General features: G+C 33.9%; 3 protein-coding genes and 1 non-coding gene across 4 annotated transcripts; 3 read left to right on the top strand and 1 right to left on the bottom strand.

Moving 5' to 3' along the window:
* Positions 1–4,198: 4,198 nt before the first annotated feature.
* On the top strand, positions 4,199–5,464 carry LOC113706105 (uncharacterized). The gene has a single exon (XM_027227994.2). It carries the CDS (start codon positions 4,248–4,250, stop codon positions 5,379–5,381), a length of 1,134 nt encoding a protein of 377 aa, XP_027083795.1. The 5' UTR covers positions 4,199–4,247; the 3' UTR covers positions 5,382–5,464.
* A 1,914-nt stretch (positions 5,465–7,378) lies between these two features.
* On the top strand, positions 7,379–7,451 carry TRNAF-GAA (transfer RNA phenylalanine (anticodon GAA)). Its single transcript has one exon. It is a non-coding gene; the product is annotated as a tRNA-Phe (tRNA).
* A 25,953-nt stretch (positions 7,452–33,404) lies between these two features.
* On the bottom strand, positions 33,405–37,208 carry LOC113706411 (indole-3-pyruvate monooxygenase YUCCA6). Its single transcript, XM_027228315.2, has 4 exons — positions 35,852–37,208; positions 34,677–34,925; positions 33,912–34,034; positions 33,405–33,765 (listed from the first exon to the last, which is right to left on the bottom strand). The coding sequence occupies exons 1-4, from the start codon at positions 36,542–36,544 to the stop codon at positions 33,547–33,549; spliced, it is 1,284 nt and encodes a 427-aa protein (XP_027084116.2). The 5' UTR covers positions 36,545–37,208; the 3' UTR covers positions 33,405–33,546.
* Positions 37,209–57,001: 19,793 nt separating this feature from the next.
* On the top strand, positions 57,002–62,024 carry LOC113707204 (BURP domain-containing protein 6-like). Its single transcript, XM_027229407.2, has 3 exons — positions 57,002–57,160; positions 57,273–57,372; positions 60,978–62,024. The coding sequence occupies exons 1-3, from the start codon at positions 57,017–57,019 to the stop codon at positions 61,763–61,765; spliced, it is 1,032 nt and encodes a 343-aa protein (XP_027085208.1). The 5' UTR covers positions 57,002–57,016; the 3' UTR covers positions 61,766–62,024.
* The last annotated feature ends 10,065 nt before the right edge of the window (positions 62,025–72,089 follow it).

Raw genomic sequence — 72,089 nt, 5'->3', positions numbered from 1 at the left:
CTCCACCGAATTTCATCATTTGCTATAAATTTTTTTTTATCATAATATGTCTGATACTTCGCCCGTCTGCTAAACTAAAATTCTAGTTTCGTCTATGGTTTTATTACGAATATAAGAGACTCGGTCCTTGTGGACTTATATGTCATTATTTTTGTGTTGGTATTTAGTTTCTACTCGAAAACTTTACCATTTTTGTTTAATTGTAATCAATCCTTCTCTCTATTTGACATTCAGAAGGCTATTTTTTTGTATAATTTTTGGAGTTTGGCATGGATTTTGTGTTAGAATAACGGCAATATATAGGTGTCTGATTTAAAGCTTTTATTTTCTGGTTAGATTTTGTGATATGGATTATGAAACATCATCATCCTGCAATTAGTGTACAAATATTCAATGATTGATGTTTTTTAGGGTGGTGGCACTGGCCAGTCTTCGTGGCCGGCCTCGACCATCATCAAGGTTTCAAGTTTTGGGTATTTTGATGTAAAGGTGGAGAAGAACAGAAGGGTTTTGCGGGGTATTTTAGAACCTCCAGTAGTCTTTTTTATAGCGTCATCAAACCTAAGATGGTCAAAGGGATCTAGATGTTCTGCAGTCATGATTTCTCAAGGTCTTTTGGTAATATGGTCAGACTTGTAACATGGCTTAACATCAAGGGATATAAACGTAATTAAACCAAAGAGATAGTATATATAAAGCATAAATATATATGAGGAATTTATTGTGAGGTAGTTAGACAGGATTGAATTGGTGATTAGTTGTAATTAAAGCAAATTGTCATTTCATGTGGAGAATTGACAAAGTTTAAAATTTTGGTATTAATTAAAGTACGCATCCTTCAACTATATCTAGAGTCTTACTTTCGTTCCTAAACTTCAAAGTGGGATACTTCAACCCTTTTCCACTTAAGTAAAATGTTTCTCACTTTAGTATCCAAAAAATGAAATCTGTCCCACTTTAAGGACTAAATTATAAACGATTTTATATTTTATTGACCAAAGTAGGACTTGTTTTACTTAAGTGGTTTAACAAGGAGTTGCACGGACCTCAGATATTGAAATTTACCTTTTGATATAAAAAGTATTTATAAACAATTTTACCATCAAAATTAATTAACACTCACAAATTGTTGGTGCCAATACTTAACTCAATTTTTGCAAAAAAAAAAAAAAAAAACTACAAAATAATTAACATTTTGCGGTAAAGACAAACGTCAGAGATATAGCAAGTATATGTTTTTGAGAAAGCAAAGAGATGCCGATCCCCAATTAGAACAAAAAATGTTCTGGTATCACAGGGAGCATATTCCATGTTTGATTTTTCTACCGGTAGAATCATGAAAAGGGTTGATTCAGTGAATAATGTGCTTCAAACTTCACTTGGGATTTGCATATTTCCTTCCCTGTTTTTGAAGTTCTGGTGCAGCATTTGGAGAATTTTGAATTTCTGTTCAAACAAAATTAAGTACCAAGTCATTATTCTTTTGTCCAAGAGAATGATCAGTGACCTAAACACAGCAACCTGCTAAATTCCTCATAACTGGTCACCCTACCTAACAGGTGTGACACTTTCTTTCCTCAGTTTGAAAAACTTGTTTGAATTCAAAGTAGCCACCCTACCAAAACTGTAAAACGTTGGCATTTAGCATAAATCATTAGCAAAACGACACATATTGAGCCAATTAATGTTTCAATTTATCACCAAAATTCAATTGTGACTTCACCTTTGATGTCGCACACGTGATTGGGCCATGTATGATTAAGCAGAAAGCAGCCAAATACATCAGACTAAGTTCAGGATTTTATCCTAGTAGATAACTCCATCTTGAAAAAGACAAGTGCACCCTAAAATCTATAAACAGCGTCACCCTAAGTCAAATATCCTCTGGAATAAGCTTCACGTTCTGGGAAAACAGCAGTAGAAACATAGCACAGGAAGTGTTCAAATTCAAAGCCCAAATCCTACAAACGTTTAAGCGTGCAAAAGAATACAACAATTAATATTCATGGCTAAATACACCAATCATTATGTAAACATGTAGCACTATGTATCAGTGCTTTTGATCTAAACAACATATTGCAGAACTAAAACAAGATCTACTCAGTTTATAGAGTGGTTAAAAAATTCAAAATATGTTGAACAGGAGTAAACCATTTTGCGGTGTGTACCATTACCATTTGTGGGATTTTTAAACTTCTCAGGAAACAAAAATTTCCAGATTAGATGATAGAAGGCACACCTCATAGAAGGTACATGCATTATGATTTACGCATACATAGATAAACACAATATTTTGTGCTATATATATGCATGGTTTCTTTATTGATAATTGGCAGTGAGCTGACTAACATGGAAAAATGAAGCCAACCAACAGTTTTGTGTCCTATAGCTTTTGGTGGGATTATGGTGAAGTTTGAAATTCATAATACTACAGCAAGATTGTTGTTTGTGTATTGTTGGAAGTTCTTTCAATCTTTGAGATGCTGTTGTTGGAGCGTTGGATGTTTGGTATAGAGGTCAGCTCATGATCTCAAAGTTATACGCATATCAATTTTGTGGCTCTTAGGGCAGCAGAGCCCTCTAAAATTTGTGTGTTGGGGGTAGAGTCCTACAAAAAAGTCAAATGAAATAGTTCATCTGCTTGTCTTGTATCCATGAGGAATTAAGAATAAGACATTAGCATATTGACAATGGGCCATGAAGGAAATGTGCCGCAAGATGTGGAGCATTCTCCTCCGAACTTATTTGCTCTGCACTAGGCATTATGTATAGATGTAATATCTTATTGACGTGTAGACTTTGAAATGAGATATTTTATAGACTTTTCTTTGATCAAGAGGACGAGTTACATGCATATTGGTAATAAAGATTTGGGTAAATAAAATTTACAATAAAGTGTGTCACAACATTTTCTATTTTTATTTTTCTCTGTAATCTATCTCTTTTGTGTTCAACACTAAGGATAATATCTTGAATTACTGATTTTCCTGTTTATCTTTTAGCTTAAGCCAAAACTTGAATTTGTTTGATTACAGCCATATATTACCTATTAAGGTTTGAAAGCTACAAGATAAGGAAACAAAAGTCCATCCAATAATGCTATCATTAGTCCGTGAATCCAAAATAATACATCATCCATTTCTTGTAGAATTGTGCTTGATGATGCGTGTAATAGACGTTGAATCACGTGAACTTATTGTTTTCTTTGTGTTTTGACATAAGATCTTTCTCTTTTCTGAAGGATAATGAGCTTAACAATCACCCACTGGGCAACTTGTGAGTTTCAACTTGGTTCAAAAAAAAAAAAAAATTGCATTTCAACTTGAAGGAGAACTTTTTATCCAAAAAAAAAATATATATATTTTTTGGCTTCTTTTGATAGTACACTAGGGAGATATTATACGGCAGTTCCATGTTGTGAGAGTTGTATATCATGTGTGTTAACTGGTACTAATATTCTTCCTGTTACCAAATCAGACAAAAGTTAAGATATATCACAAACCTCTGCAGAAGTAAGATTATCCAGCTAAACACATATAATGCGAGAAACATTATAATCACCAGATCAATTTCCTTTCTTTCAAATGCGACCACCAGCTCCACTAATACAAAATTTGAATTTTGAATTAACCAATTTTATCTTGTTCTTCGACCCCTTTTGTTCCCTTAACTATTTATAGTTTGTAGACTGCCTAAAAAGGAAGTTAGGTGAAAGCAAGCTGCAACTTCATACAATAAAAGACAAATTTTAATTGGGCCGTTCAAATTATAGGTAGTACATTCACTTTTTGTAATTTAGTCATTGAAATTGGAATGATGTGTTCAGATTCTTGAGTTAGGCCCTCAAAGGCTATGACAGCAATTTCCTTCAATTGACAGAATCCAACATTTTGGCGAGCCGTATTGCAAATGTTCCCAATTGTAGGGCTCATCTCCTGCAAACCTGTAATTTCAAGATCAAACGAAATTGATTTTTGAATTTTGGATGTGGAGACCATTTTCCTGATTAAAGAAAATGATGTAACATTCAATTCCCTACTTTTGTTGTTTTATTTTATAATGAACTCTAGTACAGTACCGGAGGGGGAAACCTGGTCCTGGTTGTCTAACTTCACACTGTGTTATACTGCACCTAGTGCTAAACTACTATATATATGATTCATACGTTGTGTGATAGTTACACCTTCAACATTCTTGCCACCTCCCAAAAGTCTATACAAACCTCATGTGATCAACTCAAATCTGTAATGGATCATCATCCTGTAAAGAGGGTTTCCCGTTTCTTCCCTTCTTCATTAACTTCTTGCCAATTCCGAAGTGTACCTGATGTGGTGCAAAGCTCCGTTCCCGTCAAAAAAGGCACCAAATTTCTCCATCATGAAATTGAACCTCCAATACCCTCGTCAGATATTCACAAACGCCCTTCAGTGATCAAGTCCCAAGAGCCTAAAACCACTCTCAAAAAAGGGAAAGAAGCGTCTAAGCACTACCAAAAAAAGCCCCTGCTTATGGGCTCTGATCCTGAAGGAAGAAGACGTCCTGCTGTTAAACCTGTTTCAGTTATGGATTCAAAGAAGAAAGAAAGAGCAAAAGAGACAACGATGAATTACAGTATTTCTTCATCTAACAGTACTGGCAGGTGGTTTAGTAGTGATGATGAAGCAGCTGATGATCAATGTGATGGAAAATCTGATACTTTTTTAAGCTTATCATCATGCACTTCTTCTGAATCTTTTCGCCTTAAATCAGCAAAAATTCACTCCAAAAGATTTGATAGTAAGATGAGCACTGAATTAGGTCGTTGCTCATCAGCACTCACAGCATATTTGCTAAATGCAGCTCTCAGCCCATGCAGCCAGAAAACGACCAAAAGCGGTTCCAATACAGCCCAAAAACATGGAAAGTCTACAAGAAGGGACTCCAAGACTGACAAGACATGGCACAGATGGGAGACTGATGATGATGATTTCGTCATAGATAATGAAATTCTCAAGGGTTGCCAAGTTTCTGAGGCTTCAGCTGAACTCTACTATGATGGTTCTGGAAGTCATCATTGCCGGAAATCCACCAAGTCTCGCCGGAAAACCAGCAAGAAACATAGGAGAAAGAAAGGGCAAATAAAGTCTGATAAGGATGGCCAGCTTTTAAATGCTGTTGTTGAGGATGGAGTTGAAGATGCCTATGCAGTCGAGAAGAGTACAAGTGATCCATATAATGACTTCAGGACATCAATGTTGGAGATGATTATTGAGAAGCAAATTTTTGGAGTTAAAGATCTTGAGACGTTGTTGGAGTGTTTTTTGTCTTTGAATTCACCTTATTACCATATGGTTATTCTTGAGGCATTCACAGAGATTTGTGACACCCTATTTGCATATTAACTGTATTCCAGAAATGGATTTATGTAAGATGTGTGTTTGTTCCCTTGGGTTGACCCATGAATGATTTTTTTAAGCCTTGTGTATTTCTTAATCTTTGTATGTGTCTTGTTGTTTGGTTCTTTATTATTTCTCTTTTCCCTTCAAAGGGTAGAAAATGAAAATTATTTCAAGATAACACTTTGATAATCTCCTCCCACGTTTGAATATAATGAGCACAAAACACTGAATTTGCCGTGATTTTTTTTTTTTTTTTTGGAATTCCAACAACATTTGGTAAATTATGAAGGATTTTTCTAATAAAGATCAAATGTTGTTGATATCATAATAAAAATATAATTGCAATAGACATTTTTCTTTTAATTAGCGGATGCTTGTTCATCTCCAAATGTATAATAAACCTTTGAGTGAAAATAAAATTTTCCTAATCATGAAACTAATAAATGGATGGTTTAACCAAAATGCAATTAATTAGACCACAGCTGACTATCAAATGGCTTCAACTTGAGAAATTTTAACCTCAATGGATTGCTCACATGGCAATTCATCAAGTAATAATATTATTATTAAGTGCTTCAACAGGATGAGATCAAAAATTCTATTTTCACAATTAGCAAATTTTTGAGACCAGCCACACAACATTTATACAGGAATAATTTTGCATAATTGCAACCACTGATGCACTAAACTTGAAATTAGGGTTTGATTAGTTGTAGGATCAATGTAGACCTGAGCATTGAGAAATTGGTGTGGAGCTTGAATGTTGAAACAACCTTCACAATTTCATTGGGCAAATGGCATTTTTGAAACTAAGAGCAAAAGACAAGATGTGGTTCAATGTCAAAGCAAATGGGTTAAACGTTGAAAGATTTGTCCATCATCCCGATATTCTTCATTGTCCATGGGTAATAGAACCCAACACAAAACACAACTTTTCTTAGTGGGGCTGATCTCAGATTGAATCCAGAATTTGAAGACGGGCTAAGCTGAGTGGATGATGGGCTATCAGATGACCATGGGCCACACCAAATCCTCCTTCCACTTTTACCCCTCTCCAGTAATTACCTTTTTGTTGCTTATTAGATAATGGGTCAGAAGATGGTTTTTTGAGTCTCCTCCACTATAAGGCTCAGGGTTCAAATCTTATACTTGATAGTTGGGGGTAGAGTTGCAAACAAATCGAATCGAGTCGAGTTTTATCCTAATTGAGCTGAGTTTTGATTTAGTTTTATCAAACTCGAATTCGAGCTCGAGCTCGAGTTCGAAAAAGTAAAAAATAATTATTTTATTTTTTAAAATAAATAAAATAAAATAATTTCTTAATAAATATTAAAATATTAGAGATATATATGTAATTTTACTATTAAAATAAAAAATACAAAATACATATATATACTCGATCTCGCGAGTCGACTCGAGAGCTAATGAGTTTAATATTTTTAAACTTGAGTTCGAATTCGAATTCGAGTTCGATTTGGCCAACTCGAACTCAAGTCGAGCTTTGACTCGAGCTGCTCGTGAGCGGGTTGATTCGTTTGTAGCTCTAGTTGGGGATAAGAAGGGTGTAACAAGAGGTGAAATGGTTAGGAAAAGAAAAAAGATAATGGGCTAATTGTGCTACAGTTGAGATGGGTGACCGTGGCTATTAGCTATTCGGCTTATTTGACAAAAATTTTAGGGAAATACTATTTGCACTCATTTTTGGTTAATTATTCTTCCACTATCATTTTGAACATATAGTTTTCATATATTAGATTATATGATAAAATAAATGGTGGGAGTATAAATAACAAAAAATAAAGTGCAAATAACATTTTCCAAATTTTATCACAACATTTGATTTTTATGTAGTATCAGCTAGAATTCGCCTAGTCACATAATACTAGCTAACATCCCCAGAACGTGATCCAGCCCATGGTAGGAAAGCCCAGAAGGATAGGACGTTCAGTATTTGATTAGATACCGATTTGAGCAAATATTGAAATGGCTATTGCAACCTAGCGGGGATAGCTCAGTTGGGAGAGCGTCAGACTGAAGATCTGAAGGTCGCGTGTTCGATCCACGCTCACCGCATATTTACCTTGGTTAAATGTTTTTCTCTTCTCGGGTAAGGTTTTTTTTTCCCTCTACAAAAATCCACTTTTTGTTAAGTTTGTGAAATCGGACCATTTGCTCCTATCTAGCTTCTCTACATCTCTTTAGATAATGTCTGATTTATCAACGTAAATAAATGCTTTTAAAGCCAAAAAAAAAAAAAAAATCTTGTTTTCGAAAAAAAAAGAAAAAAATATGGATTAATCTTTCCTACACCGACAGTGTATATACTATCAGTATTGAATGAATGATAACTATGCAAAATTTAAATTTGAAATTCAATTGTTGCATACATATAATAAATCTAACGATGATAGTATATACACTGTTAGTGTAGTAGGAAAGATTCACTCAAAATATATTCATGGACTTTTTAAAGGTGTGTGCTTGGCATAGATAAAATACAGCATCTAAGGATAAGAAGAACAAGTAGATGCCCACCTATAAAGCGGGCACTTTGCAACTAGAATATAAGAAGGAAATCCGATCATCCAATTTGAATTAAAGCCAGAAATGGAAAGATCGGTGACAACTGATGGTCAAACTTTTAAAAAGAAACTTTCCACCAGTTCATACTTAATTACTACAAGCGAAGCTTTCATTGGACTGATAATTAGGTCTAACCATGTTCAATATCTTTGTTGTGGTTAGGATTTTTTGCTGCATTTGCCTCTTCACCCTTTAAGATGACTGGTTAATACAAGGAAAAGTCTTCGTTTCTTCATCTCTCTGAAAATGATGTTTCAAATAGTTTTATCCCATTCAACAACAATAATGCTTTGTTCAAAGAAGCTAGTCAAAGCTAATTAATGCACCCATTGATTCTCAGCTTCAAGCTAAAAGTTCAAAGCTTGTGAGTTTGCTTAGTGTTTAAGCCATGTGCACAGCTAAAAAGGGTGCTTAATAGCTGTAATCATGCTTTATAGGTAGAGATCACTGATCAGGATCGGGATTTTGCAAATTTAATACCTTGCATGACTAGAAAATTACTTTAGCGTCATTCCAATGGTTTAAGTAACCATTTTTTAGTTGACCAATTGAAAATAATAGAATACTATGCTTTAAATTTGATAAGAGATGTAAAAACTTGTATTCAATAACCAAGCTTACTATGTCCAACTACTGCATATAAAAAGGCGTACACACACCAACGGTTGCAGATTAATGATATTTATGTCCATTTAGTTTCCTGCACGTAGCAAGAAATTAGAGAATATTTCACCATCTCCTTTAGAAAAACCCTGATAAATTTTTATTTGAAGTTTTTATAATTTGTTAGTATTAAATAGCAAGACCTTTTATATATAGGGTTGACAGGGAAGATCTCGATCTGCACAAGGCTCTCATATTATTAAGCAGAAATAGGAAGATAATGAAAAGGGTTCCATCATAAGAATAACGGTGAAGTTCCCTTGATCTCTATGGAATATTGATATATATAGTTTTGATGCTTTTCAGAAGCTCTAAGGTAAGGTTTTGATATTTCAGTAGACCACGAGGCACTGAGTCACTGATTTCGTGTCTTTGCTATGCGCCTCTAGTCACTAAACTAAAATGGATGCCAGAAATTGACCCAACAATACCTTATCGATAAGGTTTTGTAGCTTTGTACGATACCATTTCATCTCACAATGGTTGCATGATATAAAGCTCAAGAAAGTGCATTTTATCTCTCGACCGCTAAGTATCCTCAAACTTTGTAGCATTGTTCAAATTCACAGTATCCATCACCAAGTGTTCCAGTGAAAATGGGGTATATATTTTTATCGAGATTCGTTGCTGACAACTTGGATGCACTGAAGACTCTGAGAATTGAGGCATTATCCAATTTTGGGAATTGTCCAAACTCAAAAGACTTAGGAACTATATCTTCCAAATGGCACCTAGATTTCGTCCTTTTCTCTTTTTGAAAAGGGGTAAGGCACTTCGCAGTCTCAGTTGCTTTTGGTTGGCTTGATATGCTTGAGGTGTTGATGGCTGCTCCAAGTGTTCATTTGTTTGAGGAAGAGCCTACTTTTCCATCTTCAAGCCACTAGGATGCTAACACCAGTTTCGATTAAGAAAAAGAAAACCTAGTGTAGCAATCATGGATAGTCAGTCGTATTTGACATGATTATACAGAAGTAAAGTTTTGAAAAAAAAACCTACTAATTACTAAATATTGCAACAATAGATAGACAAAATTAAAAGAAAAAAGAAAAAATGGAAGATGGAATTAAAATGCAAGTAAACTACCTGCTTGCCAAGATGACTTTCTGTCACATTCTCTGCCTTAATGGTTGCTATCAGGTGCTAATAAACTTTGATTTTTCACTAGTCCAGCACTAACTCTTCGATATAACTCTTGTTGGAAGAACCCTCGATCCCATTGACAAGCAGATGAAGCAACGCCCCAATTGAAAAGGCCATTCATAGCTGCAGGTTGAGCTCGATGTTGCTCTCGAGCCGAAGTCCAAGGATGCTTAGCAAGTTTTGGATTAATGGTCAAGAAGATCTTATGAAAATTATATATATATATATATATATATATATATATATATATATATATATATATATATATATATATATATATATATATATATATATATATATATGTTATATTAGCGGTTGTGCTAGGATTCTTTCGTCGAGCAAAAGTTGTACAATGCAATTTCATCAAGTAATCAATAGTTGCCTTAGTGAAAATTAATCAACCTACAGAATATTCTCCATGGAGTCCTTCAGAATTTTGGTTGCTCCCTACCAATTCATCCACATAGCAAAGTCAAGAGCTTATGTACGTACTGCAAGGTGCATAAGGGTGTTACTCAAATAAAAAAAAAAAAAAAAACAAAAGAAGGAACTTAGGGTTTAAATTGTTCCGGCTAACGTGGAGATGGAGAAAGCCACAGAATCCACCAAAATGGAGAAAGCCATAGAATCTACCAATTATCTTTGTACTAATTGGGAGAAAATCTAATAAATTCAGTAAAGTTTGCGTCTCCCAGGCTGCGCTTTGGTTGTCTCCCAGGAAGGAAAAAGAATAAAGATCAAAGCAAAATTGTGGATATCTTCAAGATGGCGACCCTTGCAGAAGCCAAAGAATAGCCCACAGCTGTAGAACCTTTCTACATTTCCGGGTTAAGTAATTCTTTTTATTTGATCATCACAAAGCAAAATAGGGTTCGAATTCTCACTCACCTACAAGAAGCACTTAATTCTCACAAATCCCAGTTCTACAAGCTAATACTTTACAAATAATTTATGATGTGACACAAAACCGGATAACCCTTCTTGTATTATTTGTAAATATAGTCAATAGTCAATACGCACAGTGGCGGAGCTAGAAATTGTAATTAGGGGGGCAAGTCTCTGTTATTTGGACCAAGTCCAAATAACTTTCAAACATTAGTGTTTGGGTCTTTGAGAGGGGGGCAAAGTGAAAATTTTTATCAATATTTTGGGGGGGGCAAAACAATATAATAAAAAAATTTTTACTTAGAAATTTTTTTTTATAACAATTGGAGGGGTGGCAAAGTGAAATTTTTTTATCAATATTTGGGGGGACAAAACAATATAATAAAAATTTGTTTACTTAGAAAATTTTTTTTTTAGCCATTGGAGGGGGGCGGTTGCCCACCCTGGCCCCCCCCTTCCCTCCGCCCCTGAATACGCATGATTTCTCCTATGTTCGTTTTCCCTATTCAGCGTGCGAAAATGTGAGAGCCCACTAAGAGAGGTGAAAGTGAAAATAGGTTAGCTTGGCTAAGTACTAGTAGCTAGCTATTAGGTTATCTAAAAAGAGAATCTAGCCAGGCTCGTAAGTTTTGCTGCTTGCACTTTAGAATCTAGGGAGCATGTGGGAATGATTGAGGAAAGTGAAGGAACATGTTGAAAGTGGCGGTCCCTGAAAAACTGGAAAAGGGTAGAGAGAAGGGAAGAATAGAAAAAACTGCTAGATTTTGCTGGCTTGAAACCTCTCAGTCATGACTCTGGTGACTCCAGTGATCTTCCAATTCGAATATCCCACAGCTGCTGCTGCTGATGAAAGGTCATTCTCATGCATGCACACGCGCTCTCCTGTCTTGCCCTTTTCATGCACGTATAATTAAAGGAGTGCTTCAGATTTTAAAAGATCAACAGGGCTTTCCAAATTCCTCCCAATGAAGCTAGAGCTTGCTTGCGGGCCAGGATTATGAGTGGATCACTACAGTCTTCGGTGTCCCTGACGTGGGAAGCCATTATATGCACTAGTACCACACCTTAGCATTGATCATATATATCCAAGACTTAATTGTTAGATCCTTAATCCAAAGTTGGACTTATATGTGAATAATTATCTGTTGCAGATTATCAAATAAGATTAAATTCAATTAAAGTGATCAATTATGGTTTGGATTTTAATGTATCCAATAAGATGTAGGTCTTTAAGGATAATTTCTATTTCTATGATGAGTTGAAATAGAAATCCAAAAAAGAACAGAAATATTATCTATAAAAAGGTTATGGTCTCCAAATCACACATATCTTATTGTCATATTTTCTAAAACCACAAAATAGCCTTTTCTTGATATCTAATGGTCAGAAAAGATACCAGAGAGAAACTAAAGACTCTCTCAGAGGATTAACGAATACGTGTTGACTTAGAAGACCGTCCCAAAATCTCTAAAGATTCAAGTACTAGTTTGTCAATAGGCATGTCAATGGGTAGGGTCTTACCCAGATCCAACCCAAATCTAATACATATGAGTAGGGTTTGGATTTAATTTTTCAAATCCAGACCCTACCCAGACCCAGACCCTGTGAGAGAGTCATGGGTCTGGATAGGATCTGATTTTCTAGAATCCATATCCAAACCCAGACCCATATTAGACCTTACCCAGACCCATGTATACTTAATTAAATAATATATATTAGTAAATTTATAAATAATCTAATATTCTATGGCCATTGGATGTAAGACTTCATGACCGTTAGATTAAATGATTCACTCTTAACCTAATAAAATACTAATTAGTTCCACCTATGCCTATCTATTGTGTGCCTCCATTGTCTTTCTCTACCTCTCTATTTCGTTTCTTTAGAAATCTTGCAAACTATTTCTTTTGCTGTACCATCTCTCAGTTTGTCTTTATTGTTTTACTCTGCTAAGTTCAAAGATTGGTAAGTTCACAAAATATTTCATATGAATATATGATGTAATTTGGTAGTAACGAATCTACTATAATGTTCTCAATTCATCTATGTACACAATAAATAGTTTGTGCATGATATGTTAAAGTAATAATAAATTCATGATATTATAAAGCATTGGTTCGTTGATTGCTTTATGAAATAATAGTCATCTACTGATTACTTTATTCATAGTACTTGCAAATTAAGGTATATTACTTTTATAGGCATTGAATCATGTTAATAACCAATCTATTTCTGTTTTCTAGAAAATGGCAACGGATCCCACTCTTAATATTGGAGATGAAGACAGAGTGGTCATCTTGGGAGATGAAGAAAAACACACGCCTATTAAAGGGAAGAAAAAATTAATTTCAAAGGTATAGGATGATTTTGGTAGAAGTAATGATGTTGCAACATGCAGGCATTGTAAGAAAAAAATTGCAGCAAAAACTACTTCTGGTACTAGCCACTTGAAAAAGGATATTAAAAACTGTTTTGCTCAGAAGAGAAAAAACCAATCGTTACTTTTTGCAACAAAGAATGTTACTGATGGGACTGTAAAACTTGAGCCTTACAGATTTGATCAAGAAACTAGTAGAAGAGACATGGCCACGATGATAATTAAGCATAATTATCCATTTAATATGTGTGACCATGAATTTTTTGAGATATTTTGCAATGGTTTGAACCCAAATTTCAAGGTTATCAGTCGAAATATTTTAAGGGCAGATGTGATTAATTTGCATAAAGAAGAAAAGAAAAGGTTGTACAACCACTTGGATGACATCTCTTCTAAAGTTACTTATACTACTGATATTTGAACATCAGACCACTCAAATGTTGGGTATTGTTGCTTGACTGCACATTATATAACTGAGGATTGGGAATTGAAGAAGAAAATTCTTGCATATAAATCCATTGCATATCTCCATGATGGTGAAACATTGTTTAAATTCATCTCTGATTTGATAATGGAGTGGAATTTGGACAAGAAAATTTTTTTAGTAGTAGTTGACAATGCAACTTCAAATGACTCTATGGTCAAATACTTGAAATCTTGGCTTGTTGGCAAGTCTCTACTACCTTTGGGAGGGGAACTACTGCATGTTCGATGTAGTACACATATATTAAATTTGATTGTCCAGGATGGATTGGCTGAAATTGGAGGACTACTTAGCAAGATTCGAGGAACAGTTAAATACTTGAAAAAGTCTGCTTATGCAAATCAAAAATTTGAAAATGCAATTAACTAATGTAAGTTGAAAGGTAAAAAGAAAGTGGGTTTGGATGTTCAAAATAGGTGGAATTCTACCTTCACAATGCTTGATACTGCATTACCACTAAGGGAAGCTTTTGATCGTTTAGACCAAATGGACAAGAACTATAAGTATAATCCATCTCAAAAGGAGTGGGAAGTTGCTGCTATTGTTCATAGTTGTCTAAAACACTTTTATAATGCAACTCATCATTTTAGTGGTACCAAATTTCCAACAGCAAATGTGTTTTTTCCTGATATTTGTAGCATTCAGCTTCAATTGATGAAATGGGGACAAAGTGAACATGACTTTCTTAGACATATGATTGGTCCAATGAAAGAGAAGTTTGAAAAATATTGGGAAGAGTGTAGTTTGGTGTTGGCAATAGTTGTAGTGCTTGATCCAAGGTTTAAGATGGATTTGGTGGAGTATTATTATAGACAAATTCATGAACATAATGCTGAAAAATATATTCAACGGGTTCGTAGTACTTTTGTTGATTTGTATATGGATTATGGAGGTGAACTTTTGCCTTCATTAGATCTTTGGAAAAGTGAAAGTGTTGAGAAAAGTAGTTCAAGTAACGATGCATTGAGTGACTTTGATAAATGGTACTTCGAGTCTCGCTCATCTAGCCTTCATGCAAATAAAAAATCAGAATTGGATCAATACTTGGAAGAGCAAAAGTTTCCAAGAAAGGACAATTTTGATATTTTAGAATGGTGGAAAGCTAATTGTCCAAAATTTCCTATTTTGGCAAAAATGGCATGTGATATATTGGCTGTTCCGGCCACTACAGTTGCATCAGAATCTGCATTTAGTGTTGGTGGTAGAGTGATTGATGAGACTCGTGTTAAATTACTTCCAGATGTGGTTGAAGCATTAGTGACTACTGATGATTGGATTGAATCAAAGAAAAAAATGAGTAAGTATTTATAAATATTCTTATTCTATTATTTATTTGCTACCGGTTCTTTGTCAAATGACTTTTATCTCATTCACTATTTTAGGGCTCGATTGCGAGACATCTACCAATATCGAGATTTAAATAAGAAAAAGAGGTACAAATTTACATTTTTTTTAATAAGGTTGAATATTTATATATGTTATGATTGTTTTCTTTTTTAAAAACTAATCTTAGTTGGCATTGTAATTGGTGCAGACTTTTTTCAGAAAAAAGAGAAAAGGTAAAAGCAAACAAATGAAAGATTGGATGTGGATGGAGTTAAATCTTTGAAAATATACACAAGTAGTCAATAATAGTTCTTTCTTTAAGTTCATAATATTGCATTCAACTTGTTGAATGTTATTTTATTGTTTGAAAACAAAAATTGGATGGTATTTATATTATTTATGAATTCTCTACATTTTTAATATATTTTTACTTTAATATGTTCATAAAATACCCATTGGATACCCAGATCCATAAGGGTTTGGGTATGAATTTACTTTTTCAGACCCAAAAGGGCCTGGATCTGGGTCTGGGTCTAACTAAATTACATGGGTCTGGATTTGGATCAAAGGGGTCCAACTCAGATCCTACCCATTGACATGCCTATTTGTCAACGTGAATCCAGATACGCTTCCGAAATTTTACTGTTAATTTATTTCTTAATAATCGCCATAGGATTTTGGTTTAATAGATGATGGTTTTCACTAAAAGTTAATGTAAACAACCATCTGACAAGTGGTATCAGAGCAGGATATGGTTGATTATTAGGAAATAATTTGGTTTTAAATAAGGGTTAATCGCACTTTATCCCCTTTAAGTATAGGCCATTTTTCACTTTACCCCCCAACGTTTGTTTTCGTCAGTTTACCCTCTCCGTCAGCAATTGCACCGTTAAAAACTTCAAGATTTCGAAATTGCCATACGAAAAGGGCCGTTGGTTTTGGCTGACAAAAATGCCCCTCAATGGTGTTTGATGCTTTTAGCCTACTTTTTCCCTCAAAGAGCCATTGGTTGGTTTTAGCCGTTGGTTGGATTCTATAAAATGTGGTATTTTGCAGCCAATTTTTGTCATACATTTTAGCAGATTCCAAAGTTCCTAAAATTTCTCTCCAAAGTTTCTAAAATTTCTTTTTGTCAACCAAAAGTATCATAAAATGTCACAAAGTGCTTCAAATAATGTTGAAAGATCACCCAAAAAAATGTGTGGATGTGGTAAAAAGGCACCATTATGCACCTCTTGGACGCTTGAAAATCCGAGAAGAAGATTTTGCGGCTACTCAAATTACAATGTAAGAATTTTTCATTAATAATTTGTTAACATTGTCTTTAATTTTGCTCTATACCTGAATAAGTTTGAAAAAGTTTAAATAACTAATTTTTTTTTATTCAGAATCGACACGCAAGTGGGCACTTTTCATGGGTAGATCCTGAAGTTTGTAGCAAAACAAAAGAAGCAAGTGCAGTGCTGCAATCTAGATTGGTGGAGCAAAAGGAGAAACTAATGTACTTGCAAAGGGAGCATGAAAAATTGGCAAATGAACATGAAAAATTGAAAAGCAGATATGAAGCCTTAGAAACAGAAGTCTGTGTCTTACGAGTTGAAAACCAACAGCTACAGCAACAATACATGATGGTCAAAGCTGCTCGATCTTCATCATGGAGAAAAACACTAGCCATTATATTTCTGATTGCTAGCATTATGTATATGTACTCTATTTCAGAACCAAAAGGTAACAAAAATCTGTTTTATCTACCATAGTTGTAAGCAAATATATATGAAAGAAAATTATATTAAGTTAAAAGCATTTTGCACATTAGATTACATCTTAGCATGTGTCTGCATGGCCACCTAAACAAAGGCCATTTTAGTAGAACCTAACCAAAACATGATTGTAGAACATGTCCAAATAATGGCAAAAGAAAAACAACATCAGCATTTCTAACATTGTTACAAAACAAGCAATCAAGTACTAGTAATGACAAAAACAGCAACAGCAATACTATTTCACATCAAAACACATTCAGGTATGCGCATAACTGTTGAACGTCCATTTGCAGTTGAAGATCCTTAGGTAGAGAACACAGCTTCTCTAAATCTAGTACTCTTGGTTTGAACCTACAGTCATGGATAAGGGGCATCTTACTGCATCAAACTACTACTAGGGGTGGTAGCATGTAAACATAGTCAAAAGACTTGAACTCACCATTCTAGTTTTAGCAGCACTTGAATTGCTTTTAGAACTTCCAGTTTTAGCATCACCCAACTTGGTTTTTGGTCTTTTAGTTGTTACTGTAGTGGTTGCTTTTGAACTTATACATGGTACGCTGGTGGTAGCAACAGCAGTAGTTGTACTCAAAATGGCACCAGATGTAGGTGTTCTTGTCTACTGTATCATCAATAGGAAACAATAAGTGAGCACGTATAAAATGGCCATGTATACAGAGTTTTAAAATGTAGGCTTACCAGTTGGGTTGGAGGGGACTGGCCAGTCTTTGAAGTACTTGGAATCTGCATAATAAAGGTAGTTTTTAATCAGTGCAAGCGTCTAAAATTAAATTAGTTACATACAAATAAAAAAGGAACTCACCATGTTAGACTCAAATGGGATATATGTTTTACTTGTTGATATCCCTTGGCCATTCCAAAGTCCAATGCCACATAGTGGGCCATTGTTATGGTCTGAACCGATACCCTTACCCCTACCTGTACCTCTACCTCTCATTTTAGTTCTAGTTGGGCCTCTTGCAGTAGAAGATTTAGTCACGTCAGCATCCCCTACAACATTAGCATCAGCATTTCTCTCAACATCAGCATCAGCATTTCTAGAGTGGCCCCTACGAGTTCCCCCCTCGTTTAGTAGGCCCTTGTACCTTGCAATATATCAAAAAATGACAGTCAGATGCAAATAGAAAAAAGCCAAGCAGCATATATTGATTGAAGTTACCTGTGCATTCACTTGTTTTCTTTGCCTCACAAATGAACAACCAATGACCTTGCAACTTCTTGCATTGTGGTCAGTATGACCACAATGACTACAATGAATTGGTAGCTCTACTTTAGACAGTTTTCCAATATGTAAGTCCTCCAATAGAGTCTTTCTTCTAACTTTCTTAGGCCTGCCTGGGGCTATCTTCCTACGAGGTAGGAGTAATGTGCCATTGCTAGCATTCACCCAATTTGTTTGGTCTGGCATAGGCATAATAACACCAGCATATGCCTTTTTATATGTTTCCACTGAGTAGCAATTATCAACATATGCATATGGGTTTTTGTTGTTTTGCACAAGTCTAGCACATGCATGGACACATGGAATTCCTGTCATATCCCACTCATTACATGTGCAAGACCTTTGAACTGCATTAACAGCAAAAGTTCCTACTATATCAGTCACCTCATACATCTCTCTTGTAGACACAAGTGCATCAAACTGAGTTACCTGTTTTTTCCTCTCTTCAATTTTTTGACAAATTCTCGGACAAATATGAGACTTCACCTTCTGAATCCAATCTCTTTTTTCTTGAAATTTGCACGTTATCTGCCTTCGAATGGCTTCAAACATAGTCAAAATGGGCTCCTCCCTAGCATCCTTAATGTATTGATTGAAGCTCTCACATATATTATTACTTAAAAGGTCACATTTTGTCCTTGGAGAAAAGGTGTGTCTAGCCCATAGGTTAGCTGGTATGGAACTAAGCCATGCATGTGCTTCTGGGGCTACTAATTGCAACTCTCTCATTTTGCTTTCATAGTGACAGGGTAAATAAGCCCTGGCTGCCCTCCACATGAAATCTCTTAGGTGCTTATCCTTGAATTTCAGTTTGAAGTTAGCATACATGTGTCTAACACAGAATCCATGCTCCACTCCAGGATACTTATTCTCAATGCAATCAATTAATCCCTAACATAAAAACATGAATCACAGAATTAGTGAAAGGAGTGAGTGAGGAATAAATGAAAGTAAATCAGATTGTAGTGGTGCTGATCTTTTGTCTATCTGATAGAAATACCCAACCCCTTTCAATTGGAGTCCCAATGGCATCAGTAAGGCTGTCCAAAAACCACCCCCAACTATCTTTGCACTCAGACCCAACAAGAGCCATAGCAATTGGGAACATCTGGTTATTAGCATCCCTACCAATTGCAGACATAAGCTGCCCTCCCATGATCCCCTTAAGGTGACATGCATCCAGCCCTATTATAGGCCTACATGCATTTACAAAACCTTCATTTTGTGCACATCACAAACATTCTCTTGAAGATTGGACTTTTACAAAGTTGGGATTTTTCAGTTAGAATAAATGCCACTAAACTTGGATTTCTTTGTAGAAGTGTAGCACAATAGTCTCTTAATCTTGCATACTGCTTTGCACATGACCCTTTCACTGCTTCCTCTGCTTTTTCTCTTGCTCTATACATTTGAGAGTTTGTACAGTTCAGGTTATACGTCTTTTTTATGCTCTTCTTGAACACTTTTACTTTCATATCCGGATGGTCAGCAATCTCCTCCATAAACATCCTAGATAGCCACCTAGAATTTGCACTCTTGTTCTTGAAAGACCATGGACATCTATGAGGTACGCCTTTAATGGACTTCACTTGAAGTGTAACTTTGCTTCCATTATAGCCACTAGCATATATTCTCTATCCACATTTATTTGCATATATAACCACATCTTTATCTTTGTCATTCTTAGTGAAGGTAATTTCAAACCCATTCAAAATTGAATACATTCTAACTGCAGCTCTAAAATCATAAATGTTGGTGAAAATTCTGCTTACAGTCAACTCAGGATTCTTTAGATCCCTTTCCATGTTAAACTCGGGAAATTCATGCTCCATGCCTTCATCATTTGAATCATAAACTGGTTTAAGTATTTCATCATCACTAACATCTTCATCATCGACCAGTTTTCCATTCCCTTTGGAGTTAAGGTATGCATTATATTCTTCACTAATCAGTTCCATATACTTAGCATAATCAAGCTGTTTTAGGCGACAATCTACTTCACCACCATCCCTCTCTACATCATCTATAGGGTCACATGTATCATTTAAATCATTCCCATCTAGGAAAAAATCAAAGTCAGAGTCATATTCAACTTCCCTACAAACCATTCCTATCACCTTCATGTGAAGCATCTGAAGCATCACTTTCGGCCTCATCATTTTGGGGTTGTTCAGTATTAGGATTTAGATTTTGTTCACCATTAACCTTAATATTATCCTCTACAACAGTTCCATCAGCATGCAAATCTTCTTCAGGGATCTCACCAACATAAAGTTGTATAATGCTTTGAGTTCTATTTGCCTCAAACATTTCTAGAATTATCTGGTCACTGTTTAACAGTTTAAGATGAACTTGAAGGTCAAGATTCCTAACCCTATAGTACACCGCTGTTTCATGTGAAATTCCAACGTCTTTAAAAGCATCTCTTAACTCAAAAATTGACATCAAATTAGGGTCAACATCATCAAAATTAGCAACTTCTCCCCCCACATACTGTAAATTTGGGACATGGGCAAAATGGCCTCCGTAGTGAACCTCTAAAACATAGGTTTTAAAATCCATTCTTCTGTAATCACACAAAGGCAACTTTTTTAGTGCATGCACGGGTAATACAGAGCAGGCATCTTTTATTGTCCCACAAAAATAAAAAAATCCTAGTTTGTCTATGTAATAGCCGACATATAACCATCTAAAGTAAACAAAGAATCCAGCAAATTAATAATTAAAAAAGACAAAAGTTGCTAAAAACCCATTGTTTTCATCCTAACCCGATAATGACTTGTTATGAACTTCAAGGGACCACACCAATAGATTTCAAACAAATAATTGTCTACACATTAAAGCCCATGCAGCCATTAAAAAAACCCATACCGTTGTTTCCGTGCAATACAATTGATTAGAAATTAGAAATTTCTAAAATTAGAAAAAATTGCAAAATCTAACCTTAAGGGCTGCCCAAGCTCTCAGAATCTCCTTTCACAATCTTCAAATTCAATTCTGCCGTCTACTAACAACTTCATCGATTGCCCGTTTTTCCATTCAAGATGCTGGTGAATTTTCAAGTTTTTTAATGGAGGTTTTGCTAAGGCTTCGGGCACAAGTGAAGAGAAAGTGACCCGACAATGGCAAAAAGAAGAGAAAGTGACCCGACAATGACAATGACAATAACAAAAGGGAACCTTTTGTCTGTTCCCTAATTTCTTTTTCTTTTTTTGTCCCGTGCCAGATGGAGGAAAATTTCCCTCCATTATTCCAGGGTAATTTTGGAAACTTGCATTTCATAGACCAGCATATATGGGCATTTTGGGTTGTTCAATATTTTCATAAGGATATTATTGTCTTTTCAATATTCTGTTTATGTCCATTAGAGTTGACCGTTAGTTTTTGGGGTAGACTGACGAAAAACAAACGTTGGGGGGGTAAAGTGAGAAATGGCCTATACTTAAAGGGGATAAAGTGCGATTAACCCTTTAAATAATTCATAGTTTTCAGTTTTTTTAACTATAATTATTTTTGTTTTGATTGTGTGGCGGTTGACAATCTTGAATTGTGATTTTAATGTAATTTGTTTGCTTATGTTTTCAGTAAATTCACACTGTCCAATTCATTGCTTTTGATTGCATATGAATCCATGGTTTTGCCGAAATCAATAGGTATGATACACAATCATATACAAATATTTGTTTTGTTTGTTATGATTAGTTAGCATATGATTCAAGTACATATGGTTCCAAGATCACGTGTACTTGTCTTGCTTGATTGTTGAATTTTGTGAAATTCTTGATATGTTGGTACAAGTCATGATATGCAGGACTTACATACTTTTCATGATATAAATCAACTTGATTTCTGGTTTCAAAAAGTTGTTCTTCGTCTTTTCCCTGATTTGTTTTGTTAGTTTATTATACAAGAGTTTTGATGAACATAATATTTAGTAGGGCTTGCATGATATGTAACTTATTAATATGTTAAGAAAATTAGGGTTTCTCTAATTTGAATGAATTCTAATAAAGTTAAACAGGACATTTAAGCTATGTTTTTAGAATCGGACCGGGTATCGACTCGATTGAGCTCAGGGGTCAGGGGTCAATGGGTTCAACCAGATTCTATCGGAGTTGAACCGGATGACATCATAAATAAAAATTATTTAAAAATTAAAATATTATATGTAAAATACCTAATAACATGTTAATATTAATAAATGTATATTCATATATATATATTTGATGTTTTAAATATATTTAACAAGAAAATACAAAGAAATTAGAACAATCAAGTAGCAATTTATATTATTTAATGAGCATTAACAAGTTTAGAATTAAAATTATGAACTTAATTGAAAAATAACACCAAACTTTAAGACAACATTTATAAAGTATGAAATATTTGAGATATATTAATAATTTTCAACAACTTAGGAGTCAAACATATTATTAAAAATATTTTGTCTTTAAAAAAAAAGAGTCACTTGATTGATTCCTGTTGGTGGGATGAGATCGCGGCGGTGGATGGTGGGACTCGAGTGAATTGATTGGAAATGTGGCACATGGTCAACGGCTTTGGGTTTGGCAGGTCCTTTACACCCAGTTCTTTTTTCCGGTCAAACCGGGTCAATCTCGGTTTTTGACTTGGTTTGACCGAGTTTAAAAATTTTCGGTTTTTAGAGTTAGCTCGGACCGGCAAGTCCGGTTCGAGTTGCCGGTCCGAGTTTAAAAACAGAGCATTTAAGTCTTACAAAGTCTATAAGGTTGGCCCACTAAATATATAATTTATAAGGTATTTATGGATTTCAAGAAAATTTTTTTGGGTTTGAATGATAATTTGGGTCAAATTATGCATATGGACTTTTAGTCCAATAAGTCTTGATCTATTTGATTGGTTTAACTAGAATTGATTGGTTTGATTGAGTTGACCACGTTTTGATCAGAGTTGATCAAAGTTAGCTTTGATCAAAATTTTCTGTATAATTTGTGTAATTTTAAAGTTGAATATTGGTATGATTATATATATTTTTAAATAAATTAATTGAAACAATATACAACCAAAGTGACCTCTTTTGCGAAAATTAATTTATTCTAGAATATAACTGATTGGACACTTGTAATTTTGTGAATATTGATCAACTCAAAAGAAGGTCAATATTTAACAAAATTACATGTGCACTTGTGATAATAAACACTTTATAATTATTTTGAGTTTTACATGTGAATTATAAATTAATTCAAAGAAATTTTTTTGACATGTTATTATTGTCAGTGTTTATTACTGTGTCAAGATATCATTTAGAAGTAAATATTTTTGTCCAAAGATAAAATATTAATGGAACATCAGTATTTTGAAATGAAGTTACCTTTATTTGAATTTATTATTATTTTGATCTATGTGAGGTTGTTTTAATTATTTTATGTTTTCTGTTCAGTTGAGAATGATCTTACAAATATTATTATCAACATCAATAATATTCCTCTATTGAATGGCACAAATTTCAAGTCCTGAAAAGGAAATCTTTTGATAGTACTTAGAGTAATTGATCTCCACCTTGCGTTAAGGAATAATTCTTCTCTACGTCTTCCAGATTAGAGTACTTCAGATGAAAAGAGGGATAAAAAAATGTGAGAGAGATCAAATTGCTTGTGTTTGATGATCATTAAAAAGGCCGTTTTAGAAGCATTCAGAGGAATAATGTTAGAAACGACGGTTACCGTTAAGGAGTTCCTTCAAGACATTGAAAAAAGATTTGTCAAGAACAAAAAAATTGAAATTAGTATGCTCTTTACACGCTTAGTTTCAGTGAAATATAGTGGTAAAAGTAATATGAAGAAAAAAAATGTAAAAGATTCCTTATACATCAACAATAGAGTCTAATGTATGTTCAGATTTGTATGCATCTGGATATGCAAACATTATTGGGATGTTGGGTAGATATTTAAACATTTATGGATTAGATCATTGGAAGACAACCAAATGGGTCTTGCAGTATTTATAGTATTTATAGAAAACAAAAGAATACGTGCTCACGTATCAAAAGTCAGATGAGTTTGAGATTATTGGATATACCGACTTCGATTATACTGGATGCCAAAATAATATAAAATCAAAATCAAATTATATCTATTTGCTAGTTGGAGGTGCTATATTTTGGAAGAGTACTAAACAGTTTCTTATAATCTCGTTTATCATGACTGTAGAATTTATAACTTGGTATGAGACATCCAATCATGAAATTTGGTTGCGAAATTTATCACAGAATTACATGTAGTCGATGGTATCGAAAGGCCACTAAATAGCAATAAGTTAGCAATCCTATATTCCAATAACAACAGGAATTCGATAAAATCTAAATATATATATATATATATATATAATCAAGTTTTTGATTGTTTAAAAAAGAGTACAGAGTAGACAATTATCGATAGAACATATCGGGACAAACTCTATGACTGCGAATTCACTTACTAAGGGATTGTCATCCAAAATATTTCGTGAATATACTGCTCATATGGGTTTCATATTATTAAGTGATGTTCAGTTTTAGTGGGAGTTTGTTCTTTTAAATGCTCTTATGATATTGTATTTTTTGTTATTAATGTTTAAAAATATTTTTATGCATAAATAAATTTTAGATTTATTTACACTCTAATTTTGGTATGGTTTGATCCCATAAAAATTTAAAATGGATCAGTTGGAAATAGGCATGTTATGATCACATTGTATGAAATTTTCATACTACACATCCATATCATGATTCATATCATTCAATTATATTAGCATATGTGATCATTGATGGGTCGAATTACGAAATTGTAACAAACTTTGATCCTATGTTGGTGTAATTGATGGATTAAATTGGCTACATATACATTTTAGTAATGACAATAAAGTTGAACTCATATGGTTAATTGCAAAAGATAATGATAAGATTACACATATAGTCCAAGTGAGAGATTGTTGGATCTTTAATTCAACGTTGGACTTATATGTGAATAATTATGTGTTGCAAACTGTTAAATAAGATTAAGTCCAATTAAAGTGATCAATTATAGTTTGGACTTTAATGTATTTATAGGATGTGGGCCTTTAATATTTAAAGATTTAAGGGTAATTTCTATTTCTATAATGGGTTGAAATAGAAATCCAAAAGATAATAAAAATGTTATCTATAAATATGGTTATGGTCCCTAGGTCACAAGTATCTTATTGTCATATTTTCTAGTACTACAAAATAGTCTTTTCTTGATATCTCATCGTCACAAAAGATATCAAAAAAAAAAAACTGAAGGTTCTCTCAGGGGATTAACGAATACGTGTTCACCTGGAAGGTTGCCTCAAAATTTCTAAAGATTCAAGTACCAGTTTTCAATATGAATTCAGGTACGCTTCCATAATTTTGCTGTTAATTTATTTTTTAATAATGGCCATAAAATTTTGGATTTAATAGGTGATGATTTCATCAAAAGTTAATGTAAATAACGACCTAACATTAATGATTCATCTGGCATTGAAAAGTCCAAGGATCGTTTTGACGTATGTATGGTTGTTGTTCTTCTTAAATCAATCCTCCCATGTTTGATATGTTACACAAATACTCTCTCATCCTTCTATAAACTTGGTTCTAAATATGTAGTCAAGTGAGGATGATGACAACAAAGCGTAGTTTAAGATCCTGTTTGATAATTTAATTTAATATTTAAATTTACTGTATTTAGATATTAACATATTTAGATGCATTTAATAATTAAAAATTGAACATATGAATTAATTAAATGATACTGAATTTTTTAAGTAAAACTTATTTTTAAAAATAAATGATAAACTATTCACTTATCATTTAATACGTACACATTCAAAAGTATCAAATGTAGTATTCAACAATTCAATAATTTAGACTTTAGATTTTAGACTTAAGTTTCGTATTTTAATTTTTAAATTTTAATTTTATCAAATACACAGTGAGTGAGAATGATTTTCTTTGGTGACCGAAGGGAAGTACGGCCTTGCGAATAGTCGTAAATTTGGGGCGCCGCCCTATTCCTGTCTCTTTATCATCCCGCATGAATTGGTGGCACTGAAGACCAATTCACTCTCTCAATAATGAATCAATAGGTCAGCAGGCATCATTATTCATCACCAAAAAGACAAGTTCTTTAGCAACTCCTAAGCAGCCCTAAACGTGAGGTGGACAAAGAATCCACATTGTCAACACCAATCTGTCTTTCTGTTTCAGAAAAGTTAATTTGGTCAATACCTGGGCAGGCTAGCTCTGTTTCGAAAGTCTCCTGAACGATTAGACGTTATTCCTTTTTTAAAAAAAATAAACGATTAGACTTCGTAAGATTTAAGGTGTATATATATATATATATATGTGTGTGTGTGTGTGTGGTGTCAGATTTATCAACCAAATCAAGATTTGATCATGTAAGTCTAGTTAGCAGACACGTAAAAAAAAAGAAAAAAAATAATTAGAAAGGGCATGTAGAAATTTGTAAAGTGTATTATGCATGTACTTTCAATACAGGTAACTGATAAAACCTTTGATCAGGCTGCATTGGAGTCAAATTCATCAGTTTGAAAGTAGTAACAAATATTTTGTTCCTGGCAATCAAGTCAATTAATTTGTAGTAGAGCCAGTTAGCTCGATCTATAAAAATTTACACCAAATAGCAAAGGAAAACTCAAACATCTCCCTCACTATATATAAATTGAAAAGCAGCTTTAACTCCTTTTTTTTTTCCCCCTTGGGTATTTTTTCAATCAATAATTTATACCATTCATGTAATGTGCGGACAAACTTTTCTGGAGATCAATGGTCTTAGTTATGAAAACTTTTATTCTTCAGTTGAATTCTCAATTAAAATTGGAACTGTGTTAGATATAAAGTGCATTAGTAATAATTATCTTACAAAACAAAGTCAAAATGGTCAGGTCAAAAAAGAAATGTAGGAGCTGATATAAAAAAACTTCGTGGAAAGCTTCAACCAATACTCCAAGATGCTTAGAGGCCAACAGGTTACAGCTCGGAGTATTCAATTCGAAGGGTCACCATCTTAGATAACCATTGGACAAGATCTTTTTCATGAGAACAGACACTCACAATTCATTATCTTATGTAAATTTTTTAGGTGATATTATACATAATTTACCCAAGTTTTCAGTTTAAAAATTCATACAATGATGATATTCTAACATCGAAATTAAGCGTCAAAAAGGGCAAAAGAAAAAAGGCCGAGTTCAATTAAATTACGTTGTTTCTGAAACTTAATTTAATTCGGAGGAATATTAATCAATTAGATACACTCGTGAGATTTTAGGTTCGACTCTTATTTTTTTTTCCCTCCGTCTCTCCTGATCGTCGGATTTGGAGCTTCACTTGGATGGGAAAAGAATTAAATTAGGACATAAGGACTACAACGATAAATTTGTTAGGCTGAGGCTCTCTTGTTATTACTTTCTTGAGAGTGCCAAACCGGCTAGCATATTACGACAAACATTCCCCAAATCCTCAATGATTAGGTTAGAGCCAATCATTTAGTTTTGACTAGTCGAGATGGATGCTGACGATTTCATTGACTAATAACTGCTTCCCAACCATCTGATCAGATGTTGACTTCCACTGGGCACTCAATTAATGGTCCTGTAATTCTCGAGCATATGTCAATCAAAACCGTTAAGATAATCAATATTTCGGGCCACCCTAATTGAATGTTCTGATCATATCAAATTGGATGGTCCTGATGAGAGGGCATGTGCACCATGTGTAAGTACGTGAGAGGATGTCGTTGCAGACTTACCATCATGAGTTTGTGGATCATAGGCACCGTCCATGGACCACACTGTATCTATTCGGGTTAATCTGGGAGTATAAGCGCAATACCTCCTTGATGAGTCAACGGGTTAGAATTATATTCAAAGTATTTCAAGTTGAATTTTTCTTTCTAAAATTTTGATTTCAGGTTGAGGTGGTAGTTATGTTAAAAAAAAAAAGAAGATATAAACCAGGGTAAACATAAATTCTAAAAAGGATAGGCAGATTGGGAATCAGGAAGAAATCAAGAGTTCAAAAAACAGCTTTACCCCTTATTTTGTAAACACTTGTCTGAACCAAGTTCATTGAGAGGATACATCCAATTCAAATTATTGAGAGGATATCAAGTAATTGCGTTCCAAATTCAACCAACGCGAGGTCCAATAGGTCGATAAGTATTAATGACTAATGACAATGCCATTTTTGAGTAAGGCTTAGGTCTCAAACTGATTTGTTATATTCCTTTATTCTCTAATTTATCCAAGACTTGAGGGGTGGGGGAGGGGAGAAAAAACTTACTGAGCAAGAATTCAGAATGATTGAATAGGATTTTGACATTTTTCTATTTTTTCTCCCGATTTTTTAAATTCTAGAGTACTTTGAGAGTCATTTCAAAATCTGATAATTAGCACAACAATTCGTTCAACTTAATATGCTAATAGGCACTTTCATGGTAATATTGGTCTAATCCCCCGTGTTTAGTTACTTTAGTATCTCCGCGGAATGGGAGTTTTTATCTTACCCATAGATGTAGGTATGTCAACGAGCAGTGTTTGGATTGGGTTCATTTCATTCAAACCTAGATACACCGAATTAATTAGAACGCAAATCTAAATGTAGACCCTCATAGGGCTGGAAAAGTAAAACTACACTTAGACCCTTATAGGTTTGGGCATCCAATATGTATCGATGGGTATTTCGTAATGTATAATTAAAATTTAAATATGGAACCAGTAAAAATATATGAAGTTCAAAGATAATAAATATATAGATCAATTACCATTTTTTGAAAAACAAAATCAACATTCAAGAATATAGCTTGGCAAAAAATCAAAAACTGAAAATTTGAAATGTTATCAAAAAATTATATTTTCTTAAAATTTTTTAACTATCTTTAATATAGAAACTTTTAGTATTTAAACCTTGTCCATTCTTTCTCATGTATACATATGAGTCTGGATAAGGTCTGGATCTAAATTTGAGTACGGATCACACAAAATTAGATTCTATTTAGATCCATAATTTTTTTTTTATTAGGGTTGGATCTAGGTAGGGTTTAGATTTGAAAATTTAAACCCAAACTTAAGCAAAACATGATAAATTTAAATTGGATCTAGTAATACCCGACCCATTAATATGCTTATATGAATGCATTTCTATGTTCAGTACTTTAGTGTTGGAGGGGCATTGGGGAAGATTTTGATTTTTCTCCTTACAAATCGAGGCAGTAATTTGTGCCCTAGACTTAAATGAAGGTGGAAAGGTTAACGGGATCCGAACTTCAAAAACTTCTAGTCTGAGCTTGGCATTTGTCAGGGCCTAATCATGCTACGGATATAGAGGTATGAAGCTGCACTTAGTTCAGACTCAACCAACGAATATATCACAAGCTAAAATCATGGAAGTAAAACACGAGCCATCAACTTTGTCAACATACTGAGTCATGACTAAACCACTTTTGATGTCAACTTACTCTGTTAAAATATTTCTTTTCCCAAATTTCCCTTGTATTGTTTTCAAGAACTAGATTTGCACACATCAGTATTTTGTATTTTATACACAATCAGAGAAGCATTAACTAAGTGGCCTGTGGTCTTTAAAGCATTTTACTTTAACCGAAAGGTGTCCGTCTTCATGGAATTTTATTGCTAATTACAACCGTACATAACCATTTACGTGCAAACTTCAAGAGCAAAAGCTAAAGCACAAAAGAGAGTAAACACCTGCCTGCTTAGCTATAATTAGGGGTGATAATTAGCCCAAATGGCATAATGAAAGGAACCCTATTCCCTGAATCCATTGGGCCATAATTTCAGCCACTCCTCTTATCAAAAGAAGCTAAACAAATAGAACACGGCTTTAGTATTGGATCTTTCTTGCTTGCCCTTTTTGTTGTAGGTAGTAGCTAGATTTAATTTTTTGCTTGCGCATACAAAATTTGAATCGTTAGATGTGGTGATGAATTCTTTGAAATGGGGTTATGATGCTTCTCCCATTACTTGTATCCGCCAACTCAAGATTAGCTGATAGTAACTTCAAAAGCGCAAGGAACAGTTTTGAAATGTTGTTATGAACAGTTGCTCTTTAGGTTCTTGTAGTTTATTATTTAGATGAAGAAAAGTTGCTCTTTAGTTTCTTGTAGTTTATTAGTATTTAGATAAAGAAAAGTTGCTCTTTAGGTTCTTGTAGCTTATTATTTAGATAAAGAAAAGTTGGCTAGAGAAGCAGCCTTTCAGGTGCTTCCAAAGATTATTTTTTTTCTCCTTGTTAATTTGTTGGCAACAATAAAGCCTTGTTCTCAATTGACTCTGGATATATGATTTTAACTTTTGATTTTTGAAAAACTATTTTGTTATTTTCTCGACCGATTTTAGATTTTTTGATCCCAAAAGAGCTAAAAGTTAGAAGCAGGTCTTAAATTGTTGTTTTACCCTTCAAATTTTAACATAATTTCTAGACCATCTTTTAATATTTTAGGATTAACTTTTTATGCACTAACAATGTAGTGATTTTTTATATAAGCAACTATGAGTATATACCATACATGCATGATTTAATTTTTAAATTTGAATTCATGTTATTTAACACGATCTAACTCTACTAGTATAAAAAAAAATTATTCACTGACAATGTATAAAAAAACATACCCAATTTTTTATGGTCTTTCTACATTCTTGCTATTTTCATCTCACTTTGAAATTCATCTACACGACTTTTGTTTTTCTCATCCACTATTTAATTATCATAAGAAAAGTAATTAGTTATATTAAAAAATTATTTAATTAGCACAAAATTTTATTTATACAATATATAAGGGTAGCATGGTCATCTTTTTGTCAAAATCAGCTTTTTAACTTTTTTTTAGAACACCTATGTATTTATTACAATGGCTTTTTAATAGTAAATGAGAACACATGATTTATTCTGCAAAGTCTAATTTTCAAAAAATCAGTTTTACAAAATCTGCTTTTACAAGACGAGAATCAGTTGACAACAGGCCCTAACATACATTATGTTTTTGAAATAGCTTATCCAGTTCCAGTGTAAATTTTGCATAAGTAGCATTTACAAAAAGGATTAATCTTATATACATTGTTAGTGTTTATACTATTATCATTAGATATATGATACATGTGCAAAATTTGAATTTAAAATTCAAAATATGCTCATATGACATCCATTTAATCATGATAGTAGATACACTGACAGTGTATATAAAATTTTACTCTTACAAAAAGTTGAAGATTTGAAGAAGTGTATTGAGTGATGTAAACAAATTTAGAAAGGACATCTAGAGCACGTCAATAATTGAGAAAATAATTAAATGTATATAGAAGATAATGGTACGTTCCAAAGAACACAGTTGATTTAACTTCTCCTCTTTTTCTACTCGAGATATACGCAAGAATAATTTTATTTGAAATATTTGTGTTTTGGATTTCTTGTTAGGTGATGGAGTAGGAGATAAAGATTCTACATCGAAAACTTTTGAATCATTACCAATTAAACTATACAGACAAGTCCCACAAGTATCCCACCTGCATAAGAAAAAGAAAAAACAGTGTGAGAAAACTAACATTAATAACAATATTGTAAGACAACGTGATTAAATATTAGCTAGATTTAATTAGGAGAAACTAGTCATGGGACTTAAAATATAAAGGGAGTAAAGTTTAGAGAAACACTGGGAGAATAAGGAGTTTTTTCATTAATTTTTTTATCTCATCTTTTTACACTTTAACCACATAATCGACGTCTGTAAATCATTTTTCTATTAACAAATAAAATAGGAAGTCTCCACGGGCATATACTTTCTTTCGTATAAACAGAGGGTGGATATGCCTAATGAAGTTTGGGAGAATATTATCTATCTAACCAATATAAGAACGTAAATAGGGAAAAAAGGGGGGGGGGGGAGGGTTTAATGAATGTCAAACAAACTTATTTACACCCAAAGACTATATATGAAGGTTATTTATAGTGCAGGTCATGATCAATTTAACTCGCCAAAGTGGTTCAAGCTTCTCTTCATAATTTCCATCTAACATTTTAACTATTTGTAAATAAATGAATCTCCGCAAACAAATTTGCCCTACCTCCTACAAGCTTTTTCCAATAGCAAAGACAAGAAAGTTGCAAACTTAGCTTGATTCTCCATTTTAGCTTATTGCTGAAAAGTCAGTTTCTCAGTGCTATTGTGTTCAAAGCACTAATTCCTTTCATTTTAATGATGCATGATAAATGTGTATGATTGCATCGTAGCCTTAAACAAAGCATGCTTTTAAAGACGGACAGCACTATTGTTTATTCTCCAATATGATTTGTAGCATATATACTGCTCTACCATATTAATTTCCTGCAAAGCGATTCCTCAACCTTCTTGAATGGAACATTTCTAAAGTGACAAATAGTTTATGATCATTGAGAGCATGATTGTGATATTATAATAACTGAACCGTTTACAAAAGCATAAAGCCTTCAACATGGATCGTTGAATTGTAAATTGATATTTTCATTCTCTTTCTATTTCAAAATTGCAGTGTTTCTGCCTCCAAAAGGAAAACAAAAATTGCAGTTTCTCTCAATTAAATAGTTCTCTACAGTTTTCTTTTCTCAGTAGTTGGTTTAGCTTTTGCTTTCTACTCTGAAACCTGAAATGGCAATATATGGTTGGTTCACCAGTTGGCTGAGGCATGGATTGGGATGAAAGCCAAAGCCTAGATTGTTGATATGCATGTAGACCAATTTGCTTTCAATATGCCTTAAAATGCATGAATGGACTTAGAAGTCTTAATCAAATTACAAATAATTCACTATAAGGGGCAAGAAAGCCAAATACCTAGTGCCATGTTAAACATTTGGCAGATTATTTTCTCATTGGTTTTTTTTTTTTTAATTTTCTTTATTTGTGTGCATGGTCAGGAGCAGCCTGAACGAATTGAACGAGGCATATTCATTAATAGTTTTGGCAGAGTGGTCCTAAAAACAAGTTGGAAACAAATGATGATTTCAATCAAGAAATTGCAGAAGCCATAAAGATTACGAATGCTCTAGTGATTATCTGGAATTTGGGTACCAAATATTTCGCCATCATATTTAATTGCAATCCTCTATTTCTGAAAGTCACCATACACTTCCAAAATCCTACATGGACAGTCATCAACCTCACATGCCTAGCTGTACATATGGAATACTAACAAAAAAAAAAAAAAAAATCCCAGAAAACGAAAGGAAGAAATCCCATCAGATTGTTAATAGTGTCAAATCCAAGCCGCAAGTAAACTTCTTCATCAAATGCATAACAATTTTAGTATTTCCTCACCCCCTACATTGTCATAATCAATTCCTACTAATTAGAGAATTTGGCCAATATACAAGGAAAGTATAGGTTGGTCTAGAGTGCTTAAGGTCCCCCCACAAAAACCACCAACTTTTTCGCTTTTCTGTCAATTTTGTTACCCAACCCAAGTTATGGTGCTGATGGATAAAGGGGTTTTGATGGTATACTACTTTTTTTTTTCTTTTTTTTTTTCTTTGTGTATTCTCAACCTTTTCTTTAAGTGGAGGAGCAACTTCTTGAGGTACCAACTTTTCTGCAAATGGTACCACCAAAATTCTCCAATCAGCTAATTAACTCGTCAGTCAAAGCCTCTAATGTGTCCTAACACCAAACCAAAAAAGACTATGATTGCAATGAAGAAGGACGAGCAAAGTAGGAGAAATGTTTTGATTCTGCTTTCCAACACATTTCAATGTCATCTGCAATTCTCTTAGCGTCCATTGACGCACCAAGCAAGCCACGTTTGGTGAACCCCACGGCATATAGCCCACTTTCACCTTTCCAACCATTTGGAAACGGTCTTTTTGGTAGCCCATCCTTCACTGAGAACATCTCTTTTTCCTGGGATGGAGGCAATGAATAATATAATAAGATCCCATTTCCAACTTTAAAAAAAAAAAAAAAAAAAAAAAAAATCTAGTACTTTGAACTTGCAAGAGCATCCTTAAGAATCAAGAAACAAAGTTAAAAGCAAGAGGGAAAAGTACCTTTAGCCAAGAAGGCACATTGCTTTTGTAACCAGTTGCTAGGATGATTGCATCGAATTTCTCTGTTTTTCCATTCACAAATTCTGCTGAAAGTGGCCTCAGTCTTTGAATGCCAGGACTTACCTACAACAGTAGCAATAAATTTAGCAACTTCAAATAGGTGAAGTGATATCATGACTTTCTTAATTTGGCCAAGTAAAACATGTTGATGGAAACCTATTGTTCATAATTGCTAACATTTTAAAGCGCATATATGCGCCGAAAATAGAAAGGCTGACAATTCTGTCAGTCATAATCATTCTTACTTTTGTTCTTGACACGTTGTTAACTGTAATCTTACTGTAAAAGAAAATTCTACAACATTTAACAGCTTGCCTCTGATTTGGGCATCATTCTTTTCGACACGAGCTATTGCTTTTTCAAAAGTAAAATGGGCAGGGAATGTCACAGTCATTTTGAGCAAAATTTGCCAAATTGACAGCCTACGATCACAAGAAAGAAAAAGGGGGTTTGCTGGCCCGCGTTGGTAACAATTTGTTTTGCTTGAACAAAATTGGAGAATTTTGTTTTGCTACGAATTCGCCTCATATTGCAATCATTGATTGCTAAAACAAAGTTTGTTTATGGGATCCATTCCATTCGATTCCCACAAATAAAAAGCGAGATGCAACGATTTTGCAATTAAAGTGGAAAAACAAAAGGGCAAAATAAAAAAGGTAGGTAGGATTTTTTTTCTCTCTTTTTGTTGATCATATTGACAAGTACCTTGATGTCTCCAGCCTTGATCTTGGCCAGTGTCCCAACATCCAGCACCGGTGTCTTTCCGGACAAATTCTTTAGCTGAAGCGGCCCCATTTGCGGGCGATGAAGGCCATATCTTGCGGTGTCCCCGAGCAGGAGCCTCGACACAATCAACAAGAAACCATCCACAAGACGCATGGGCAGCCACTTGAGCAACCACATGGACAGCCCGAAAGTTGATTTTCCTAGCATCTCCCTTGGTAGGACGTGCACCTAATAACATGACCATCAGCATAATCATCATCGTTAGCAGATCGAAAACTAAACAAAACCGAAAAAGTTTAGTATAGTTTTCCCTCTCCCACACATGAAAAAAGGTTGCCAAAAAGATTTGGTGGTATGTGTGTGTGCGCGTGTGGGGGGAGGGGGGGGGATGGGGGCAATAACAAATGGGGACCCTAAAAGATGAATTGGCCAGTACAAATTAGCCATGACATTCTTGAAGGGATGGTTTGTGGCTGGTTTCAGGGTGGGTGCAGATCATTACTGGATACCATATCCTAGCAAAAGGGATACCCTTTCCAGAGCCCAACAAATTATTAAGACTCAATTACTTAAATTGATCGAATATCCAATCTTCAGTTTCTGACCAATGTTCCGCATGCTTTACGATTCCAAGAAAGTGACTCATCAGGGATTTTCTGTTTACATACAAGAACCCCAAAGAACTTACTTAGTTCTATGCAGATTCTATGATTTGATACAGTTGGAATTTGATTGGACTCACAACTAAAAACAGTTGGAGGAAACACCCCTAAAAAAGGAGAACGAACTAGGGTTGCATATTATTGTTCACCTAATTTAACAAAAAGAAAATATTTGGGTTGAAATGAATCTGTTTATTCAGATTGGTAATTGAGAATTTCCTAGTGTAAATGCATAATAATATTTCAATTAAAAAATCCCAGGAAATCTCAGCTAGTTTTTTGACTTTTTCTTTATCAAAAACAGGCGGAAAGTTGAAAATGAAAAACTTTTGCTTATTAAAATGGAGATTCAATTCAAAAGCTTGAAGAGACCAAAAGGCATTAAAAAAAAAGTTGTAATGGATTTGCTTTACTTGGGAGGAACAAAAAATCAAAAGGAAAACAAAAAGAGAGGTAGAAGAATGGCTCATCAAAATCGAGTGGTGTTCTTACTGTATCTCTGACTACAAGTGTTGGACTAGCATTATGATTGCAGAGATCCAAACAAACCTCCATTCCTGAATTTCCACAGCCAACAACCAAAACCCTTTTCCCTCCGAAATCACCTCCCTTTTTATACAAACTTGTGTGCAATATATCCCCTCCGAAGTCCTTCATCCCTTCAATATCTGGCACTACAGGTTCGGCATTTTCTCCGGTGGCCACTATCAACCCCGGGCAAACATACTCAGTCTCCTCTTTCTTCAATCCCACCGTCCTTACCCGCCATAGCCCGAGAACTTGATCATACTCAGCACTCACTACAGATTGATTGAAACACGGATTAATGTCAAACTTTCTTGCATAAGCTTCCAGGTACTGAATAAACTGCTGTTTAGTTGGATAAGTTGGGAAGCCCTCTGGAAAAGGCATCAAGGGAAGCTCGCAAAATTGCTTTGGTAGGTGAAGTCTAAGGCGATCATAAGTCTTGAGCTGCCACAAAGAAGCTATGCAATGAGATCTCTCTAAAACAACACTTCGGACGCCTTTTACTTTCAGGCAAGCTGCTGCTGCTAGCCCTGATGGTCCGGCACCGACGATGATCGGTCCAGAAACACAAACACACCTGGAAGATTTCATCATCATCTTTTCATTCGGGTTGCGATCGTGTAGCCTTTTTCCTTCAATTTCCCTCAAGTAGTCCATGAAGAATCTTAACAAGTACTACACTGGCCACCAGTGGGGGAAAAACTTCGTTGTTACCAAATTAAAACTGATAAAAAGAATAAGAGAAAGAAACCAACAACTAGAACAATAACGGTAGAGCTTGCTTCCTTTATCCTCGTACTTGAGATATGACCCAGGATAAGATGAGACAAAGCAAAGATTTAGGGAGATCCATTTGGTAAAAGAAAACGTGGGATTTACGGAGAGAGGGGAGGGGAGGGTATGAAGTGATGCTTTCTATGGGAGCATAGAAAAGCAAACACTTCTCTCCTTTCTCCTTGAGAAAAATTTGGTTGTTGTTTCGATGATCAAAAAAAATAAAAATTTGGAGTTTGGAGTTATAGGGGATAACTGTATTCTATCCAGACTAGGAGTTGAGGATTTTTGAGAATATTGGGAAGTCCTTGAGAGGTGGAATGGATCAAGAAGAGTAATTCTTATCCACTTGTGAGACTGAATGAATTCTTCTAAATCTAAGTGTAGCAATAACCGGAGGGTGGAGCGCAGGGTGCGGGGCTAAATCAGCATTCATTCAACTGAAAGAGAAAGACTGAAAGGAAAAGAGGTAGTAGAGTAATCGTATATATGGTTTATATGTTGTCTAAGGCTAAACATTCCTTCTGTTCATGGGGGCAATTGAATTGAATGGAGTTCAATTGAATTCAATCTCTATATAATCAGGGGAGAGAGGGGGAGGGGGGGGGGGGCGGGGGAAGGTCAATAGATAACAGCAAGTAATGGAAGTGGGGCATATATATTAAGTGTTGTGTGTGTTTTTGTGTGTGCGTCTCAATTTATACATTTTTGTGGCATAAACAAAAACAAATTAAAGTTTTATTCCTTCAATATTTATTTATTTGTAATTAACGTCACTATGGCTGTTATGGGAGAGACCTTGAGGTGATCATTGGGTATATTTGATAAATACTAAAATAAGCAAACCTCTTTAGGCTTTAGCATAATCTTAAATTAATTAATCAGGATTAGAATTAGTTACTAAGTTAAATGGGTGCTTTCTTCTCACGACTTTGATTAAGCTATGTGATTTATGGTGTGATTTTCATTTGTCAAAGAAGGTACTGACGATTGGCAGTGCATTTGGATTGGACTCTGGCTCAAACCTATAAGTAAGTATTGTAATGAAGCTCAACTCCGCTTAGGATCATCATGAACCTTAACCAAAAAGGAGTGTAGGTGTGAGTTTAATAACATTTATGTATGAGAACATGTTTTAATTGTAGACTTTTATTGCTCTTGAAAAAGTAGGATTAGAAATGTAAAGTTACCTCAAGACTAAGTTTTGATCCAAAGATATGGAGAGAAAAGGAGAGAATTGGACAAATTTGGTAGTGTAAGTTTTACCGGCGAGAAAAGAAAAGACAAGAAATGAGGGAATCAAATAGCATACAAAGCTCTCTTTCTAAATAAAAAATCATTGAATTTTGTGAAATTTGTATGATATTAACTTCTACCAAATAATAATAATAATATTGAATGCATTTAAAACGATCTTGTTCTTTCTAAACTGACCAAGCCTTTCCAAATGATCAAAGAAACCTACCATATTTGTCTGCCTCACTGCTTACGTATTTCTGCTCTTCTCTTCTTCCATCCCAATCCAGACTTAATATGTACGTGTACATAGTTGATGTATGTATTTTGCATTGTCTTTATCCTTTAAACATGAAAATCGTCTTATTGTCATTTGCTGCTGCATCCGACATGACCTACCTTTCGTACTTCCACAAACACAATCCTGAAAAAAAAACAAACGAATAAAGAAATTTATCTTCTAGTGTTATTATTCTTTCCCGTCCCCATTTGAATACGTTCATCTGCATATTTTAGTGGCATCGATCCCAGACCAGGCCTATCACAGATAATCCTTGTGATGCATGTAATTTGGTCCTCAAAAATGAAAACTATCTCAATTATCATTTGGTGCATCCAATACAATCTCATTGTTTTTCAAGCCTAGATTTTAATCAAATAAAGGAAATGAAGACTTGTGTTCTTTCTTCTTATTTGCTTCCCCTGTTATCCAAAACAAGGCCTTGAATGTACGATATATATAGATACACATCTAATTAATGTATGTAATTCTGTCCTTAAAGGAAATTGTACTTTTCTATTCAATTTTTTTTTGTGCTTCGAAAAAGGAAGCAGATGTACTACATAGAAGGAAATTCCATCTCTCCTCAGGTTAGAGGAAGAGTTTTGAATGTAATAAGAGTTGGAATTAATCCAAGAGTAGCTTTGCTCTACTTCTCACAAATTTTGGTTTTTCTTAAAAAACTTTCAACAGTAAAAAAAAAAAAAAAGAAAAGCGAAAACAAAAAGTTGGTCCCATCAAAGAAGGGTAGTTTCAAAGAATTAAGTTTCCTTGTACAAGGTGTAAAAAGCACATACCTTGCGCCCCTGTATGACAGCAACATATGGTTTGACAGCAGAGGTGGTACGTATTGAATGAGATGCGAGTATTTAATTTCTATGTAATGGCTTAGACGATGATGCTACGATCCAATTAAGATGTTTAACTTAGATTTGGACAAAAAGAGAAGATTATGATGAGTCAATAGCAAATTTATGTGGCGACTATATGATGCAAGACCACAAAGCCAATCAGTTAGATGGATCAGAATTCTTTGAGATGAGTCATTAACAAATCAGAGAAAGAAAAACTTTTCTATCAACCAAATTCTTTTCATTAATTATCCACATTGAAACATAAAAAGAAAAAAAAAATGGTTGAGTGGTTAACTTTCTTTGGTTTTGATAGGCATTGAAGTACCACAAATTTGAGATTTTTTGAAATCTTGGGGGGTATTTCAAAAGATGGAACTTAACGGTTCTTGCATTCAACTACTGAGTGATGAAGACACTCTTGATGACAATTTTGGTTTCCAAAGGGGAAAAAATGTAGTAATTGTCAAACGTTTAATTATGGTTTCTGAAAAACAGAACAATAAAAGGCTATGACGGTTTGACAATTTAGCTTTATGTCGTGAGATATGGGCAGTAAATCCCGTAATGCATGATATGTTATCACCACAAGATGATTTGTCTTCTGGACAACGTATTAGGTCATCACTACCATTAGAACATAAAAATCGTGTTTCCATATTCGTATAAGACAATCAATTTTGTGGCTGTCCAACTGTATACAACCCAACCATGCACCACAAAGCTTCTCATCTGGGGCAAGTGTATTCTTTAACAAAAGTTTTCCAGGATAGATATGTAAAAATTCAAGTGCTTGTTGTTAAACCAAATAAGTACAAACAAGTTGTATTAAGCAGCCATTGTTGTTGAGCAGAGATTAATTAAATCCTTACAGCTCATTGTCTTCTTGCCTTCTCCTTCTCTATATTAATTATTAATAAAGAAACGATGTAGATGTGTAGAAGAAGAGAAAAAGTAGAAGGAGAATTTAGAGTAACGATTTTCTAGTTTATGCCTAATCAGAGTGTGTTAAATTGATGGAATACCACAAGCTATTTATAAATTAGGATAGAACCTTTACTGGTAAATACAAAAATCTCTAGGGTTTCCTTCTATCAAGGAAATCTTGCTATAATTCATAACTGAAAATAACTGACTAATTGATTGATTTGATTGATTAATAGATTGAATAAGATATTAATTGATAGAAGATATCAATCAATTATTAACAAATGGGAGATACTAATTAATTATTGACAAAATATCAATCAATTAATCAGAATATTAATTATTGACAAATTATTAATTAATCAAAATATCAATCACCAATCATTATCTAATGGAAGATACTAATTAATTATTAACAAAATATCAATCATTTTAAAATCAATCATGTTGATCATAATTGCCTCTAAAAAAGGCAAGTCTTACACTTGTCACCTTAGAGAGAAAGAAAGATACTGATAATTATGTTGTCTTTTGCATGGTGCAATTAAGTTCTATGAAGACCCCAAACGTATTATACAGCGAGTAGCAGGTCCGGGGTGAATCTAGGCTGTTTATGTTTTCATTTGTTTGTCGCCTTGAAGACTTTCTTATAGCCGAGGACGCCCTCATTTAGTAACTAAGTTTGAGATTTCAACATTTGAAGTCTCAAATTTTAGTCCCCTTTTACCCTCCTCGTTTCTTAAATCTCAATCCTTTCTTGCTAGAAAAAAAAATTTTTAAAAAAAACTTTCTTATATTAGTTTTAAATATCTAATTGCACACAAACTACGTGCTTTCAAAAGCGAAAACCATAAATAAGCATATGAAAAATAGGCATTGTTTATCTTGAGTTCTAAAGTGGTCTAGACCATGTAAGCTTGCTATTTGCCCCCAAGATGCTATGTCTCCCATGCAATTTTTGTTATAGGAAATGATTGATTTGTTTCAACACGAATTTAGGTTCATTTTTTAAAAGGTGAGCTATAAATAGTACATCCGGGTTATGAATGAAATTACAAAGACCAGATTTGGTCCAAACTAGAAAATCTGAAAATGCTGAATGTGATTTCTAATTAATTGCAGCCAATGCCCTTTAACCGTCTTTGAAACAGCAAGAGACTCTGCTTCCATTGTTCCTCGTTCATCTGTACGCAAAACCTATTGTTCTTCCATCATGATGATCTTGCAAACTCATGCAGGGGAAAGATCATTCGGCTTTGGGCATACCATTAATGAGTTCTTTTTTTTTTTTTTGGCTACTTAAGCAAGATATATATATATATATATATATATATATATATATATATATATATAACACTCTAGTTTATAGGTTAATTATAATTTTACCATTCAAAAGAATGAATGCATATAGTTTGACACTTTGAAAGTCCAATTTCATTGATTGCTAACTCTCAAAAAAAAAAAAAAAAATCCCCCGCTAGCTACATTTCCTATAAGAGCCTCAAATTCGATATAAGTATATATGGGGTGAAGCTAGAAAGACAAACATAGACTTTCGAAAATTAAAAAATGAGATTGGGCCATCAAGAGCCAAGAGAGTATGATAATCAGTTCATCACCAGTTTCATTACTGCAGAACTGGGAACCAGTCCACGGTATACACACAATCCTATTTCTGGCAAAACAAGGAATCCATACACAATAAACCCCTGCTAATCTTTAATTAAAGTTATAAACGATCAAGCCCTATATTTAAAATTAAGTTATTTTTAACATTGGATTAATATTTCATATGACGTGCATTTAAATCCGTCAGTGTAAAAAGAAAAAAATAAATTTACACTGGTAGTGTGCTTTAAATCTTTGGTATTCTGATCCTAATTTTAATAAGAGATATTCTTCAGTGTGCAAACCATGAGCTATAAATTGCTACCTGCAGCATGGCTGGTCAAAGAATAGTACTTGCATTTATTATACCAGATTTGTCGGTTATATACAATCTTGTTTCTAATTTTAGGAAATCCAACCCTTGTATTAATTGTTTGGAAATGTAGTTAAATCACAAAAGTGACACAAATCGAATGATTTTGGCCGCGTTTTTGGATGGTAAATTATGTGTATTAACAAGCCCACAGGTAAAATCAGGGCAGTTATTTTATCAAGTTGGAAAGACAAATTTTGCAGATTAAGGAGAGTTTATGGATAGTTTAAGCAGAAGGCTCTTGATACCATGTTAAAAGAAATATTTGGGAGAGAAAAGTTTATTGAATCCATAATTTCTACAACAATATAGTGCCTAGGCATACAGAATGAATCTAGACTAATATTATACAATGTAAGTCCCTTATTATGATTCTAATTGATGCTAATTAATACAAGATAATATCCTAATTTGTGATCCTAACTGATGCTAATATTATTTACAGTAACAAAGCTAAAACTGGACAGCATTCTCTCTCCTTTTTGATTTATTTTTCTTTTCTTTGTTTTCTTGAATTTCTGGGAATTTTTGTATAACTCCATCTTTAGCTTGGTGATGCATGCAACTTTCTTTTGGCCCATAACTTTTTTTTTTTTCCATGTTCGACTCAGTGTTTCTGAAATTAATGAATTTCTTCCTGCCTATAAACAGATAAATTACGTGCAAATCTTGCCTTTCTCCACAAACAACATCTGAAGAAGGGGATATTTAAGATGATCAACTAAGCTAATTGATCATCTGACAAAATTTTCGTTACGCCTAATATTCAATTCTATGAAAGGAGTTTTCTGGTGGACGATTCCTAAATCCTTTCTTCGGCATTCTGAGGATCTTATTTGTCAATCTCTGGAGGCATTGAACAAATGCCAGCTACCATAATTAATTCACTGTTGCCACCAGATATGGAATACAGGGATAGTGCTTGCTCATGAAATTATGTATTTTGAACACAAATCTGAGTGAACGTTGCGTCGATTTATGCCATCTTTTTTTTCTTTTTATACATAGAAATCATCATTTGATTTATAAGATCTGCACTGGTAGTAATACATAGACGAAGACGTAAGTCCAGGCTCGTGGGATTTGTTAGTTTAGAAATTGAGCCTCAAATAACTTCAAATTCTTCATGGCCAAGATTGTAATTGTATCACCAAAAACAGTAAAGTTTAATAAATTCCGTATTGTATTTGAGTTTGATTTCGTTGTCTTTTTCCTTTTCTTTCTGAAGTAAGAACATAATTATTTGAGTTTGATTTCGTTGTCATTGTAGTTGAATTCAAACAAGTTTTTATTAGCTGAACTCAAAATGAACTCAAACTCTTGAATAACCAAAGAAAAGGTAATATTACAATACTTCGAAATGCTACACCTCATTTCATTCCACTGCACCAATAATCAACGATAAGATGATGCATCGTCATCAGAAAATGCAGAAACAATGAGAAAACATGTCACAAGAAAAATAAACCGTGTTCAACATTAGCGCTTATGATAGGGAGAAATGCCTCGAGAGAGTCCACCAAGGAGTCCAATATGTAAGTCAAGAATCCAACTCTAACCCAAAAACTTATGCTATTAGATTTCGACGCCTTACTTATATATTAACCGTTCTTTCTCTCCCTCTCTCTGTCTCTCTCTCGGATCAACGTGGAACATAATTCTTTACTCGTGAACCTAACAAATCTACTCCTTCATGAGTAACCCCTTACATTAAATTCAAATTTACAAGTCCTTCTTCGAGTCCACTCTAATATTCAATGTAAGCTCACCTTATCACCTAAGGTTACATCTTCTCCCAATCATAGATCCACTCTTCTTCAACATCCAAACTGTATTCTGGACCCTTGCCAACCCTTTGGTTCCTTGGTCTAAACCCAACCGGACCCCCTACCAAACCCATGACATACCTGATCCAACACTAGTCAAACTCCTTAGCACTTTGGCACTTCGGTTCACCATCAAAAAGAGAATTTTCACCGATTCAACTCTGAGAAGAATCTACTTGCTCATAAGTAACCCGGTCTCGCAACTTGAAACTCTGATACTAATTTGATAAAAGAAAAGTTTCGAGAGAATCCACCAAAGACCCCAATACGTAAGTTAGAAATCCAACTCTGACCCAAAATCTTAAACCATTAGGTTTTGAACCCTTACTTACATATTAACCGCTCTTTCTCTCTCTCGTACCAATGTGGAACATAATTCTTTACTCATGAACCAAACAACTTATTCAAGACAGAAGAAGAAAAAATGTTAAGACATCAATTCTCTGAAGTAAGTATAAATAATTGGTTGGGTGGCTGCTTAAATTAACTCTACGTTTTTTGTCTTTTTACCAAATTAGAAAAGAAAACCAACTGTAATTGTCCCTCCACATTAGCCCTCTTATCATGGACTCCAATATGGAGAGTCTTCATGCATGTGTGTTGGTGGCAAGTAGGGTAATACAAACTTGTACTGGTTTGAACTTTGTCCAATCCCCTTGCTAGTAAGTTATACCACTGTGTCCTTTTTGTGCCTCGCCATTCATGGGGATATATGGTGGCAATGTTGGACACCACCTTATTTCAAAGATTAGGTTATGAATGAAATGACCAATACACTTTCAATGATTGGTAAAGATATTCGAAATGGCTTAATGATTCATATGCACACTTTTAGCTAGCTATTATTTAAAGCTCTTTGAGCAAATAATATGTACTTGGCCAACCAGCTTTTGCAAGAGCCACATTATTGTTTCAGATTGTCATAAACAGTGAAAGCTAGTTTGGTTTTGATGATGCGCGCATGCATATTCCTTTCTTTAAATATCCACCAAAAATTTTGGAACTTTGAAAAGCTTTCCTTTTTTTAAATGACCAACAATTAATCTATTTCATTTTTCTTTTCTATATCGAATCATCTTTGTGTCATTTCAACCGGGTGTGGCTGAAGGAAAAAAAAAAAAATGCATAGCCACTAAGAGAGATTTAAATTCCCTCTCTAGGCTGTTGGTTAAGGGTTAAAACCCCAAGGTAACCCCACACCTTGCATTTGAAAAAAAAAAAAATTCCAGAATTGACATATAATCCTAGGTCAAATTTTTCTAAATAATTTCTTGCTAACTTGGCGGAAAATTTTTTCTCTTTAAAGTTTTTCTAGACAAACAAATATCGCTAACATCACAAGAAAGTTATACTTTCCTTTGACCTGAAATTTGTGATTTAGTTTTGCCCAACCAATTAACGAGTATCCAAATAGACACCTGTTAATCAAACCGTTACTTTCAAGTATCTCAAAATTGGTATTAGCTTACATGAAAAGAAATCATTTCAAATATCCTGTCTCTTTGTTTTTCTCAAAAAAGTTGACTTATTTCCCAAAAGACCAACTTTTTTCCCAAATCTTTGTAGATTCTAAGAGCAATTCAAAGAAAATATCTTTTCAGTGATTTACAATAAACGATTTCCCTCCATAAGTTCATAATTCCATTCTAAAACTAATTCTATTGGAGGAGGTTTACGAATTCTATTCCTGAACTAAAACATCAAAGTCAACAGTACAGGAACAACTCCAAAAGTTGTTGTTTAGGTGTTAGTGGTCTCAAGATATTGTATTGTAATGAATTGCAATTAGAATTCATGCAAGAGTATCATTAAAAAGAAAAAAAAAATGAATCACTAAATCATCAAATTATGTTGGTTCTTTCAATACAGGATAGATATACATAGATAGATAAAAACTTGTGTCGTAGTAGAGATGGAAAAGCATTGTTGGTGGATATAGAGGTTTTTTTCCCTTTTCAAGTTTTTCCCCCAACGAAGCAACTTTTACCACAGTTTTGACCCTATCATAATGCTTTCTCAAAATTTTAGGATCAGTCTTCCGACATAATCCGTTATAGTTAAGTTGTCCATTAAATAATTTCTCCAGCAGATGACAGCACTTCAAAATTTTCACGGAACTCTTACCAGGCTAGAATAGGTTTGAAACTATTCTCCCCTATTTGTACATTAATTCTGTCTATAAAAGCAAAAAAGGTATGAACATGGAATAATGTATATTGGGTAATTAAGTATATTATGGTAGAATGGTTATTTCTTTTGTTAGTTTCCTCAATTTTTTTTGTCACATAATGTATGTTATTTATAAATAAACAATAGCAATTAGTTTAGATTTTATGTAGTATAAAATATGGAAAATTAAATTCAAAAGATTAAAGCAATTTTTAACATTATTTCACATTCAATTTTTTAATTAAAAATTAAAAAATGGTTAGTTAAATCATTATTAGAGTTATACATATAGAAAATATAAGAATAGAAATTATAATGATAGCAGGGTAGTGTGGGTGCACCGGCGGGGTAATGAGACTGGGTCGGGAATCGGGATTGGGGGTGGGGCGGAGAGCGGCGGAAGCGGGGATGAATGAAAGCAAGAGTAAGGTTGAAGAGTTAGGAGAGTATCGCAAAGAGGAAGGTGAGAGTAGGAAGAAAGGTATGGTTACAACATAAAATAAATAGTGAAGAAAGAAATGAGGAGGATGGCAATAATGTATATTTAGAGTCTCTTTTGTACCATTTATGATATGTTTTGTTATCTTATTTGGTGTTTTGTTTTCATTTTTTTTGAAACAATGTAGTTATTTTAACAAAATGTTATCTAATACCACAACTATCATTTATCTTTATATATATATATATATATATATTTGTAGACTCATAAGTAGTTTAAAAATATACTAAATTTTTAGGATACAATATAATGAAAGAAATAAATTTTCTTAGGATGGAACAATTTTTTATAGGCAAACACGAGAATACATGACAATTAAACATAGTTTTTAGGAAATTTCAGAGTTTTTCCAAGTTGATGAGTGTGTCGTTGCATATCTTATATGAGTGGAAAATTTTTGTCCATTACTTTCACTTAAAATAAAATATTTTCAATAGCAATAATTTTACTATTTTTATGTGAAGATTTGGTCCCAAGAAATTGACCAACAAGAACAATAGAGTTCTTGGCATCAATTTAGAAACTTGTACATTTAGAGGTCTAGTTTTTCTATGCTAATCTCCTTACCACATTAGTTCAGGCTCATCACTTCATTTTTAATTTCATAGCCTTCATATCACTTGAAGAATTTATATATTTGACTACAAATAGAGCTTTTTTTTATTATTTTTTCTTCCTTAAAAGTAGAGCTTGTACTTATTCTCACTCTTAAATTCTGATTGTGGCCTTATAATTAGAGCTACAGTTTCGTTCTTTATGTTGAAAGATGTTGACAAATTGCATGACTTTTTCCTTAAACTTGAAGAGGCCATACTTGTGCTCTCCAATACTTAATTTTGTACTTCTAAAATGTGGTCCTCAAGTTATCAAGTTTTTTACCCTAACTCCCTTTGTATGCAGTTCCGGCGGCATAAGCTATTTTATATGTAGTTCTCGCAGCATAAATAACCCTTGCTATTATAATTATCACAGTAATATGATTGAGAGTTGTTGCTGTTATACTTTATTGCATTTGCATTTACTACTCCTAAAATTTTCTTTTTCTTGGTTTTCTGACTTTCTAAAACATATTCTCATTACTTGGATGAAATTTTCAAGCTTGTTTTTTCTATAAGTTCTGAACATGTCAAAAAATATGAATTAATCGAGGTTAGTAATATTTCTTAAAGTTTAGAGGTGCAAAATAATTTTATCAGAAATTTCAAAGAGGGCTTCTAACCACTGGGGTTGACCCGGGGACCAAAGAAGGGTTTTTGGAATTTTTCTCGCTGTCCAGTTCAGAGTTCAAATCCTAAATCTGGCAGTTTGGAGTATGAAGTGTGTGGAGAGATATAAAAAAAAAAAAAAGGGCTTCTAAATTTATATCTTGTAAATAACTAGTTAAAAAAATTGATTTATAGGTGTGTCGAACTAGATAGAAAAAGAAAACCAAAACACAGGCTAAGCATAAACATATGGTCTCTTTTCTTTCAAGCACTCATAATTTAATGCCCTTATGCTCTATTTTATCATATTAATCTAGTTTCTCTTTAAAAACCAAAAAAAAAAATCTAGTCTCTCTTTTTTTTTTTTTTAATCAAAATCCTTCATGAGATCTGAATTAATGGCAAAAAATACATCAAACATAGTACAAATACAACAAATTTGAAGATCTACATATACATCATATATGAGAAATAACAAAGATTACATTTTGAATCTCCAATACTTTCCAAATCGATAACAATCGCCTCGAGTCTAGTGAATATCCGCGCATGTCTTCCACTACTAAATCTACTATCTAACTATTTCAAAGTCAAATATCCAGTCAAAATCTGACAAAATCAACATTAGAAATTTCATGTCCGACAAATAGATATGAAAAATCTGATTTCTAACAGAAAAAAAAAATATAAACTAAAAGAAAACTCTTACTAGTACTTTAGAAGGGAAAACTCTTACTACATACCCCAAAGAAAAAAAAAAAAAGAGAAAGAAATTCCCCTGGAGGTGGGAAGGAAACCATGAAGGACAATGCTGTTTTGTTTGAGATGAGAGGAGGAAATTAGAGAGAAGCAGGAGAATTTTAATATCTTGTACATGCAAAGTTTGGCATATTATGACACTTGCCGAAATGAATCTCAATTAACAGACAGAAGCAGACTTGCGCTTCAAATAAAGTGGTTATCAAAAGCCACGAGGAGCTAAAAAAATTTTAAAAGAAAATTGTTGTTCATGCTCTCATAACATAAAGATAAATAGGTCGATCAAACATACACCAAAATGAGGATCATGACACCTCATATTCTCTTTGATACAGAGAATTTTACTAGAACAGATAATTGCAGTCTGCTAGTTGTTTTTCCCTCTTATAACCTCTAGCCACGTTCATAGGATTAATGCAGATGCTATTTTATTTCTAATTCTCATAAATTTTTGATAAAATATCATAATTTTATTAAAATCTGCACTAATGACGGAAATTACATCATCAAACATACACAGATATCAAAGAACAAATCTGAAGATTAGAAGATTATTCCCTCAAGTACTGCAAATTTGATGAGTTAACATCAAAATAAATGCCAAAGATTAGAAGATTAGGGAACTGAATTGAGACAAGCCCAAAAAGAAAGGGACTCCAACCACAATTTAAGAGCCAAGCAATGAAATAAGAAAATTGAAGGGATACATGTATCTCCAAGTTGGAGGGAAGTGGAGTTCCATAAATGGGAATTCCCAATAGCAATAAAGCAAATGAAGTCAAAAAGCTGTTACCAATTATAGCAGCCGATGTTCGTATGCTGTTCCTCTCATTTGGGAACTACAAAACCATACTTCCAGACATCCCTATGCGTGACAAACTAGAGAAAACCAGACATGCTTGGAGCAGCAATGTTGGCCCACCAATTCCGTTGCCATCCACTGATCTGATCTAATGGGTATTTTAAGGACATAAATGAGCTAAATGCGATTGGTCAGTCAGCACCATAGGAGGATTAGGAGGCTCCTACTGCGATAGACACCAATTAAAAGCTCAAATCTAGCAATGCATATATATATTTTTTTTTTAAATTCAAAAAAACGAAAATTTTTATAACATTAATTTCTTCTAGAGATTAAGCTTAGAAAGTCATCAGCTAAGTGCTTTAATTAATAACTTTCATTTGCTGCCGTTAACTTTAATTGAGAAGGTTAGAATCTTTAAACTCCACTTGCACGATGCAATGCGCCCACTCAAATTGGAGACATTTCCATGCCTATCTTTTGTCATCATAAACGGTATCTCGTCCTGTCTGCATAGCAATTACAATATCTGATAATGGGAGCAAACATGATTCCCTATGTACACAAACTTTTTCCACTTAATAATCTGGCGTCCTTTTTATACAATTTAACGTGCCCATCGTTGATAATTCCTCCTTCCATTCTTCTCTTCTTAGCTTTCATTAGTCAACTAATTATGATGAAGAAGATTATCCCATCATACGTAATCCTGATTTTCTTTCTTAAGGTAAGGTTTAGCATCTAATATAAAAGTCCCAATAGGGTTCAGGAGTAGAACCCTGACCGTATTAGTATCTCACAAATTGGACCAAAACTAAATTCCACTTGCTCAATATGCTAGCTATTGTAAACTTTGCCAACCCCCCCCCCCCCCCTAATATCAAAAGACCTGTGTCCACATATTCCCAAAAGCATTTTCAAGCAGAAACCAAACAGGGATCTTGACTCCTGTGATGTTCAACATTATTGAATATAACTGTTTGATGCATGTCTTGTCAGGAAAAACGAAGTTGGCATGTGCAAAGAAGATCTCACATGATTATGCTTTGTTAAAAGACAATCCACCGTCAGAGAGCTTTTTCAATTGATTGGAATCAAGAAAGCATCAATTTCTCATATGCTTTTCACGGTTATTTGGAAACAAGAACGAGAAGCTACATCACATCACAAAGGAAAATGTTCAAATATTAATGCTGTATTTAAGACTTTAGACGTACACGATTCATGTTGCTCTTATACTCCTCGAATAAAGGGGGCCGGGAGTCGTAATTTTGCTTAACCTCCAACTAATAACTCATTGAACACTTTCAATGACGGTTTGCACTCTATGTTTTCTTTTACACATGCGATATGCGACCAATATGTGCTAGCGTAAACAAATTCTTACTCTAATTGTGCAGCATAAAAAAAAAAATTTAATACTTGCTTTTAGAAAGATTCGGTAACTATCTCATAATTAACCCGACAGATCTACAAACGCACGCGCATATTGGTTTTGACTTCAAAAGTTACCCTGCTATGGTGCTTTGAGTTGACAATGCTTTGCATTTTACTGTGGTCAGCCATGATTAGCTGGGAGAATTAGAGAATAATCACACAAGAAATCATGTTTATCATACGTAAGTTGTACGATGGATATGATAATCAAATACATCAGGCTTTAATTAAGTTAAGTGGGCTCGCCATGACAAATTAAAAAGGGTAAAGCAACTTGCTTTTGGAGTTCAAGCACCCAATCACCAAAATAGTAATAAAATTTCTTGTTCCATTCTGAATATAGTGCTTCTTTTAACCAAAAATTAGTGGAAATTCATTCGTACAAGAATTTCCTTATTTAATCCCCAAAAAAAAAAAAAGGCCTTACTGAAAATCAATAGTAGTGTGTTGGAAGACTCTTTTATTCCATATATTTGGTTGTAGAAAGGCATCATGCAAGCTCTCGGTGTAACTTCTGTGTGAAGTTTGGAAAAGTTTAAAATGGTACTTTGAATCAAATATAAAGAAGTTGTGCATATTTAATAAACAGGTTCCTGAGCTTTCAGCAATCAAACTAGCTAATTGTTAGGTGGAGCCTTTCTGCAGAAGAAAATTGAAAAATGTTAAAAAAGAATTTTAAACCATTTGTTGACTTTTAGGAGAATTTATATGCTAGGAATCTAGCTAGCTACAAGCAGTTCAGCTAGGTATCTTTTCCATTGATCAGTTTCTTTTCTTGATTGTTGAACATGTGATGTCCTACAACTTAAAATAAAATGATTCACAAAAGAGTCCAATACCCATCTTTTTGCTTGATCAGTATCTACTCTTTTCCTTAGATTATGATTTTAGTATATATATAGTCTTTTTTTTCCTTTTACACCAGACATAAGAATAATAGAGCACAATAGTGCTCTTATATATGTATTGAATTTAAGTGATGTCTTATCATTGTTAAATAATGCTTGATTTCTTCTTTAAGTGCCATGGACATGTCATCCACCACTCAGTTGCAATTCCTTCTATTTCTTCTTTAATTTAATCTTTCTCTAAACTGAAAAGGGTTCAATTCCTTTCTTTTATTAATCCAGTGGATTGAAGGAGGATTTATGGACCATGGCGTCAATTGAGATGGTTAATTAATATATACATGGACAAAAATGCAGATGTGTTAACACACAATCTTAAGAATTCAGAATGCTGTCCCATAATTAAGCATGGATGCAATCTTGACAAGATATCACTTATGCCTAATTGCATACATTACGCCAAAATCATGATTAATTGGGAGCTTCTTTTGCTGGTGAAAGATTCATAGGGGATTTATTTAAATAAACTGTGATTTGCCTTTGCTCGAACTTTATCTATCAGGAAAAGGCTTCAAGCTTCATCTCATGAATCTGATGATTGCAAGCCACATTAAAGTAGTTACAAACAAGAGCTTTTTATTGTCTTTTCAGTAACACAAATGACACTTTACATTCCATAAAGTATCACGGCGCACAAACTATGCATCTTTCTGATAGCGATATCATATATTAATAGCAAGACTTAAAAAAGATAATTCGTGTGAACAATCAATCCTTCTAAAGATTGAGGCAGATCCAGGAGGTAGCTTAATTATAGCTTCAATATTGTAGTCGATGGAATCATCTGTTCCTTCCACTTCTGCCTTTGTGAAACCATATATGCATGGGCCAGAAAATCAGAGTGGGCATCTTGTCTTCCACTCTTTCAATCTTTTTTTTTCTTTCTTTATCCTTGCTTTGGTTGTTAATTTGTTAGGTAGTTGCATTGAGGCTTAATAATGTATTTAAGCACTTTTGTTTGAAGGTTGATTAGACAGGAGTAGGGACTTCACTTTCTTGTGATATAAAAGCAAATTTGTCTAGATATCCTTTTTTTATTATTTTTAATTGTGACCTTAACCAGATAAATATAAAGTTTTTAGTACCATCATTGAGTTTTCGATGTGGAAGAAATTAATATTTCTAGCTATATATAGTAAGAACTTGATCATACCAAACATTGTTAACTAAAAGAAGCTAATTAAGTACAATTATTAGTGGGAATGAAGGATAAGATATAACAGTTGCAGGAGCAACAAAGACTACGAGGTAACCTACTGTTCCCAATCATTTAAACTAATTCAAGAACAATGTCTAATTGGCTAATTAGTTGTTTAATTTATTCGACTTCAATTCATTTTTTCTAATGCTTCAATATCTATCAACTTGCTATCAACTTGCTCCTCACTTGTACTATTCATCCACTTGCTCTTGTATTTACTGATTCTGCTGCATATTCCTCAACCTTTTTCTCCCTTTCTTGGCTATCAAAATCAATCTGCACCACTGCTACATTTCTTACTCCCTTCATTCATATCGGAAGGACAATATTGGTTCGGTTCCATCACATTTGTTAATGGTTCAAGTACTTCCATTCATGATCTAAACAATCATTTTTTCTGTCTCTCTTGGCAAAAGTAAAATGCCAACTTCCATCCCTCTGGATATCATAATAAAAAGCATGGAAAGAAAAAAAAAAGGTGATGAAATAATTGGCATTCAAAGTAACCGCCTTCATCATGGAAGAGAAGGCTAGCTCCCGTTGTTCATTTGACAAATCATCAGTCTACAAAATAAGATGGATTTGCCTAAAGAAAATTACAAAAACGAAAAAATTTCTTTATTCAGTGGCTGACACAATCTCCATTAAAGGCTAGCAAAGAAGGCATGGAGACAAACTCATTAATAAGAACAACACTGTTTAACAAACGAATTAAGATAAACTAGTGGGAAAAGGGAAGTTTTCTAGTTCCACCTGAGATCGCATATATGTGATTAATGTCAAAGAGGATGATAGTGGTTCTTGGTCCAACTCCCCACTGAAACAAAATGGGGTTGTGCAAAGGTCGGTTATGGTGAATTATGATTAAGAGCAGGCCAACACTTTTTTCTCCTGGCCCATAAATTCAGTGGAAATTTGACACCAATTTGCATATGGAATCCTCTTTCTCTGAATCACAAAGGAAATGATGGGGCGGAGGTGTTTGCCTTACAAAATCAGAATAACAAACCCGTATTATCATCTCCATTCAGATTTATGAGCCACTTTTTAACTAGGTAAAAAGATGACTTCAGATGAAGAGATTTTTCTTGATGAAATCAATCCAAAGTTAATCTTTCCCATCAATAAATACGGTAAATATGCACCAAAATTTTTCATCGTCTTCAATAATTCTCCTTTCAAAAATTAAAGGACAAGTAGAATCAACTAGACATATTTGGAACACTTTTTATAATGTGACGTATGTGACACAAAAGCGTGATTAAAAATGTATTTATAATCTAAACGAAATAATATTTGGCAAAAGGGATAAATTATAGTTGCACGGTATAAATAAGACTATTATATTGTGAAGTTTCCTAGCTACGAAACACTTGGCAGTTGGCAAACTTCCAAAGCCTACATCCACAATTCTGTGTCCTCTCTGCATACATCATTCATTAATCTCCATGGTTTTTCATTTCTTTTATGTCTTCATGGGCTTGCTTAGTGTGGTTTGACTCTTTCAGACATAGTTTTGCGGTTGTGGTGCTGATTGCAATTTGCGGCAGGCAGTAATATTCTCCTGATCACAAAATAAAAAATTCAAAGTTTTTTTTTTCTGCATCTTTGGTGTTGATCAGGACCAGTTTTCTGCATTTTTTTTTTTTTTGTTGGTTGGTGGTTTCGCAGGATACCAGAAGGAGAGCAATCTTGGTCTTGTATAAAATCAGTTTGACAAATGAGTCAACAATATTCAGATCTTTGAAGGCGTGATCTTGCTCGATCTCCTTCGAATATCATGCCTTAAACGGGTGAGGCTAGAAGGCGTTCTCCGGTACTGCTGCTTGAAACACGCCTCTTATTTTCAGAGTGTTTTACGGCCCAAGTAATAATGCTCATGAGGAAATCTTGGAGGCGTGGTTAATGTATCTCTGCTATTACCAGATCTTTTATTTTTGTCGCTGGTCCACATTTTCCTACCACAAAACCAGCTGAATTTGGACTAATGGAGCTAGAGAAAGCCAAGATTTTGCTTTTCTGATGCCCTGATCCTACCCAGCGATCCTTTGAGGTAGTGCCCTTGAAACTTTGCAAAACTCTCAGTAGGTTTTTAATGGTTATGCTGCAAAGTTCCTTTGAAACTTTTTTATTTTCGCTGAAGAAAATCTTCAATATTTGAAAAATTGTATTCTCTACTTTTCTTGCAATTTTTTTTTTTTAAAAGCACTAGCAAATGTTTTTTGTGAACTATTATTATTAGTTTATAGACAAAGGATAAAACCACAAGAAAATTATGGCATGGCTGCATCTACGTTTTTGACTTCAAAAGCCACTTACCTTATTTGGATTGCAAGTTTCTATAAAAAAAAAATGAATACATTTTTTAATCACTTTTTTACCTTATATACATATATCACGCTGCTATAACATATAATAGTTTTCTTTAAAACCACGAAAACTTGCAATCAAAAAAAAAAAAAACTTAGTATCATATTTTAAATTACCTGCGGAGTCTAACAAAGTGGGCCTGTAGACCTGTCACCCTCAGAGCTAGGAAAGGACAAATGATGGTCCAAACAAAAGCATTTTCGGGCAACAAAAAACTAGGATTTGGGCCTCTATAAATCACGTATGACTTCAAAAGCCCCTTATTCATGCAGCATCCTTATTTTCAAGACATGAGTGGGCCTGCAAACCTGTCATATCCCGCTAGGAAAGAATAAACGATGGACAAAACAAAGAGTTTAAGGGTTGCAAAAGTTCCAACTTGGGCCTCTATAAATCATGTTTTTCCCTCAAAACCCAACTATTAATGGACAACCCTATTTATTGTTCAAGCACACATAGCAAAGTTGCCACCGTGCAGACCTGTCATATCGAGCTAGGAAAAAGTAAAAACTGGGTCCAAACAAAAGAAATTAGGGGCAACAAAAACAGGGATTTAGGCCCTCCAGTATTGTTGGCTAGGTCCAATGGATGGCCTAATATGGGTTTTGGAGAGAGTTTCTAATGGGGAGAGTTTTGATAGAGTTCCTAGTATAATTTTTGAGGAATAAATGCCTAGGGAAAAAAAAAAAATCAAAGAATGCATTGTGTAAATAGAACTTTTGAAGAAACATAGCATTTATTGAGTACGTTTTTTAATTTTCTACTTTAGCGTTTATTGTGTAAATAGAACTTTTGAAGAAACATAGCATTTTCAAATTTGGAGTACTTTAATTTTCTAATGTAAGAAATAATCTAATTAATGTTACATGTTTAACTAAAATAATAAAAAAAGATTAGCACACAACAGCGCTTTTCAATTTACAGCAATTTAGAGCCTTTAGAAAAAACAAATATGGTAAAAATTTGATAATAATTATATATATATACACTAAATATGGATATGTCAGTAAAATAACAAACTAATTATTCTCTTAAAAAGAAAATAAGCTCATAATCTAGCACACATAGAAGACGAAAGTAAGCTCGTATTTATAGAATATACATAGAATGAAAAGTATAATAATAAAAATAAGGGCATTAAAAATTTTTCAATAATTATATAGACTAAATATGGATATATAGACTAATATATATATCATTATAATTGTACGTTTTAAAAAGCAATGGGATTAGAAACCATTTTTAATCGAAACCTATAACATCTTAACCGATTTTACATACTTATACTTATTTGATGACAAGATTTGTTATTTTTTTTTCCACTGGCTCAATTCTCGGGAACTATGCACTCGGAAGGTATACTGTTGAACGTGCTAGACAACCGCTGCATCCACTTTTGTGTGCATTTTTTTTTTTTTTTGCAAACAAATTTATTTCACTATGCCAGCTGGAAACCAACAAAAGACCAATTGACGAAAATAGCCCGATAATCCATCAAGAATTACAAGATAATCGCTTGACAAAATGAAACCACTATTCTTTGAACAATTGTCTCTTTTATATTGTTAGATGGCAGCCACCAGCCGTTTGGCCGACGTAGCGGTCGCTGCCTGTGGCGTTGAGGAATCAAGAGGTCAATTCTTAAGTTTTGGTGTGGCGTTGAGGAATCGAGAGGTCAATTCTTACTTTTCATCAAATAAATTGTCATTATATGTGGTTGTTTTTAGTGTCACAAAATCCCCCTCTTTCTCTAAATTAGGATAGATTATGTTACAAAAATATTATGATTATGGCAAAAAAAAAAAGAAAATCCTGTGGTTAAGCATAAAACTTTCGAATAATTGATCAAATAATTAGCACTCGACTGCAGCTCTTCGATCCACTATAAATAATGCTAGTACTATATGGGTCTTGTGCTACTACTATCTCACCTCAATATTTTGGGTTCTAGAACCGTCATCGCGGGGTCTTGCGTGCTGGCGTTCTACCGTGGCTGCTATTATTTGATGGACTTGCTCAAGCTCCTCTGTTTTCTGACATCTGTTTCTGTGAGTGAATTATTTGAGAACCTAAGCTATTTTAAATTCGTCATAATTTGCTCGTACTTGGGAAGCGTAGGAACTTACTGATAAAACTCTTTCTGGGTGTCGTGATAATCAGCTAGGAATTGCAGCAGAGCATGCAGATCTTGAAGTTTATTGGAAATCCAAGCTTCCAAACACTCCTATGCCAAAAGCGGTCAGAGATATCATACAGAACGGTTTGTCTGAGAAGTGCCGCTTCCCTATTTTTACTACTTCTTCTGCTTCTTCTATTGCTCGAGCAGAGATACTTTAGTTTGTTTTCCGTATGTTTTAGGGGATTTATTTAAAAGACACTCACCATGTTCAAAGGGCTAAAAAATTTTGATGAGACCTACACAGGCAAATTCTAATTTCACCAAAAGGAAAATTAAAAAAAATATTATGCATGAAAAAAAATTCACAAAATTATGCAAAGGAACACAGTGCATCTAGTCTTTTATCTTTTGGATTTTTTTTCCGTACGAGGGCCAACAAACTGAGTAAAAACATATAGGTCTAATTAATAGCTATCCACTGAGTACTCGTTAAGATTGAGTTTAAGTGATAATTTATTAAAAAAAAAGATAAAAGTTAAATCGTAAAGGTGAATAAATACAAAATAGAGTGACAATTATTGATATATGTATTTTGTTAATAAAAATTACACTAAATTAACTATTTCTGCATAGTTTAACTAATTAACTAAATAACTAATAATCTAATTAATTAATAACTAATTATATAATTAACTATTAACTGATTAACTATTTATCTAATTGTTAATAGTTATTAACTAATCAAACTTCTGCATAATTAAACTAATTCACTATTAACTAATTATCTAATTAACTATTAACTAATTTCTGTTTATCTAATTAACTAATCTCTAATTATCTAATTAACTAATTAACTAAAACTGTTGTCTATCCGAAACTAATAAACTATTTGCACGTTAAACTAATTAACTAATTAGCTGCTTAACTAATTAACTACCTAATTATCTAATTAATTAATTAACTAATTATCTAATTAACTAAAGTTGTTGTCTATCCGAACTAACAAACTATTTGCATGTTAAACTAATTAACTAATTAACTGCTTAACTAATTAACTAAAGCTGTTGTCTATCCTAAACTAACAAACTATTTGCATGTTAAACTAATTAACTAATTAATTATCCAATTAATTAATTAACTAATTTTTGTTTATCTAATTAACTAATTATCTAATTATCTAATTAACTAATTAACTAAAGTTGTTGTCTATTCAAAACTAACAAATTATTTGCATATTAAACTAATTAACTAATTAACTGCTTAACTAATTAACTAATTAACTAAAACTGTTGTCTGTCCGAAACTAACAAACTATTTGCATGTTAACTAATTAACTGCTTAACTAATTAACTAACTAATTATCTAATTAATTAATTAACTAATTAACTAATTTCTGTTTATCTAATTAACTAATTATCTAATTAACTAAAGATATTGTCTATCCGAAACTAACAAACTATTTACATGTTAAACTAATTAACTGCTTAACTAATTAACTAACTAATTATCTAATTAATTAACTAATTAACTAATTTCTATTTGTCTAATTAACTAATCAACTAAAGCTATTGTCCGTCTGAAACTAACAAACTATTTTCATGTTAAACTAATTAACTGCTTAACTAATTAGCTAATTAATTAGCTAACTAATTAACAAACTATTTGCATGTTAAACTATATGCAATACGTATTACCTATTTAAAGTATCATCTCTTAATAGGTATTTTACTTTCAAACATTTAATTTATGATAAAAATATCAATGTTTGTAAGTAAAATTCAAAAAGTGTTACAAAAAATATCAATATTCTTACTTTCAAACATTTAATTTATGGACCTATGCTCCTCCCGTTTTGTAAGAATATTACTGTAATACTTTTTGAATTTTACTTACAAACATTGATGTTTTTATCATAAATTAAATGTTTGAAAGTAAAATACCCATAAAGAGCCGATATTTTAAACAGGTAATGCATACTGCATATAGTTTAACATGCAAATAGTCCGTTAATTAGTTAGTTAGTTAATTAGTTGATTAGTTAAGCAGTTAATTAGTTAATTAGTTTAACATGCAAATAGTTTGTTAGTTTCGGACAGACAACAGCTTTAGTTAATTAGTTAATTAGTTAAACAGTTAATTAGATAAATAGAAATTAGTTAATTAATTAATTAGATAATTAGTTAATTATTTACTAATTAATCAGATAATTAGTTAATAGTTAATTAGTTTAACTATTAACTAATTAGATAATTAGTTAAGCAATTGTCAAGCAAATAATAATTGTCAAGCAAGAAGAGGGCAAAATTGGAAGAAATTTCTTATCTCACTTCTACTAAAGTTGTCAGGGACGTTTCTGTAACGAATTGTTACTGTTCAGGAGAGGTGAATGCAATTTCAAAACCTAAAGGGGAGGTCAGTACAAATGTCACAAATCTCAGGGGAGGTTTCTGCAATTATCCCTTGTTTTGGGATATTTCAAAATAGAAAGTATAACCAAATGAATGGGAGGAGAGTAGCATATAGATTAATATGGTAAGTTCAGTTTTGACTCCCGCGCACCAACGAATGTTCATTTTGCACTGGTTAGAAAAACCAAGACTTGACCATAAAAGAATGCTAAATGTTGTAGAATCATTTTATTAGGCATGTACTTCTTAAAAGATTTGATCCCCAAAATAAGTAAAAGTCCTAAATCTTTTATCATCTTGTACAGGTGATCGTATGGAGTATGTTTAGTTCACAAGTTCTATTCTGATACAGACATTATGAGGAGAGGTGGCAATTTGTTCCAGGTCTCAATGGGTTACCCATGTCCATGGGGACTTTGGGCGGGATGGGTACTGAAATTTGATATTAGATTTAAAATGAGCAAATCCCAATTGTACCCATTAATTGATAAAAAATTTTGGAAAATATTTGGGTACCCATTAGGCTCAAATAGCAAACAAATATAATCTAGCAGTCTTTCTAGTCATTATCCACAAAAATTTCCAGCATTTCAGTCAGTTTAGACCTGTCATCCTTGGACAATGATGGGGATAAATATTCAACACCCTAGGTGCCTTAGCCATCTTGATATATGTTGGAATATGACTGTATATCTATATTTTCCATTATTTGTTAATCCAATTTTTAGTGGGAATCCTGAGTATAAAACACTTGCATGTTTATTTAATAAAACTAAAAGAAATTTAATAAATCAAAAATATTAAATTTATATAAAAAATAAAAAATGAATTAAAGAAAAAAATATGTAGAAAATAGATTTGGGTATTGGGCGGGATCAATTTAAACCCATTCCAAAGTGATCCCGCCCTAGTTAGTCCCAAAACACATATGGGTAAGATTGACCCCAAATCCACATGGCTCGGTTCTATCTCAAACTAAGCAAATCCCGCCCATCCCGCCACCTCTAATTATGAGCTTATATATTCATTTTAATGAACAGCAAAGACCCCATCTATATTTCGCCAATGGGCCACATATTTAATTTATTTTTCCGTAATATTACCAAAATTAACCTAAGTCAAAAGAACAAAAAGCCAATGCTCCATGGCCTCCCAATTTTAAAAAGTTTAGATTTTTCCTCCTTTAGAAAATTAACGATTCATATATATTTTATATAAATTTAAATCTCGTAAATATATCAAATATTTGATGTTATATATTATTAGTTTAATAAATGTTAAAATTCGCTCCATCAAAATATTTGATAATTTTCTTTGTTGCCCATCCATTGACTGCAGGAAAGCCTCCAGGAGTTGGCGCTCTCAGCGCAAGTCCCCCGGCCATCCCATTCCGTTTTCCAAGATATGGCGTGATCAGATATGGTGGAAATCCTACCGAAGGCCAACTGCGTAATCACCAAAACTTAACAGTTTTCTTCTTGAAAATGGACCTCCATGGGGGCTCAATCATGAATCTGCAGTTTGTTAATATACTGGACAATACTGCGGCCTTCCTACCCCGCCAGGTGGCAGATTCCATTCCCTTCTCGTCCAAATCTGTTCCCGAAATTTTGAACAAATTCTCAGTGAACCCAAATTCAGTACAAGCCGAAGCTATCAAGGAACTGATAGCAGACTGCGAGGAGCCTGGGATTGAAGGGGAAGACAAGTACTGCGCGACATCTCTCGAGTCGATGGTCGATTTCACTACTTCCAAGCTGGGGAAAAATGTTGGAGCAATTTCAACCGAAGCCCAGAAAACAGATCCGAAAATCTTAAAATATGTTATTGTGGATGTTTTCAAGTTGAATAACGATGATAAGGCAATCGTTGCTTGCCACAAGCAAGACTATGTCTACGCAGTTTTTTACTGTCACACCCTGCAGCGTACCGATGCATATAGGGTTAATTTAGTTGGAGCTGATGATGGGGCAAAAGCCAAGGCTGTGGTAGTTTGTCACGAGGATACATCAGCATGGAACCCAAAACATTTAGCTTTTCAGCTGCTAAAGGTGAAGCCTGGAAATGTTCCAATCTGCCATTTCCTTCCTGAGGATCACTTTGTCAGCTGGGCTCTAAAGCACTGAATATTCTGCACAAACTTGTTGATATCGATCCGACCAGTGATCCCTATTGTTGCTTCTGCGGCTTGGGAGTTCTGCTGATTATCTCCCTATAATTAAGTTGATCCTTGTTTAGTCTCTTCTCTATTGGTTGTATTAATTATCCATTATGTCAGTGTAATATTCCCCAATTATGCCAGTATTTATTAAGATAGAGAATCATGATTAAAATCAATAATACTATTAGTGTGTAGGTCCTATCATGGGCCATGATTAAAACTCATTTCCGTCAGTTGGGCCATGTGTGTAGTTCCTATCATGGGTAGTTCCTATCATGGGCCTGCAAGAGTTTTCCAACACACATTGGGATCCAAATTTCGTTACCCGTCCATCACGTTATCTTTTTTTTTTTTTAGTTAGTACTCCCCCCACTTGATTCAACTATACGAAGTTCTCCTCCCCTAAATTTATTAGTTTGATTTTGATTTTTTACTATTAACGATTAGTTTGAATGAAAAAAATTAATGGTGACAAATTAACCCAAACCATGGGGGAGTGGGGGGGTTATATCTACGTTTGTTAAAATGATAGGGGAATTATGTGATAAATCACCAAATCACAGGGGGATAAAAAGTAATTTATCCTTAAAATAAATTGAAAAGATTGCGGATCATTAGTGTGCAGTTATAAGAGTACTGTTCAGTTTTTCTTGAGCTACATGGTACAACATAAAGAAAGTATTTTTGAAAGAGGAACAAGAATTGTGCGTTGGAAGTATAAATAGCAAATATAGGAGATTTTAGAATTTTTCTGAAGTATTATTGTAGTATTTTTTTTTTATTATGTGAAGAATGTGAGATTAAAAAAAATCGTTGAAAAGATTTTTTTTAAAAAAAAGTAACTGAAGAAAGCATATGTATGATGCAAGTAAAAAATTGTTTGGAGAGAAAACTAACATATCCAAACAAAATCTATCAGATTTTATGGTCTAACTCCTTAGTTACCTACTTTGTCTCTACTTCCTCTATCCAATTCTCCTACTTTGCCCCAAGAAAATCTCACAATCTTCACTCCTGTTGTTTATCAATATTCGATAACAAAAAATCATAACAAAGAGTATGTGTAGTAAAAATGTGGTTGTACTGACTGTTGTTTGGTCCTTACATGATTAAGTCATGGTACTTTTGTGGTTCATATTTAGTTTGTTTCAATGGTTGCATGAACAAATAGAAGACTTTATTTCTAGAATTTTATCCACCATGTTTCCCATCTAATTAAAATTGTCTTCTTCCAAATAAAATTCCTTGTTTGATTTCCTATTTTCTAGAGATTTTTTTTTGTAGAAAATTACTGTAATAATTTGATGATGTGAGATAAAAAAAAATGACTGAAAAACATGATCACAAAAAATATTAAAATTTTTCTAGTAAAAACTTCAATCCAAGCATGTTTTTCATCAGAATATGAATCAAACACTTCATTTATTTATTTTTTAACTTCCTTTTCTACTCTAAAAAAAAAAAAAAGAACAGTTTTTTTAGTACATGTTCATTTAAAGTATATCCTTACCCACTCCCTCACATAATTTTTTATTTCAGACACAACCCATTCTTCCAGAAAGGCTATCACACTTGACGGGCTCTTTATCATTGAGCTTTTGAGGAAATATGCTGGTTGGTGCCTGTACAAAGAGTATCCCCTTAATTACGGCCCAAAACAAAGTGACCCCATCTTCCTGAATCGTAGGAAAATGGGATGTCTGTTCAGGGACATACTATTGTTTGAAAATCAACTGCCTTTCTTCATCTTGGTTCGTCTGGTTGACATAACTTAGTCACCTGGAGGAGCTGAGGAGGAGAACCTCGTTGATCTTGCCATTTTCCCTCATTCACCCTGCATTCCTTTTTCCCAGGTGAGAAACCTGTATCATTACCGAATCCTACACAAACATTGCTGGAAATGTTGGAGATGTCGTTCATCTTCTTCACCTGGTGCATAAGTGCGGGTGTTGGTCATTTGCTGGAAAACTAGCAGGTGGTAAATGGTAATCGAAGCCCTGAAAACGGGGATCTACAAGGCCTTCGCTCTACAAGAGGTGGGTGGTCGGAGCTAATGAAAAAATCCACAATCAAGCTACATAAACTTTCTGGCAGCGCATGTTGGCCATTTGCTGCAAAACCAGCAGCTGATAATCGAAGCCTAGAAGACGGGCATCCACATGACATTTATTCCACAAGCGGCTGGGGTTTGGAGAAAAGTGTATCCGCAATCCAGCTACCCAAAATTACTAGCAGCTTGCACTGTTTTTCATTTGCTGCAAAACGAGTAGCTGATCATCAAAGCCAAGAGAATGGGGATTCGCAAGACAATTGTTCCACAAGTGGCGAGGTGAACGAGCACATAAAATGCGCAAGCGAGCTACGACAAGCTAGGATAAAGTTTGAGAAGGCTAACAAAAGTGTATCGTGCCTGGATATTGCTTTTGAAAAGGGAATAATGAAAATCCCGACTTTCGACGTTCATGATGTTACAGAATGCGTCTTCAGAAACTTAATCGCATGCGAACCTTACATGATCAATGGACTACTTGATAAAAGATACGTAACCGATTACTTTCATGGTTCGCCATATCGGCCGATATCGATACGTATCTGCCAAGTCGTAACTGGAACGGATAGGACCGGTACGATACCGATCCCCGAATCGTGGATATCATCATACCCGCGACGACTTGCTCTGACTCGGCTGATATTGGCCGATTTGAATCCGTGATGCATAATATTGGCCGATATATCCGAGTTAACTTGGAGTCGACTCGGATATTTTTTAAATTATGTTTTTTTTGGTACTTTTAAATTTTAGTATTTTTTTCTCAAAATTTTTGTAAATTTTCATGTATTATAATATGCGTATCATCTAACATTCAACTAATATACTGCAGCAGACGCGGAACAACCGGGACCGCGACACGACCGCGACCCGCGATGGCGAACCATGATTACATTACCTTCATGGATAGTCTCATTGATTCCTCAGGGGATGTTGAAAAGCTCCGGCACCAAAAAATTATTACCAAGAGGTTAGGTGATGATGAAGCAATATCTTCCATGTTTAACAAACTTGTGAAGGTGGTCGAGATTGATACAGGCAACAATCTCTTCTGTTACTCGGGAGTTTCCAAGCAAGTGACCGAGTACTCTAGCCGGCGTCGGAACATCTGGAGGGCTCATCTGATGAGGAACTATTTTAATAACCCCTGGTCCATCATTTCATTTGCTGCTGCCCTTATGTTGCTTTGTCTCACGTTTGTCCAGACCTATCCTACAATATACAAACCAGCCCAGCTGTACATGTAAAATGTACCCTAATCATAGGAATCAATTTGCAGTACATATGTGCGTTGTCTCATTATTATTCCATCATTTGTACTCGATGGAAAGCAACGAAGGGTTCAATATGTTATTTGAACCAATTCAAACTTTTCCAATTCATTGTCCTAGATAGGTACAAAGCTCGTCTCTAGTCATTTGTCCTCGACTAGCACACACATCCTCGCAGCAAGAAATACTTAGAGGCCCTGATGAATGGCCTATCCCATGAACAGAAACTTGCGTTTGCCATGGAATCAAGCCTTTTCTTTCTTTTTCTTTTTTTCGTTTTTATGGAAGAGGAATTAATGTATTGGCTGCGGTGGTTTTTATTTTTCGAGGGTAACATGAACTGGAAGGATGATCATACTTAACCATCTATTGTACTGTCTTGCAAAAGTAGTGGAATGTCCAGAAAGCCTGCACGATGTGGTTGCGTATCTGCGGACACCCCAAAAATGATTACTTCAAGGATTAAATTAATTCCCACAAAGTGGAATCTCGATTTTCTTCCTGTTTTTACTTTGGATATTTCTAGTTTAGAGTAGCCTACACTTAGACGAGCCTAAGTTTTACCATATCAATGATACATCGAAGAATATTGCAGCACATCATCAAAGTCCATCATCCAAACTGCAATTCCAAATTTCAGCTCCTGTATATATCAGGGTATATCATAGATCTCCTTGAATTCTTTCTGTTAAAATTTATCTTCATTCCTTGTCCAAACAGGAAGTAGAAGGAGAGGAAATACAACAGTTAAAAATAAAGAAGATATTTATAGAGCTGGTTCAAAAAAAATTAATAATAATCAATAAGCTTTGAAGGAGTAAACACTAGCAGGACGCAACGAGCATATTTCGCGTTGTTTCAAATGCGAAGACTGCTCATGGAAGAACATTGCACCAAACTCTCCAATTTCGTAGCAGTATTTTGAATCCCTTCAAAAAATTAAGGAATTTCTTCCGAAAGCATAGGTTTGTTCGGATTCACAAGTTTTTAAAATCAATGTTCTTTTTTTTTTTGGGTTTAAAACAAGCTGAAAAAAGAAATATCGTAAAGAACCATTATTCAAATATTCAAAAATTGAAAGAAAAAAAACACGCAAATGTATATCACTAGAAGAATTTTTTGTAAAAGAACGTCACATAGAATACCTAATTCAATCATAATCATTGCTTTTGTAAAAGAATACTAAATCTACAATTTTTTTTCTAGGAGAGGAGGGGTGGAAATAAAAGACGGAGCGAAGAAAGGGGGATTTGAATTCAATATCTTTAAATTCTAGGGTCTAAACCTATTGAAATCTACAATAAATTCAGAATTTTTCTCTAAAGTACAAGGAGGTTAAAATGGCTACTTGGGAACTAAAAAGAAATGGCTACTTGCAACACCCCCGCTCCCTCTGACCGGGGGCAGGCTGGAAACCAGCCTGACATTAAAGAAATCGTATTGAGGGGTCTCGAGAAAATGGAGCCCTTCCTGGACTTAACCGGAGTAGAGTCCATGTGCATGACACAAAACAAACAAAAACAATTAGCAAATGGGCCAGATTCATGGGACGAGGAAACTGAAGGGTACTTACTGAACCGTCTGTTTTAAGTGTAGGATTCAATTAATTGCTGTCCTTATGATTCTTTACTTGACAACCCTTCAATATTTATCTGTTCTCTGCAGTGTTTTGAAAACCGAATTGGACCGTCGTGTTGAATCCCAAACCGCTTATGGCACCGATCCGATTCACTAACAAACTTGAAAAGTCAATTGGAATCAATTAAATCCAGTCAAGAGCTGGTTGAACCACTTACAATCGATAAAAAAAAAAAAAACTGAAAATTTGGATCAGTTCATCCCAAATTTTATTTTTTAAAAATTTTAATGTCATCCAAGTTATTTGATATTAAAAAAAAAAACTTTGAACTTATTGATTTGATCCGTGAACTAGAAGTTCATCCGGTTCAATTAGCAGTCTAGGTTTAAAAGCACTAATTTTTTTTACCATGAACCAGCTGTGTGCTCGAGTCAAGTCCCATAAAGGGATCCAATGTTCGAGTGCTATCGAGTAGTATGGCTTGAAATCATGCTAGTTGGGTCCATGACAAACCCATTAAATTTTTGTTTTTTAAACTCCAGAGGGCGAGATTTGATCTTTCAATCAATAACTCAAAGAGGAATTTTAAATTTGTTCTGGTGACTAACTTTTTGACAAGTTAGTTATAAGGGTTTAGTAAATAGCAAGGCAGTCCCACAACACTCAACATCACTTGGAAAGGCTCCGGAAGAATGGACGCCTTCTTGGACTCGACATGAGTGGCGAGCAGTTGCACCATACATGTACCCAAGAACAAACCAAAACCATGAGCGAATTTAATGGGGTCATAATTGGAGGCGAAGAAAGTGATGGGTAATAATTAGACTGGTTTGTGAACTATGAGCTGCTTCCTCACTTTAGTAGCTGGTCAAGGATTAATGCTATCCAAAAAGCTCTTAAGAAGACAAATTTTATTGATTCAACAACTTCCCCAGTGCAACTCAAGGGAAGATGAGTATAGAAATTGTCCTCTCTACTATTCTCTTAAGGATGCATACGGAATTTTGGATTAGTGAATTTGAATTCAACTAAGATTGAATTTTAACTGTATAGATATGAAATGAGTGGATTTGAAGTACAAAGGAATTCAACTACATTCTTTGGTTAAGAATTAACCTAGGAGGAAATGACTTACATTCTTTTGTTTTTACTTTCTTCTTCCCATGAATGAATAGGAATGTACGCGAACTGAACTGCTCGCGAGCTACGGTCAATGACTTGGCTTGAACTCGGTCAAATCGAGTTCAAGCCGAGTCTCGAGTTACTCGAGTACACATTCGAGTCGAGTTCGAGTCAGAATTTTGCAGCTCGTCGAGTCGTATAATTTAAATAATATATATAATTTAAATAATATATATGTATTATAATTATAAAATAACCGTTATGGGTATAATTTATGCTAAATTTACAAGCAAAGTATCGAGTCAAAAAACTTGATTACTCGACTCGATAAGGCTTGACTAAAAGTCGAGCCTTATCAAGTCGAGTCTCGAGCTTTTAAAGATTTCCTCGAATCAAACTCGAATTTGAGATTTTCCAATTCGATCGAGCTCGATTCGAGCTCGAGTATAGTTACTTATAAGCCGACTCGAGCTCGACTCGGCTCGATTACCCGTATTCCTGTTACTGCTTCCTTATCGATCCTTTTTTTTTTGTTTTTTGTTTTTGGCAATTGCACCGGTCATCAAGGCCACCTTCACTACCATCTCTCAAATAATAACTCAAAAAGTTTTTAAAATATTTATAGTTTTCGATCTTTTCTTTTGAAGGCAGTGTCATAGGAAAACAAGGTACTACAGTGCCAATGGCGAGTGACAGAGATTCTGGCGAATACTGGCGACAAGTGACAGTGGTGCCGAGAATGCCATTTATGGAAAAAGATAGAGAAATGTGAAGGAAGAAATTTCTAATAACCTGCTATTTGGGTGAAGTTGAAATGCCATTTACGAAAACTTTTATTCTTCGGTTGAATTCTCAATAAAATTGGAACTGTATTAGATATAAAGTGCATAAGTAATAATTATCTTACAAAACAAAGTCAAATTGGTCAGGTCAAAATAGAAACGTGGGAACTGACTTATTGGATATAAAACAACTTCGTGGAACGTTTCAACCAATACTCCAAAGATGCTTGGAGGCCAACAGGTTAGAGCTCGCAGTATTCAATTCGAAGGGTCGCCACCTTAGATAACCATTGGACAACAGGTTATCTTACCCAAGTTTTTTAGCTGATATTATACATAATTTACCCAAGTTGTCCGTTTAAAAAATCATATATACAATGATGATATTCTAACATCGAAATTAAGCGTCAAAAAGGACCATGATGCTTTCATACAATGAAATCAGCAACATGATGCTTCAAAATATCTACTCACTTAGTTTATATATGGGACCATGGACTATGTCGTCTTCAAAAAGTCCGGAGTCTAGGTTTAATTTTTAATTTCAGAAAAATGTTAAATGAGTTTGAAAGCCATTACCATGGAGAATAATTTGGCAACTTTTAGCTAGATTTTTTTTAATCTGCAAAATTTCTATAAATCATATATATATATATATATATATATAGGTTATCGAGTCTGTGCAATAATAAATACTTGCTCAAACAAAATATAATTTCTATAGATAGTGATAAGCAGGGTCGAATCCACAGGGACTGGGAGTAATTTGTTTCTACTAAAGTTCAAGTTATGGGAGGATTTTATGGAAATTAACAATAAGTTATGCTAATCGAATATTGCAATTAAATAAAAATTAAATGGCAAACAGAAAAAACTCAAATAGTATTGGACAGCTCTAGTCAAGAAGCAACTTCGGAAAACGGTTCTCCTAATTAATCATTGATGCAAGAATAATTCCGCATATAAACTGATAAACAAGTTATAATTGTCAAACGGGCAATGACAACCAATTTCTCCTTAATTATCGATAGTTAAGGTACGACCGTTAGCTATTGCCCTAATTGCAAAATGATCCTAAATACGGCTGTAAATTAAATTCCACAATTGCTTTAAGATTTAGAGAAATCCTATCCTAACCACGACACATTACGAGGGTTGTTTACAAATTAGCCTGTATATTTTCCTGACATAACCACGATTATGCTAGTTGCCACTAAGTTATAACAATAAAATAATTACGGATTTAATTATTCTAATTGTTTCTAGATTATTGAATTAATCTAACATCCTGGCCAGAGATAATTGATTAATACAACAATAATAAGAGAATAAAGCAAAAAATATACGAATATCAAAAAATAAAAGGAAAAATAAAATTAATTAGATCTCACGATTTAAGTTGAATCAAATATTCCGCTGTTCCTTGACTAGAAAAATAGATTTAACTCATCTCCGTTGAATCAATCTCATGTAGATTTGTAGAAGCAATTGTCGCGTACATTGTCTCCAAATTGAGATGAAGAAGCCGATGGAATAATAACAAGATTAAGGAGAAACTACAAAACCCAAAAAGAATGACTAATGTTTTCGATGGAAATAGTCACATGAATAAGACGAAAAAGTCAAGAGCAAAAAGGGAGTCAAGATTGACTGCCTGCCCTCTTTCCTATCTAATTTCCTACTTAGTGTACGGTTGTCCAGAAGAAAAAGGCGAAGAGTCCTCCTAGTCTCTCTTGACTCCACTTGTGGCGGCTAGCTCCTCTCCAAAAGCTGAGTGGCGTCCTCCACAATGTGCAATTCCCTTCTGTCTCCTAATCAACCGTAGCCGAAAAAAAGTTAGGAAATCTCCTAATTGGCACGTTTCCTATTTTTGATAAGTTGCCTTTTTTCAATTCAAATCGAACAATCAACTAATGGAATGTTAGCGGCCCCACGCTGCACTTCCAATTGGCAACGGGTGTCGGGCACCTTATTTGCATTTTCTTGACATATTAAGACCTGACTTGACGCACCTACGCCAAATTACAATTGTATTGGGAAATTTGCACCTTGTTACCGTGCTTTGTTCCAACTCCCTGCAACACGCCTGAATGGCAAAATAAATAGAATCTGACAATTAATTTATATTTAATAAAATAATAAAAAAATTAATTATAAAATAAATGACAAAATTACGATCTATCATATAGATATGCATATATATATATATATATATGTATGTATGTATATTAAAAGAATTAACTTTTTATACTAATAATATAGTAATTTTATTTATGCGCTGACAGACTGGCAGCGTAGTGATTTTTCATAATAGTTATATAAATTTTCTTGCATGAGCATATATTTTATACTAGCACTTCTCTTACATGATCAAATATCAATAGGTAGTACAGGATAGCATATGGCCTATAAATGAGTGCGTAGATCGAGGCTATCTAAATGTTTTATATTGTTTTGTATACAGTGAAAACCAAATGCAAGTTGATGGCAAACGGTCAAATTTTCAAGCTCATAACCAAAACCCACATGCTTTAATTATACAACTAATTGTAGTTTAATATTCATGTAAACCACATATAACTAACCTTCTGTTCATACCAAAGAATCACTCATAGAGGTAACAGCTTCCTCGTTTGGGCTTAATTTTGGAGGCGCATCTAAAAGAACAGTATCCAGCATTTTAATATATTCCCTACTTTTACGTGTGTCATAATTATGCGGAATTTAGGTGAGCTTAGGAGACAATTTTAGGTGCTTAGAATTCTCAACATATTTTATCAGTTCATAATTAGCAAATGGGATTTTGTTGTTCAGTATTATACTACCAGACGCTGAGTTCTCAATGTGTTTTTAGTCGTAACTACTTTATCAGTAATTGGGCACATTACATGAGAATTTAGATACTCACGATTTCTCGTGGTATAATCATGTTGGAATTCAAGCACGAAACTAATAACTATTGAAAAATCAAGAGTAGAACAATTCAAGATAAAATCAAGCCAAATCATGAAAATATAAGTGATACACAAGATTTAACGTGATTTGTTTCAATCAGCAGAACTACTACATTTACAGAGAAAAAGGCCCATTATTTTTTATGTGAGAGAGAATCCACCTACAAAAATTATAACTCGAATCCCAAATACGATCCCTGTCTAACATTTCTAATCCCACGTTTATGATTACATGGCTTTTCTTGTTCATATATTTGCAGTAGCATGCAATTCATCTATTTACAGGATAACCAATATCGAAATAATAAAGGAAATAAAGTCATATCATACAAATAAGAAAAATTGCTTACTAGTTAAAGTACTTGCTTACCACACAAAATAAAAGAGCGTTTAAAAGAAAAATATGCCAAATAAGATGCCAGCTTTCTCACTGCAAATTTAGGTGATAATTATGTACACTTGTATAAACGAGTGGCCTCTTTCCCAATGATACGTCTATGAAGAATCTTAATGGTAGTTACGGTGCAGGTG

This window comes from Coffea arabica, chromosome 8c (assembly GCF_036785885.1).
Source record: "Coffea arabica cultivar ET-39 chromosome 8c, Coffea Arabica ET-39 HiFi, whole genome shotgun sequence".
NCBI classification, from domain to species: domain Eukaryota; kingdom Viridiplantae; phylum Streptophyta; class Magnoliopsida; order Gentianales; family Rubiaceae; genus Coffea; species Coffea arabica.
The sequence above is the reverse complement of the archived record's forward strand: the minus strand, read 5'-3'. Positions and strand labels throughout refer to the sequence as shown.

Coding starts and splice junctions, on each gene's coding strand:
- LOC113706105 (XM_027227994.2), top strand. CDS start 4,248: ATGGATCATCATCCTGTAAAGAGGGTTTCCCGTTTCTTCCCTTCTTCA.
- LOC113706411 (XM_027228315.2), bottom strand. CDS start 36,544: ATGGACTACTTGAGGGAAATTGAAGGAAAAAGGCTACACGATCGCAAC. Junction 34,035..34,676: donor TCAAGGCTGGAGACATCAAG/GTACTTGTCAAT, acceptor CTACTGTTGTAG/GTAAGTCCTGGCATTCAAAG. Junction 33,766..33,911: donor ATGTGCCTTCTTGGCTAAAG/GTACTTTTCCCT, acceptor CCTCCATCCCAG/GAAAAAGAGATGTTCTCAGT.
- LOC113707204 (XM_027229407.2), top strand. CDS start 57,017: ATGGGTCTTGTGCTACTACTATCTCACCTCAATATTTTGGGTTCTAGA. Junction 57,161..57,272: donor GTTTTCTGACATCTGTTTCT/GTGAGTGAATTA, acceptor CGTGATAATCAG/CTAGGAATTGCAGCAGAGCA. Junction 57,373..60,977: donor CAGAGATATCATACAGAACG/GTTTGTCTGAGA, acceptor CATTGACTGCAG/GAAAGCCTCCAGGAGTTGGC.